This window comes from Dioscorea cayenensis, chromosome 19 (genome assembly GCF_009730915.1).
Source record: "Dioscorea cayenensis subsp. rotundata cultivar TDr96_F1 chromosome 19, TDr96_F1_v2_PseudoChromosome.rev07_lg8_w22 25.fasta, whole genome shotgun sequence".
Classification (NCBI taxonomy): domain Eukaryota; kingdom Viridiplantae; phylum Streptophyta; class Magnoliopsida; order Dioscoreales; family Dioscoreaceae; genus Dioscorea; species Dioscorea cayenensis.
In genome coordinates this window covers 7,548,076-7,620,164 of record NC_052489.1, presented here as the reverse complement: position 1 = coordinate 7,620,164, position 72,089 = coordinate 7,548,076, and the positions used below count along the sequence as shown (strand labels likewise).

The window sequence follows — 72,089 nt, the reverse complement described above, 5'->3', positions numbered from 1 at the left end:
CTAGTTATACCATTTTCAAGCCGAATTCGTACTAAATCTTGTTTTGTCACCCCTTCCCCCCTCCCACCCCCTTTTCCCGCTAAGACATGTTTTCCTGCACATTTAAGTACAAATACCCAAAGTAGCATCGAATCATAACAAATGAACCTAAAAGACAAGCTGAATACATGAAAAGAGTATATAACATATATGTATGAAATGCACTCATCAAATCCCATTTTCCATGATCATCAACATATATATGGAATTACATCAAGTTTAACCATATCTTTAATTTTTTTTTTTTTAAATTTACATGTCCAAGTCTATTATGCCATAAGGAGAATCCACAAAATATAAGCGCAAACACTATCATTACTATTATTATTTTCTACATTGTTGTGTACATTCAACTTAAACATATCATTATATAAAAACCTTACAGACAAATATAGCTATTTTAGACAACACAAACTAATTAGCCTTAAACACAGCTCTAAAACCAAACTTATTCAGAAGGCTACCCGAAACTAAATTCTTTCTTACATATGGTTCATAATACATATTTACTAAAGTTAGTTTTTGCTGGAAGTGAAATGAAGCTCCACAATTCCTATGACCATAACAAGTGCAGTTGTTGTATTTCCCATGTACAGAACTATTCCTTCACAAACTTGCTCCATAATCTGGAAAGAGTCTTATCTTTGCATACATGTTGAGTAGTGATAAGTGCTTGTGCGATATAAATGCGAAGCGTTCATTCCTTATGTTGAGCATTACTTTTCTCAGATTTTACATTAATATGTGTGTTTTTATGTTACTTTTATGCAGGTAGGGTTGTGAGGCCGAGTATGAAGGAAATAGGCCAATGTGGATCATAATACACCTATTTTGGAGGAAATCTTGCTAAGGTTCAAACGCGAAGACATAGGTCAGGTGTGAGATGCTAGAGTGTGTGCCAAACTCCTCGTATTCGAGTGAGCACATTCATTTGGAGGGGCACAAAGGCAGACACACTCGAGCATTCCGACTTATGCATATAAGAACAAGAGATCCACCAACATGTACATCATTGAAGAAGCAAGTGATTCACGACGTAAACGTGTGCCCGTTTGCGTTACCCCAATGAAAGTATGGAATTGGGAAGTCATTCAGGTCGAAGACTGTAGCATAACACTGTAGCTAGTACTGCAGCAGTACTGTTCACATCCGGCCGAGAAATCAGAAAAACAGAGAATCCACACGGGCGTGTGGAAATTATCCACGCCCGTGTGAAAATTCCACAGGAGTGTGAGACATCATTCACGCCCGTGGAGTTGCCCGATTCCAGCCCTATTTAAAGCCGATTCAGCCCCGATTTTGGTATTCTTTTCTCCATCTTTTCCCCAACTTGCGAGAGGGCTTCGGCTAGGGTTTCGAGGAGTATTGGCCAAGGTTTTGGAGAGGTTCTACGGCTCCGACATCGTGATTCCATTAGGAAGAAGGTTGGTAGGGGAGCTTCGATCGAGGCGTATCCTATACCGGACGAAGGAATCCTTGGACGACGAGTAGAGGACTCTCCACAAGACCATCGACACGACCATCGAGGGTGTTTCTTTATGGATTCATTGCTTTTACATTCGATTTCTTTGATTGTACTAAGCTCCATGGAGAACTAAACCCCTAGTGGGTGCTTGGATGATTGTGAACCCTAGGATGTATTCGTTTCATTGAACTTCTTTATTATGCTTTCAATAAATTGATGGTTATTGTGAGTTCCAACCTTGAATGCTTGATTGTATAAACATTTCCCCTAGAGTGACACTAGGGTTGAGAGTTCATGTTGGTAACCTTGTGAGTGAGTGACACACCACGAGCGTTAGACAAAGCTAGGTTGGAGAGGGTTGAGAGGGTGAGTCGAGAGGTACAGGAGCGTCCCCTTTCCCCTCCGGCGTGATAGATTCTACCTTCGTTCCTCGAGTTCTTTGTGGCCATAATAGAGTGAGTGGTCTAAGGGATGAACCTCCGCTGGGTCCTAGTTGCGCGTGCAATGGAGTGAAGCGTTGAGAGGATCTTAGTATCTAGGGCTTAATTGTGGCTAGGGACCTTCCGTCTGGACCAAAGGGTTAGGTCTACTTTTAGGAAGAGATTTATCACTTGGAATCCTTAGAGCTCATTGCAACTCTATGCGAGTGCGAGGTGTTGAGATTGTTCGATTTCTCCTCCGGGACATGTATAGAGTTAGGCATAGTTGACCTTAGATTTGGGACTATGTATGTAAGGATTTCCACGACTCACCATTGCATTGATTAGGAAGCATAATAGAGAGTTCTTGCACTTGAAGCGATTATCCTAGGTGAAACATCATCTGAGTACCCCATCTTTATCGATTGCCTTGCCTCCTCCTTACTTTTGCTCTCTTACTTGTTGCTTTTAATTTCTGAGAATTGAATCAATTTCACACTAATCACTATTGATCTTCCACATAGCTAAGAACCAAATTAAGTATTTTCACTCCCTACTCCCTATGGATTCGACCCTGCTCACCCGGGATTATTACTTCGACAAACCCGTGCACTTGCGGGATATACGCAAGGAGACCTTGTCATGTAGCACCAGAACCAATCGACCAAGATATGTCATCGTCATGAGTATTAATTTAAAAAATCATAACAATTAAGTTTTCTTATTTCTAGCACATGAAACAACCCCTATTTTCTGCTTATTTTATTTCTTTTTCTTGAAATGACCATAATCTACCATGTAGTGGACTTCCAAATAACAACATGATTTTTTTCTTCTTATTCTTAAATTTATGGGCATTATTAGATTGATACACTTTCTTGTTTGAGATCCTTTTAGGTTGTCCTTCAAGCACAAGGACCTTAGATAATTGTCTTTTAGTCTCTTCTTACACTTGCGATTCTTGATGAAATTCTTCTACTCAAAACAAGTTTCTCAAGAGTAATGTCTTCTTTCTTGTGTTTTAGATTACTTTTTACAACTTTCCATGAGGGAAACAATTTATAAATGATATTAGACACAACAATTGACTCATCCATATGCATTTTGTGTTGAGTGAATTTATTTAGAATCCTCACTCATTCATAAAACTATTCCATGATAGATCTAGAATCATTCATTTTATAACTATTAAATTGAGAGACAATGAATTTCTTACTTGCTACATCCTTTTGCAAGTATATGCTCTCCAACATTTCCCACAATTCCTTTATAGTAGGCACATTGTTATATATGCCAAATAAAGCATTACTTATTGCATCCAAAACATGTCTTATGCAAATTTCATTATCCTTGGTGTGTTCATTTTCCTTCTCTTCAGGCCTTGGTGTGTTCAACACAAAAACGACTTTAATATTACTAATAGAAAAAGAACCCTCTTTTGCCATCTTATAAAACTTTCACCATCAAAACAACCCAACTTGATGAAGTTTGTTGCAAGTTCTTGAGTGTTACCATGGATGTAGACTAATACAACTATTGCCTTTAGATTGTTAGAAGAATAAAAGAAAAATGAATGAAAATAATATGCTCCAAGGAGTGTATTTATATCCCACTATCCTAAAGGCAATATTTGCCCACTACAATTTTCCTTTGGGTCACAATGAAGTCTTAAGAATGTAAATAATAATAAACTAATCGATGAATATATATATATATATATATATAAGATAAAGGTAATGGTAGTCTATTTATGCCTCTACAAACAGTTGCAACCGTTTATAAACTGTTGTAACCTTTTGCATATTATTGTACCCTTTCAACCAATTAGAAATTAGAAAAGAAAAGAAAACTAACTCTTGGGCTTTCTTAATTATAAATCCAACTAAGGCTTCTTTGTTTATCAATATGGGACAATCACATTTTGAAAATGTACAACATATCTAAAGCTCAAGCTTGTTGATCGGTTGTGAACACCCGCAAGTGCACGGGTTGTCAAGTAATACCTCTTGCACAAGCACGAAAGGGTGTCATATTCCCAGGGCCTAAAGAGCTACCCTTACTTACTCTTTCTGTGTTGTTTAGCCTACAGGTTCGAGTGAGTACTCTAAACTACAAAAGAAATAGAAAGAACTCAAGGGCAGAGTATATAATCAAGGTTAAAGAGGGTGAAAGCAAGGGGTGAAAATGGTCACGGATGTGGATTCCCCTAGGCTACTAAAGTGAGAAGGATGCTAAGACTAATAAGCAAATGGTGATTTTGACCAAGAGAATCCTAGGATAGGTCAACCCGATGGTCACGACAATTAACCCCTAATCCAATACGAGTATTGATACGGAATTTCTTCTGACCAAATCTTCCTACGATCGCATTAAAAGTAGGGAATTCTCTAATTAGTGTGAAACTCAAACTAGGTCCAACCCTAATGTTGGAGGGGCACAAAATACTCGATGGTCACAATGTATTTGTACATGAATCCCTTCCAAGCTAAGTGTGCCTAGTACAAGGGTGGTGGTCACACCACCAAGTACAAACTAGACATCGACATACAGAGTTCTCATGTATACTAATGCATCAAGGTACACCAAGCTTGAATCTCAAACACACCAATTGCAATAAGAAAAGATCCAAACATCCAACTACACAAGTTCATCCCAAGATTCACCAACATCCGGTGACCTTGGGGTTTAGTTGTTCATGCTAACAAAATACATGCTCAAATCCATAAAAGCAACAAAACAAAGCAACATAAAACTCCCTTAAGTGATGAACGCGGAGTGACAAGCCGTGGAAAGCTTCCACCGACGCCACCAAAAGGATGGCTTCCTTGTCCTCTACAAGCCTCTACACTAGGAGATGAGGGGAGATCTTGCCAAATCTTTCTTCTCCCTTCGATTTCCACTCCAAGGAATGTCTTCTTGAGCTTCCTTTACCCTGGATCTAGAGATGGAGGTGAGAAGTCTAAGGTAAGAGATGAATGAATCCTCAAAAGCCCTAAAAACCTCTTTTTAAATCATTCTCGAGTTAGCTTCACGTTCTGATTCACGCGCGTGAAGAAACCCGTAAGAGCCTCGGGAATTCTACCAAAATTTCCGTGTAGTGCTACAGTAATTGCTACAATAACTGTGCATTCTTCAGCCGGTTTACGGGTGTCTTTATGTCCATTAGAAAGCCCGTCAACAAAACCTGAGACTTCGCCATTTCCTAACTCCTTCGTACTACAGTGCCTGCTACAGCATTGCTACAATACCCTTGCTCTAAAACGTCCTTTTCAATGTCAATTTCTTTCTCCCTTGCATAAATCATAGTATTAGGCGAGCAACACAAGCATCATAGTATTAGGCGGAAGTAGTCTACATCCTAGATGATGAGTGTGATGAGTGTCTAGTAGTAGAAAACATCTTTGTTTGGTTTGTTGCTATTCGAGGTATAAAATTACTCATATAAGTGAATGATGAGCTTACCCCCAATATCCATCAATTTGTGTTTTAAAAATTTTAATTATTAAATAATTTTTTTTTTATTGGCAAGAAATCATGTCAAGTTAAAAAAAAAATATTATCAATTTTAATTAATTTGTATACTTTAAAAAAAATCATTTTGGAATAGTATTCTTTATAACATTTGAGAACAACTAGTTTGTGCAAAGGGATAGACATTGGATATTTAAACCATAAGAGGGGAAAAAAGTAATATATAATTATATTAGGTTCTAACAAACCAATGAAGATGACAAAAACTAAGAAAACTCATTCCATGCACATATAAAACTGGGTAATTGCTAATATACTCTCATAAAAATGTTATTTGCTTATATACACTTATAAAATTTTAAATTTGCTTATACGCCTTTATTATTAACAACTCACAATCAATTTTGAAATAAATTGAAATGCATAAAAGTAAACCTTTGACATAAATACTATTATATGTAAGTTGAACATTTATATAGCTAACCAAATAATGATAAGTGACTTACATATAAAACTATTTTCATTACATCTTATTAAAAACCAAAAATGACATAAATGTAAAAGAAAATTGAAGAACATGATCTAAAATTAAGAATAAGATTATAAAAAAAATGTAAAAATATACATAAAAGACATCCTAATCAATTAAAAAGCAGAAGCAAGGATATAGACCTCCAGTAATAGCAATTTGAAAAGATGATAGTTAGATTTTAAATTAACATTCTCCTATTTTGTCTAAATTTTAACTAACTTAATAACCACAAATATTAGTCTAAAATCCTTATTATTACATTGAAGAAATGAAATTGAGTATTACCTTCCATGTATCAAAATGCAATTTTTTTTCATTATAGGAGTACTCCTATATGGTATTTTATCATAATAAATAAGCCAAATATTTATTCATGTCCAATACATAAATAAATGTGTATAAAACTTGTTTACCACCATTCTCAAAAATGAATGTGTACAACTAAGTTAGAAGACAAGACAAACACACAAGAGTTTCATTACAGATATACACAATCTAATATAGCATATCAATCAAATAATAGTTTACAAAAAGAACTAAGTCCATTCTCTTCTACATATTATCATTGAATGCATATACTTCATTTAAAGGATTGGCAACCATTAATTTAGTACCAACGCGTTGAATTACATAACATTCTATTCTATTAGCTCGGAAGCAGGAACTGAATTGACACAATACAATTTAATGGCTTAGAGATAACATTCTTTACTCTTCAACCAAATTTGAAACTCTACAGTCATATACCCTATGGCACTATCGCAATATACATGGTATCATGTAGAAGACAAAGTAATGCATTTCTTCATAAGATATCTCCCTTAGCAACTATAAGAGAACTATTAAGATGTAACCAAATCTTGATTTAAGAGTATTAACAAAAAGAACAAAATATTAATCAAGTAATCAATGACCCCAAAACTATTAAACATAATAAGCATAATTTGAAAGAAGCCCATAGAAAACATGGTAAATTCTCTTGTAATATAATCTTTCTATAGGAGTAAATCCCTTAGCAAACTAGTATTACCTTGTATCACTTAATATTTCCTAATGAATTTTCTTAGTTTTCAAAAAAAAAAAAAAACATTCACACGTAATGTTCTCTGCCCTATTAAACAACTCAACAAGATTCCAAATTATATTACATACAATAGAATAACTTAAATTTCATTGCTTTTAAAACAAACTAGATTTACTGCAACTAATGCTTATAAAAATAATTCAATATTATATCTTGCTAAAAAAATTTATATATATACAACATAATCACTAGATAGCACTAATTTTTTTTTTATGCTAGTTAATCCCTTCAAATTCGCTTCACTATAATCTTGAGAAGGTAATTGCTTAACAAATTATTCAACAACTTATGGTAGATATTACTGTACACAATCTACTAGATTAATATATATTAATATGACTTTGATCTTCAGCATAATCTTCAAAAAGTTATTGCTTAACAAATTTTCAACAACTTATGGTAGATGTTACTTTACACTATCTACTAGATTAGAATATATTAATATGACTTTGATCTTTAATGATTGGTCATTCAGTATTCATCCTTACTTGATATATGTTATTTATAACAACCAACTTTTTCCTTTTGTTAGGAGTGGCACAAACAATATATATATATATATATAATCAAAAACTAACTTTTGAGGTTGAGCATTATCATTGATCATGTCTATCTAAACAATTTGAAAATTTGCATTTCTTAATTTACTCTATAATTCCAGCACTATGAGTTGAGCAAAAAACTCATAACCCTTTAATTTTTTTTTTCATACGGATTATAAAAACTTATCAAAGATTAAATACCCAAGTACATATATGTTACCAACAAAGTTTTCATACTAAATTCCTCTTGGCACCTTTCTTCACTTAATTGGTCTAATTTCCCTTTACGTAGTCCACAAAATATTCAAAGTTTATAAAATCAAAAGCAACAACTACTCTAGAATTTAATAATCTTTGATTCTGTTTATGGACTCCAATGTCGTAATATAAAACAATTTTCATTTGTAACATATAAGTGAGGTTAAGTATATATGTAAGAACAATTCTTCTTCATGCATCTCAATTTACTATAAGAAATACTTTGGATTCCTTAATGTTCTTAACTTGAACAAGAATTTCCCTCAATTATGCTCATCCTTAATACTTTCTTTGTTAACTATGTGTGAAATTTCACCATTCTCCATTACCAATATCATTTCCTTATGAACAAATACGGTCAAGAGTTAGTGACAAACCATTTATCCTTACATGTATTATAGGAACATTAGAAGAACTACATTAGTTATATAAGATAATTCATTGTAGAAACATGTAAAACACAAAATATATCAACTTAAGCTCAAGAGATTTAACTGAGTATTGTCCTTAAATAGTGTTCTATTTTACACCTTCATCAATAGTGAACTTTATTTTATTCAAAAAAAAAATAGTGAACTTTATTAATGATAACTTTAATATAAGTATACCTAGAAAGTTTTGTCTAATGGCACAAATTACTAATCAATAGTCTTCATCAAATCCTTAATATGTTAACAGTTAGGAATTAAAGCACGCATACTAGTAGATATATGATTTTGATAAATATCATCCTTAAGTGACTGTATCACTCATAATATTTATATTAGACAATTGTGCTTAGAAAACAATAGTTAAGAACAATATGTCATTCAAATTTCATAATAGTGTAAACATTGCCCATAACCCTTTATGAGAGAAGAGTTAATCTTTTCACACTACATGGTTATCATAATTTTAATAAAGTGTATTAAATTATCATAAAAAAAACTCACAACAAAAACTATTATAAATAAAATAGGCATGCTCATGACATAAAAATTACAGAAAAGAAATGAACCAGTATGATTACCAATATAATTCATACTTAAAAACATGAATAAAATGTTATTATTATCTACCAGTCAACTAAGATATATATACACAATGGATTCATTTTTATTGATAAAACTAATTAATTGTTAACATTTCTTTCTACCTGTGGGGGACTCAAAGTATTAAAACAACTCATACTTTTATAATTAATCAAGTCATACAACAAACCCATATGGGAACATCTACAGATTGGCCTTGTGCGTATCACAATGGGCACCATGTTATATGCAAGGTGTTAGATGACATAAGAACAATTTACAACAAAAGCATACATATACTATTAAAGGAATCAAATAGCCATTACAAGATTAAGAAGAGGTACACACAAGTCTTCACAATTAGTAAATCCCCTAAAATTTCACATTCATGTTAGTTTCACAAATAACATGTAAATCCATCATCTAAACAAGTGTTCTTTGTGTGTGTGTGTTTGTGCGTCAGAAAGAAGTTCAAAAATTAACATAGAGCAAGCCCCATTTGATTATCAAAGAAATGTATAATATGTGTGGAAATATTTAAAACAGTATATGTCTGTAGAAAATGTTCAGGTATGTTTATGCAAATAGCTAATACTTCACAAATATGTAAAAGAAAAAAATCAATATAATCATATGTATTGCCTTCCATTCGAAATAACCTTGGTCTATCACATGTGCCACAAACAAAATTCATTCAATGTTGCTAGAACAAAATGTCAGACACCATCCACACCATCACACCATGACATTTCCTATCACACCATCACAGAAAATCTCATAACACAATCTAAGGTAATTATGCCTCCAACTTATATACGAAAGATGTTATTACTACTGCATATGTCAGAGCACCATCCTTGGACACCAAGGTCGTATTGTCAAATACCGAAATTAGATCATTAAATACTAGATTACTACATATCAAATTAAGATTATTAGATAACATATTGCTAGATACTAGAATCATATTATAAGAATAACATATAGCAAATACCAAAGTCAGATTATCAAAATATCAGATACCTCATATCAAAGTCAGATCATTAGAATATCAAAGACTGGAAACTAGAGTCAGATTATCAAAATATCAGATACTAGACCCTAGAGTTAAAATATAAGAATATCATATACCAATTAACGTAGTCAAATTATTAAAATATCATATACCAAATTATCAGAGTCAGATTACCAAAATATTAAATGTGTAATTGCATCTAAATGATAGATTTGTGCCGACATGGCCAATGCACAAAACCATTGGTTGAGCAACAGTGTATGACCGCATACAGGGCAAAAAACATCCAAGTAAAACAACCAATAATCCTGTAATACAATTTATTAATATAGAAATAAATACCTTTTCCAGGAAATTAGCATAAGCATGTCTATCCCAACTCAAGTCATATAAATATATACAATAATCCAAAGGGGTCCATTTAATAATTCTACCACAAATTAGTCTCTACAATCTTAGGGACTTCAACACAATATCACATATCATCCCAAGGCAACCAAGTTAAAAGGATAATTTAACTCAAGCTTTCCTCCTAACACATTCCTTTAGAATCAGGCCAATTGATATGCATGCATTTATATTTCTCCCTAACTCATGAAGTCACTCCAAGACTACCCATGCAATCATGAGCACCAAACCATATGTGTATGTATCTACATATACTTCCTCACAACCATTTTAAATAGGCATTAAGTCAAGCACCTTGAAGGCATATTAAAAACCTCAAATTTAGCATGTACGGCAAACACTGTCTTCTAATAATACAATATTAATCATATTTTTATATGTAAAGCCTCAATCCTCATTCATCCTCTCCACCATCTTTACCATCAATTCATTTCTTCAAACACTTGATGTACAATTTTTACATATATTCAAGTTCAACCCAAATTCCATATCAACTGATCATTAACCCACAAGCCACTAACTCTAGCTTCACCAGCATCCATTCCATTATTATCTAATCAAACAATTAAGAATAAAATACATCAAATCCAACAGAAAAAAAATGAATATATGCCCATATTTCCTTACAATTTCAACCAACTAAAGGTGAAATGCACTCACCCCAACATTCAAAGCAATTAAAGGGGGTTCAAGTAGCTAACAAAATCAAAAACTTAGTCAGAAAAATAAAATGGATTCAAATTACAATCCACCCACCCCTTGTGAAATTAACCATCTCCATCTCCTCCATCTTACTTTCCTTCTTCCTTTGTCTAAACAAACTATTTCCTACTTCAAATTTCCCACTAAAGTTTCAGTTGTTTCCTCACGGCTGTAACCCCCTCTCCCCTCACTCTTGTAACCTACCAGCTTCTATCTTGCTTTTTTACTAACCGAAGATTTACTGAAAGAACTCTAACAAGCTACAGTAATGACTCCATACTAATTTGCTATATTAGTACAGTAATGGATTAGATTAAAACTATAAGACTAGACTGCAAATCTAGAGATACTACAATATACGTATGCATATATATACACATAGCTAATGGAACACATAATTCTCTATGCACAAGAATACATAAATAATTGATACAAAAACTTTTAAATTTCAAAACAAAAGACTTACATATATAGGAAGAGATATACATAAATATATAATTTTTCAAGAAATACACACTAATGTTTTTGTTAGCAAGACATGCTCATTCATACTTAAATGTTTTTGTTAGCAAGACATGCTCATTCATACTTAAATAAAGAGGGGGAGGGACTAGTTAACCGGGCCCACCGGGTCCGGGTCGGTTTTTGACCGACCCATGGAACAATAATAACCTGTCGGGCCGGGTTGAACCGACCGACCCGGCGGGTCACGCGTCGACAGAAAGCAACCCGAACCGAGCAAGTCTTCAAACCCACTGGGTCCAAGCCCAACCCGCCAGGCCCGGTGGGTTTTTCCTTTATTTTTTTATTTGTTTAATTGTCATATTAAATAATTAAAAACTCTAAGTTGTTGATGGGATTGGAACCATCGGGCAACTTGTAAAAGGTTTCACCTCCTAGCCATTCTTTCGACTTTCTTTTAATAATAGACATTAAAAAAATAAATAAAATTATATTTCAAATCAAGTTTTTTAAAATAATTCTAAAAATAAAAAATAATTTTAATAAATTAGATGAAGTTAAGACAACTAAACAAATTCAAAATAATTTTTTTAAAAAAAAGGTCTTCCACTAAATACATTTGCACTAAATTCATTTATCTATTTAATTAAATTACTGGTACTTTTTTATGTGATAAATATTAGTTTTTAAAATTTTTTATTGGAGTTTTTACTCATTTACTTATATATAACCATTGAGATCTATCTAAGATTTACTTTTGGTTGAATTAGTTATATTTCATAGCTCATTGTTTAAATTTCTTGTTATTGAACTAAAGCCACTTGGTTCAAATGGTTAGCGGTATTAAAATTAAATTTCTTGTGTAGTGTGCGGAGTGGTAAGAGTTATAATCCTCGTTGAAAGAAACAATACAAGAGTTATATCGCAACCCACACCAACGCTTCATAAAGACATATGCTTGTCACCCTTAAAAAAAAAAACAAAGCACACTTCCAATTATGTATATAAATTTACAATTCAATGGAAACAATTGAGAATTTGTTAAGTTAATATCTAACCATTATATATATATATATATATATATAATAGGGAACAACCAACTAATATTGGTAGATTTGGCTAGAGCATCATATTACTTTGACAGAGGTTGTGGGTTCAATGCTCTGGAGATGAGATTTTGTTCAATTTTTTTTTAAAAAAAAAAGTCACCTTTGTGGGTTTGACCCGACTGACTCGACGGGTCAACCTGCAGGTTCGCCGGGTTGGGAAAACCCAACCCGTAACCAGACCCCACTACAGTGCTGCGGTTTTTCCGGGGCAGGCCAAATTTCGGCTCATGCCCCCTTTTATACTTAAATGCTTTACAAATTATTCAGGACTACATGCTTAATTCAAATACTTTGTCAGGATTACAGTCCTCGAAGATTATCCCAAGGCTCTCCAGGCTCAAGTTCAAAGTTCCTAACACTCCACAAATGCAAACAAGCACACAAGTACCCAACACAATTAGAAGTAGTATCACGTAGAAGGACAAACCACATGAATTCACTAGTATCATCACACTAGCTATGATGGTTCCTAGTTCTATGGGTTCAGAATCCTGTTGACTGGTAGTACCTCTTCCACCTGTGTCTAATGTAGTGGGTGAGCGATGTCACCGTCCAGGCCGCAAGTACATGGACCATCAAGTAATAAATTCTCTCGCACTTGAGTGGAGAGAGTTGTATCCCTAGGGCCACAAGAAGTACTATTACTTCTTCTTCAGATCACTATTTAGTCTACCAAACAAAAGAATGATGTCTTAATTGAAACTAAAATAAACAAAGAAAAGAATACTACTAAGCTGCTCAATGGAGGGCAAGAGTTTATGAATAAAGTAGGCCTCGGGCAAGGATCCCCTTGAGAGTACTAACAATGCATGGATGATATGAAATGTAAAGCAGTTGTTGGCAAGTTTGGACATCGAGATACTAATGTTGGCTACCCCAAAAACCTTCAATGAATAACATTAATCCCATACAGATTCCATCTCTTAAACATCCCTACAATTGCATTTGATACAAGGATCCTTTAAATATATGGTAAACCCCTAATATGGAAGGTTATAGAAACTAGGAACCTCCGGTGTGTAAATACACTGAAACCTTATTAATCTAAGTATAACCTAGTATATGCAAACATCTTGTTCTATACATACAATTCAAATTAATCTACAGAACTCATTCATAGTAGATTAAACATGAAGCATCTTAGATTAAATACAAAGAACAAGCCAACATGCATTAAAAAGAAGATTAATTATCCATACAAAGTTTTCTTACTGAGGTTCACCGATAGGTGGCCTTGGGAGTTTAGTTTGATATAAATGAAAGGGGAATCACAAAATCAAGAACAAAACAAGTAAAACTCATGATGAAACTCCCTATCCATCAACTAGTGATGAAGGTGGAGATGTTTTTAGGATTCCAATAACACCACCCTCCAAGAGTCCTCAAAACATAGCATTACTTTGATTTCCTCTCTGTCAAAGCTTCAAGGATGAATTCCTTGAGATCTACCTTCCTCTCCTTTCAAGTCGAGCCCATAGTTGTCTCCTTCCAAAGAGATTTGGAATTGAGGGTATGTGGAATTGAATGGTGGCCAAGTCCCTTTCCAATTCCCTAACTTCACCCTTATATAGTTCCCCAGGTGTGCAGGCTCCTGTGGGCCAACATGGAGGCACATGTGTCATGGAAATAGTCTTTTGGCAAAGCTAGGGGTTTATGCGGCCTCTGTGCAGACACACTTTCTAGATGGTTCATACAATGTTTGTGAGTGGCATAGCAGTAGTATGGTATTCTGGATGAATTGTGCGAGCATTATGCGGGCCACATATGACATTGTTCATTGCTACAATACTGGTAAAGTACTCTATCTCTGAATTAACCTCCTTATCCCTACTTTAGTCTAAAATATGTCCTCAAGCTCTTGGTCGCCTTTTAATGCCCTGTGAAGTAGATAAAAACAAATAACGCATAAAATGACCATTGATCTAATGAAAATATTTCTTTAGTGTATAATATATGTATGTGAAAATATGTATATTTAGACACTTATCAGCTGCTAAAGCTTAGCTCCAGCCATTAATAATCAATGGTCCCCCTCCAAAATCCTCCTCTCAAGGTTCTATTTCTAGCTGTGTTGGTTTCCAACACTGATAGCTCTAACTCCTTGATGAAAGGTAGCAACTTCTCCTTCCTTTGACACCTGGTATCCACCATTATTCTCCCCGTCTCTTTTTCCTTTGTCTCTTTTCCTTGTCTTTACTTTCTTCTTTCTAACTTTCTTCTCAAGACCAAATCTTCCACTTCTAGCCAAACTCATCTCTCAAACTCAACTAAATATCAAGCTAGTAATTATTGGTGCTCCCATCAACATTTCCCATTATTCCTGTAAAAAGAGAATTCGATACTATAATGACCCAACACAACAGATCAGCTATAGTAAAAGTCATGATAAATGTTGCAGTATTATATGCTATAGTATATAGCTACAATACATACACGAAAAAATATCAATTTGCATTCCATAACAAAACTCATATCTAGACACTAGTTTGAATCAAAAAATCATAGAAAGATAGCTACTAAATACCCAATGTTTCTCCATAGGAATTTTACAAAAGTCTTATTTTGGGGGTTGGCATTACAAATCATGAAAAAAATATAATAAAATTCATGTATAGTAAAATCATTATATTAGTCATAATTAATTAGAATTTATATTCTTTAAAGTAGATGTGATCATGCAAACACTCTTAATATATGGTTTTAATAATCATGGTTGTTGTGGCCACTTAATAGTCTATCAAAATACACACAAGAATATGATATCTAACTTTATGCATGAACTATTTTTAATAATTATGCACAAAATATAAATTAATTTAGCACAAATAAAGGCATCTTTATATGTCACTTAGGACATGATTGGTTTAAAGAAATGCTCAACGGAAAAGTCATGGAAGCCTATAAGTGCCACTTCATTTAAAGTGTGAAACCCATTTGATAGTCATACTTCTACATGCTTGATTACTTGGAGAAGTGTCACATATCGAACTCCTTCTGTTGTTTTGTTTATAAAGGTGAAGATCTTAAAGTGTGATTTCTATAGTTTCAAGTATTTGGTTGACTTGAAAGTGTGATTCCACTTACCACTTCCCCCTCGAGGTCAAGTTACGTCCTTGATTTTGGTTGCTTGGGTTAATGACATACAATTTAAGTTTGTTTCATTAATTCTTTTAAATAACGTGTTAAGTACTAGAATTTGTTTAATCGAGATATGTTAATTTTTTCCTTGTTATATGTTGTTAGTGTCATACAAATAAATTTATGATTAGATATTTTAAAAAAAAATTATATTATTTACTCTCAAAGAAAACCTACTTATATTGGGGATTATAGGTTGACTTTTTTATAATTTGATGACTTTTTTTCATTTCAATTTCTACATAGTATTCCTTTTTATATCATATTATTTTTATTATAAATGAAACATAGTTGAATATATTCTATATAACTAATGCAAATATTAATATGCCATAAAATTGAGCTTAAAAATGAAACCATTTGTAACCAATGCCAACTAAATCAAACAATAATAGATAGATAGCGATAACACTGTGTTGGTGAATATACAAGAATAACAAATTTTGTCTTATGTAACATGTAAATTTAAATATTAGAAATGTGCATATATGTACTTATACAACCAAAGTTCATACAACTTATAAGTTGACACACCAATTTGCGTGTGTGGTCCGCAAGTGCATGGATGTCGAAATAATAAAGTACACAATGAGCCTTGTAGTCGAATCCACAGGGAACAAAAGTATTAGTAATAACAACTTCTCAGTTATCTAATCAAAATCGATATTTTGGTGAAGTGAACTCAATCGCAAGAATATGAATATTGCAAGCAGGCAAGGAAAAGTAAAGATGAGGGGAGTCTCAATTAAGAAAGATGAGATATCTGGGCAATGCTTCCCCTAGGATCTAACTTGAAGCGCAAGACTTACTATAAGTTTCTAAACCAAGTTAAATGAGTCGAGGTAATCCAATAATAATCGGTCCCTACCTCCAAGCCACCAATACTAGTACCCTACGAGGTCCCGGTGGAGAAATCGCTCAATCCTATACCTCATACCACATATGACCACAATGGACTCTAGGGATTCCTAAGAGTACAACCGATTCCTAAAGATAGATCTAACCCTACTTCTAGATGAAAGATCCCTAACCCCCTACAAGGTCCCAGCAGAGAAATCTCTTAATCTCATGCCTCACACTAAATCTGGTTGCATAAAGCCTAGGGAATACGGAGATAGGAAGCACTCACCAGAGGGAAAAAGGGACACTCCACTATCTCATGACTCACCCTCTCAACCCTCTTCAATCTTGGGGTTCTAACCCTAATAGAGACCTCTCTCTCACCAAGGCAACATATCATGCAATACAAATCAATCACAAGTATTAATATGACATGCGAGCAACAAGAAAACAATATTGAAACTCAATTAAACTTGAATTTAATAGAAAACATAAAGTAAATCAATACAAAGATATGATCCTAGGGTTCACATGCCCAAATACCTATTAGAGTTTAGCCCTCCATGGGCAATTTACAAAGAAAAGAATAATGCAATGAAAAGGAATGAAAAGCAATAAAAACCATGGAATTAAACCCCCTTGAATTCGTGATGATGGCCTTGATGGGTCACTCAACGTCTTGAAGGATCCCTCTCCGAAACTAGATTGTCGAAGGCTCCCTTGATGCTATGACGAAGAAAAGATCTATCATAGTTGGTGAAGAATGCCCCCCAAATTCATCAAAAACCTCTCCTTAAACCCTAGCCTTTTTATCTTTTAAACGCTAGCAAAAAGTCTCCAAAGAATAGGGCAAAAGGGCTATTTGTAGTCAAAAACAGGGTCTGTCACGTGCCTCCACGCAACCGTGTGAGCCTCCCACGTGACCATGTGGGCTAGAAAAGCCCTTCCCCCCTCTTTCCCCCTCACCCAAGTGACCGAGTGGAAATTCCACACGGTCGCATGAACAGTGTTTCAATACAGTGCTGCTACAGTATTTTGCTATAGTACTCTTCATAACAAGGCTCCACACTCTTCTCTTAAGGCCACATGGATGGGCACACATCCACGTGGTAGGTTATGAGACTTCTCATCATCATACATCATAGGGAAAGTTCTTGAATTCTTCACACAAGTGGGGACATAGGAGTGTGACTGCCTTTGCGCCCTTCCAACTCACAATTTAGCTTGATTTCTTTTGGAAGTTGGCACACACCCCCATGTATATGAGCTCCTCTTGTGACTTGATCCTTATGTTGTACAAAAACTCCCAAAATGTGCCTTCAGAACCTATCTTTGCTTATTTTTCTTCCTTCAAGGCATTCATGACCTATTTGCACAAAGGAACACCAAATGCACTTTATGAGACATAAACCATAGTAAAAATGATACTCAATGCATGTAAAAACATATAGAGAAATATGTCTACTAAAGCACTTATTATAAGTAAACAATACACTAACATATAAGAAATGTCTACATGAAAGATATCTGCAACAAGGGCTTACAGCCTACAAAACATCACTCCTATATGTTATTTGTGGACTCCTTATAATGCCTCCATCTTTAGCTTCAATTATATCATGACTCAGTTAACACGAATCATACTATAGCACTTTTATTGGCATGTGTAAGTCCCTTTACATGTTTACTTCTAATATAAGCATTTATTTAACTTAGTAAAAAAAGAAAACAAAAATGAAAACCACTACAACTGGTGAAGTAAAAAAGGGAAGCAATATTGGCCAGACAAATAGTAGTATCCACAAAACAGAAGTAATTGCTAGTATTATATAAAACAGAATGCAACCAATAACAAAGAAAAATTCAATGATAAATCAAATTAACTAAGAAATGAGCTGCAACATTGGTACTGTATGCCTCCTAATTGACTCGCAATGCTAATCTCATCTATTATAAAAATAGTAAACTATGACAAAAACAAATAGATTATCACAATCAATTTTGTTAATTAAATCCATAATCTCCTCAATATAATCATTGCTTCATCAATTCATCCTATGAATTAGAGTTCATATTATCGAGAACATATTCATATTAGAAAGTAAACTCAAATAGTTGATAAATGTCTAAATGTGTGCATTTTATACATATTTATATTGAACTATTCACTTATAAATTGATGATTCGATGCTATTTTTATGGTTTAATTGGTCTTATTCATGTTACAGTTCTTGAGGATGCCCAAGGGAGCTCGACAACTCAAATGAGAAAGAAAACAACATCGAAAATGGCATTTTAGAGCCTCGACACTGAAGCAGCACTGCAGTAGTTGTCGTAGTTTGAAGGAGTTAGGAAACGGCAAAGTCTTAGGTTTTCTTGATGGGTTTGCTGACGGCCGAGAAGACGCCCGTGAATTAGCTAAAGAATGCATAGTTTATTATAGTAGTAGTAGTAGTAGTAGTAGTAGTAGTTACTACAGCAGTTTACTATAGCACTTTACGAAATTTTTGGCAAAATCCCAAGGCTCTTACGGGCTTCTTCATGCCCGTGATCGAGGCTGTGAAGTTAACCCAAGAAGGTCTTTAAGGGGGATTTTTAGGGCTTTTTGACACATTTTCTTCTCCTACCTCCCACCATCCTTCCCCATCTTCCAAATCCGGGTAAAGAAAGCTCAAGAAGAAATCGTTAGGTGTGAAAATCAAAGGAAGAGGCAAGATTCGGCAAAATCTCCCTTCATCTCCCATTGTTGAAGCTTGTAGAGGGCAAGGAAGCCACCCCTTTGGTGGCGTCATTGGAACCTCTCCTCGACTTTTCTCTCCACATTCACCACTTGAGGGAGTTTTATGTTGCTTTATTTGGTTGTTTTTGTAGATTTTGTCATTTTTTTTGTTAGTATGAACAACTAAACACCAAGGTCACCGGATGTTGGTGAACCTTGGGGTGAACTTGTGTAGTTTGATGCTTTGATCGATTCTATTGCATTTGGTGTGTTTGTGATTCAAGCTTGGTGTACTTTCATATATTGATACGCATGAGAACTCTGTATGTCAATTTCTAGGTTGTACTTAGTTGCATGACCATCGCCCTTGTACTAGACACACCTAGCTTGGAAGGGATCCATATACAAATATGCGGTGGCCATCAGGTATTTTGTGCCCCTCCAATATTAAGGTTGGACCTAGTTTGAGTATCGGCCCTAATTAGAGATTTTTCTACTTGTATTGCAATCGTGGGAGATTTATTCAGAAGAAATTCAATATCAATACTCATCCTGGATTAGGGATTAATTGTCGTGACCATTGGGTTGACCTATCTTAGGAATCTCTCGGTCCAAACCAACAGTTGCATGTTAGATCTAATATCCTTCTCACTTTACTAGCCCCAGGAGAATCCACATTCATGACCATCTTCGTCCCTTGATTTTTACCCCCAGTTTACCTTGACTGTAGACACTCGCCTTAGAGTTCTTTCCACTTCTTTTGTAGTTTAGAACATCACTCGAATTTGTAGGCTAGACAACACGTGAAGAGAAAGTATGGGTAGCTCCTTGGGTCCTGGGAATACAAGCCTCTCGTGCTTGCACAAGAGAGATTACTTAATGACCCTATGCACTTGCGGGTGTCACACCAATAGTCAAATTAAATCATCATGATATGCTAGGAAACCATGCCTCAGTGCACTGTGACAGATTTCATGTATTCATCATTACCTTGTCCACTAGTACTTATAAGGAGATCACAAAATAGAAATCACATGAACATCGAATCTAAAAAAATACACACATACAACCATCTAAACTCTATGCAAGCTAATGTAGGCATAGGTTAAAGATCCGTGAAATGGGAACTGCACTTGACAGTGACATGCATGAATAACGAGTGCAACCATACAACTACTAGCTATATCCATAGAAGTAAGAAAGTAAATATGATAGTCACAAAAAAAATCAAACGCAAATAAAGAATGAAGCAAAAAAAAAAAGGAAATAAACAGGTAACTACGCAAACAAGTGACAACCAAGGGCCTATAAGTGGTTCACTTCATTCAAGATAGGTACTTTTGTTCGATGTTGCTTTTCAATTTTGGGTGTGTGTAGTAGTGTAGTTTAAGTACTATGTGGAGTTCTTGGTTGTAGAATGATCATTTTTGCATTTTTCTACAGAATGCACTGCCAAAAATCCACATGGTCATGTACATAACCATGTAGATGGTCGTGTGAACCATTCTTGGGTAACTGGGAGGCACACAGGCACTCACATAACCATGTGTGAGGTCGTGTGATATTCCTAGCAGCCACATAGGCATTCACACACCCATGTGGGTGTCCTTGTACCTTCCTGACATTTGGCAGCATTATAGTAAAAGTATTGTAGTACAATATTGTAGCAATTAGCAGAAAGGCACACAGGGTGACACACACCCATTTAGATGTCCTTGCGTCACCTTGGTGTCGGCGGTAGTGTAGCAAATATATTATAGCACACTACTATAGTGATCGTCAGAAAGGCACATGGCCATGTAAAAATGGCACATGCATGTGTGGGCTTTTCCATGATGTGGAAGAGAGAGTATTTTTGTTATTTTTGTTATTTTTGTGCCATAAATTCTTTTATTCTCTCTTTCCTTGCTTTCTTGCCATTCTGTTGGTTCTTCCTTAGATGAGAGCTTTCTCTTGGAGTCCTTCTATCTTCCTCTTGGAATTAAGAGGCCTTCCATATCCCTCTTATCCTCTTAAAGCTAGCGAGGTATGATATTGTCTTATCTTGATTCTCTCCTTGTTTTCCTCTATGTTCTTCATCCTTGGTTGAATAAAACTAAGGCTTTGATTGATGAGCATGAGAGGCTTGATTGTTGCTATATCCTTGTTTGTAAGAAGGTAGGATCATTGATAGAAGCTAGATCCTTCCATTCCTACTTCAATTTGTATTTCATTTCTTGAATGCTAGATCTAGGGTTTGTAATTCTTGAAGTTAATGAGCTTTATGTTTGCTATTCTTGTTTTTTAGATGTTTGACACACCCATCGCGTGTGTCTGCAAGTACATAGGTCACTCAAGTAACAAAGGGCACCCACTGGGTCGGGTAATCAAATCTACAAGGAACAGGAATACTAGTAATGGCTACTTCTAGGTTATCTAATCGAATGATCAAGAGATGATGTAATCAACTAATGCATGAGAAGATGAATGGCATGAACAAGTAAGCAAGAGTAAAATGAAAGGATGTCTCAATCAATGAAAATGAGGTCATCGAGCAATGCTTCCCCTTGGATTCAAACATTAAGCGCAAGATTCATAAAGTGTTCCTAAACCAAATTAGTTAAGTAGTGGAAATCCTAAAATAATCAGTCCCTACCTCCAAATCACCGATACTAGTCCTCCTACGAAGTCCCTACCTCCACATAAGTCAACCCCTGTGAGTCCCTAAAAGCAATCACTTTGAGAAGTGGAAGGGAATTGGAATCAACCCCAACTCAAGTGTGTGAGAAAGCATCTCCAGAATCTGAACTGGTAATTGTGAAGGATACATCCATCAATAGGCATGTTGAGAAAAATGAGAAGAAGCAAATCAACAATGAGACCAAGATTCCTAGCTTCCAACCTAAGATACCCTATTCGGCTAAGGCAAAGAAGGATAAACAAGATGAAGAATTTAAGAAATTCCTTGAAATGTTCAATACCTTGCACATCAATGTTCCATTTGTTGAGGCCCTTACACAAATGCCTAGATGTGCTAAGTTTCTCAAGGAATTGTTGACTAACAAGAGGAAGCTAGAAAATGTGTCCACTGTTACTTTGAGCAAGGAATGCTCTAGCATCATCTCCAACAAGATCCCCAAGAAGCAAAAAAACCTTGGAGGTTTCATCATCCCGTGTATATTGGGGGATGCTTGATGAAAAAGCACTTGCCGATCTTGGGGCCAATATCAATTTGATGCCCTACAAGATTTTCCAAGAGTTGGGGCTTGGTGAGCTTAAGTTGGCAAAGATGACTTTACAGCTTGCAGATCATTCAATTCATCACTCCATGGGTATCATTGAAGATGTGTTAGTCAAGGTGGACCGATTTATTTTCCCTGTGGATTTTATTATTCTGGATTTGGATGATAATGCTGAGGTTCCCTTGATCTTAGGATTACTTTTTTGGGCAATGTCACAAGCTTTGATTGATGTTAAGGATGGTCAAATGGTATTAAGAGTGGGTGATGAAGAAGTGGTGTTCAAATTGAAAGATGCGATGTGTCACTCTATGGATGGTGATGACACATGTTATGCTTTAGATATTATTGATGATTGTGTTTCAGATTTTATGTAGGACACGTGGATGAAGGATGGCTTGTCTAAATTACTAGATGATGAAGAACCACCTAATGGATTCATGGAGGAGCCCCACCCTCAATGCCACATCGAAGAGTCCAAGAGGGAAATAAATTTAGTCAATCATAGGATCTCTCAGATCAAGTGGTGGAAGCATTTTGTCATCAACAAGAAGAGAATTAGCTCATCGGACTTCGCTAGGCCTTTCATGTATCCTTTGGTTTTAAATGAGGGGAAAGTTTGCTTGATTGATATGTTAATCCCCTATTCGTTTGTTTAGGGTGCAGAAAATTTTGGCAGAATTCGATTTTGTGATCCTCGTGAGTGCTACAAGGTACGTCAAGCTAGTGGCGTTAAGCAAGCACTTCTTGGGAGGAAACCCAAGTGTTTTCACGTTTGTTCTTATGTTTTTCTTCTTTTAGTTATGTTTTGCTTTTGTTTGTTTATGCTCTGTGTTAGATGTTTGTTGTTGTTGGACTAGAGATTTTCTTCTCTTGTGTGGGTCATTTTTAGCTCAAATGTGTTCTATTGTGTAGCTCCTTTATTTTTCCAGGCAAGCACATCATGCTTGTGGCTAAGCATTTTGAAGGAGCTGCAGAACTTTGATTTTGGGGAGCGAGCATGGGTGTGCTCTCGCCCGTACTAGTGACCGTGCTTGCATAAGCACAGTCTAGCTGTCCCTTGCCGAGTCATGCTTGATTTTCTGGATTTTCTGAAATCTTCCTGTAAAAAGCATGACCCTAAGCACAGTCTCAAGCATGACCATACTCTTCTAGGGCACAAATTTCCTTTTGAGGGGCTCAGCACAGTCACAAGAACAACCGTGCTAATGGGGTGTGCTCTAGTGCAACCGTTTGCCTTCCGATTTTCTCTATTTATTTCTAACCGCCGGCGTGACCCACAGTATTTTTCTTCTTTCCTGAGCCTCTATTAATTATTTTTTTATCAGATTTTAGTTCTCTTACTAAGTTTTTGGGCTTACGCTATCTTGTGGATCCTTTCTCGCCTGCTCTCTTTCTTACTGTGAGGTAAGGTATGATTAAATTGTTATTTTTAGTCTATGCATGTTGCTTTTGGCTTAGCTAGTCTCTTGTATGTCGATCTATTGATGCTTTACTTGCATTGAGATGCCTGATTTATGACTGTTAGGCTTGAAACCAAGTCCATTGTCTTGCTCGGGAAGATAACTGAGTACGGGTGTACTTTGTATGAAGCACGACCGTGCTCTGTCGTGCCCTAGGTTGTTTCCAGGCAAGCATCTTCATGCTCGATATTAGAGCACGATCATACTCATTGGCTTGCATGGGCATGCTTGTGTTACTTATAACTCATTTTACAGCACACAGGATCTATTTTCCAGTTAGCACACCTATGTTGTTTATGAAGCATTGTTCTACTAAAGTTGTTTATCCTGTACATCAACTCATTAATTATACTATATTGCAGGATTATGCCTAGGTAGAAGACATGTACATGTGGGCCCGTACCCAAGCCGGCCAGGAGAGAACATAGTTCTCAAGCCACTCCTACGAGGATCTAGTTTGGTGCTCCATCACATATGTTGTTGTACAACCGGTTGTATACGAAGCGCATCGATGAGTCCAGGGAGATCGACTAGCATGTTCTACATGATGTGGGGATCAGTGATGAGCTTCAGGGGCTTTTGCGGTTGAGAGCTTGGTCGCAGCTCCTTGACATCACAGATACTACCTATCGTGAGCTGACATTGGAGTTTCTAGCCACTTTCGAGTTAAAGCGGGAGATAACCAATTTGAACAGGGCAGGCACCATTCAATTCCAGGTATTCAACACCATGTATAAGATGACCTTGAAAAAGTTTTTAGTGCACTTGGGACTGTATGATAAGGCATTTACTAAGACACCAGACTATGAGGCCCTTCTGATTGAGCGACCACCTGAAGAGACTCTGGAATTCTGCTGGCATCAATTGTGAACCACTAGCAGATATGACCCCCATTATGTGAGGACCACCAACCTTCATTCTCTTGTCCTCAAGTATATTCATCATCTTCTGAGACACACATTAACAAGGAGAAAAGACAGCCCTGTAATGGTAAGTCATAGAGATTTGGAGTACTTTCTTAGTATGGTTGATAAGTGTTTGTGCGATATGAATGCGAAGCATTCTTTCCTTATGTTAAGCATTACCTTTCTCGGGTTTTTACACTAATATGTGTGTTTTTATGTTACTTTTAAGCAGGTAGGGTTGTGAGGCCGATTATGAAGGAAAGAAGCCAATGTGGATCAGAATACACCGATTTTGGAGGAAATCTTGCTAAGGTTCAAACGAGAAAACATAGGTCAGGTGTGAGATGCTAGAATGTGTGCCAACTTCCTCGTATTTGAGTTAGCACAACCATTTGGAGGGGCACAAGGGCAGTCATACTCAAGCATTCCGACTTATGCATATAGAATAAGATCTCCACCAACTTTTCCATCATTGAAGAAGCAAAGCGATCTACGACGTGAACGTGTGCCCGTTTGCGTTACCTCGATGAGAGTATGGATTCGGGAAGTATTTCAGGACTGATGCTGTAGCAGAACACTGCAGCAACACTGTAGTAAAGTACTGTAGTAGCACTTTTCACAGCCGGCCGAGAAAGCTATAGAACAGAGAATCCACATGGGCATGTGGAATTTCCACACGCCCGTGTGAAAAATCCACAGGGGCGTGTGTATCCCCGATTCCAGCCCTATTTAAAGCCGATTCAGCCCCGTTTTCAGCATTCTTTTCTCCGTCTTTTCCCCAACTTGAGGGAGGGCTTTGGCTAGGGTTTTGAGAGGTATTGGCTAGGGTTTTGGAGAGGTTCTACGGCTCCGACATCGCACATCATTTGGAAGAAGGTTATTGGGAGAGCATTCTTCGGCACCGATTCGGCGAAGTGTATCCTAGGCCGGACAAAGGACCCTTTGCGACGAGTAGAGGACTCTCCACAAGACCATTGACATGACTATCGAGGGGGTTTTCTATGGATTCATTGCTTTTACATTCTATTTCTTTGATTGTAATTAGCTCCATGGAGAGCTAAACCCCTAGTGGGTACTTGGGTATTTGTGAACCCTAGGATGTATTCGTTTCATTGAATCTCTTTATTATGCTTTCAATTAATTGATGTTTATTGTGAGTTCCAACCTTGAATACTTGATTGTTTGAATACTACCCTAGAGTGACACTAGGTTTGAGAGTTCTTGTTGGTAACCTTATGAGTGAGTGACACACCACGAGTGTTAGATAAAACTAGGTTGGAGAGGGTTGAGAGGATGAGTCAAGAGGTACAGGAGCGTCCCCTTTCCCTTCCGATGTGTTAGATTCTACTTCCGTTCCTCGAGTTCTTTGCGGCCACAATAGAGTGAATGGTCTAATGGATGACCTTCCGCTGGGGCTTAGTTGCGGGTGCAATGGAGTGAAGCGTAGAAGTGATCTTAGTATCTAGGGCTTAATTGTGGTTAGGGACCTTCCACTTGGACCAAAGGGTTAGGTCTATAATTAGGAAGAGATTTATCACTTGGAATCCCTAGAGCTCATTGCAATTCTATGCGAGTGCGAGGTTGAGAGGTTATCCAATCTCTCCTCCGGGACATGTATAGAGTTAGGCATGGTTGACCTTAGATTTGGGATTATGTAATTAAGGATTTTCACGACTCACTATTGCATTAATTAGGAAGCATAATAGAGGGTTCTTGCACTTGAAACGATTGTCCTAGGCGGAGCAATATGCGGGTACCCCATCTTTATCGATTGCATTACCTTCTCCTTTACTTGTGCTCTCTTACTTGTTGTTTTTACTTTTGAGAATTGAATCATTGTCACATATATCACTATTCACTTTTCACATAGTTAAGAAGCGAATTAAGTATTTTTATTCCCTACTCCATGTGGATACGATACCCACTCATCCGGGATTATTACTTCGACAAACCCGTGTACTTGCGGGATATAAGCAAGGGGACCTTGTCAATTTTTTGGCGCCGTTGCTGGGGAGTAGGCGTTTAGAGATACTTTGCACTTTCTTTTCTTAGCTATTTTACCATACATTCTATTTCATATTTTCTTATTCTATTATCGTTCTGATTTCTTTTTCTTTCTTTTTGGGTGCAGCTCCAGGTTATGACCCGAGGGAACACCTCAATATTGATTGAAGGAGATCCCGAGCTTGAACGTACACTTAGAAAAAAGGGAAAGAGCCTGTGCAAGAACAGTCTAATCTAGCTGATTTGGAAGTGGAAGAATCTGAAAACATGGCAGAACAGAATGAGCAACAGTGAACATTATCCGATTATGCCAGACCTTCAGTTTGGGGACACAATCGAGTATTGTGCGTCCCCCTATTATAGCTCAAAACTTTGAGCTGAAGCCGGCATTCATCCACATGTTACAGCAATCCGCACAATTCAATGGTTTGGCTGATGAGGATCCAAACAGTCATATAGATAGTTTTCTTGAGGTGTGTGATATGCTGAAGATAAACGGGGTGACGGATGATGCCATCAAGTTGCGAGCCTTCCCATTTTCCTTAAAGGGGAGAGCGAAGCAGTGGCTACACTCATTACTTAGAGCATCAATTACCACATGGAAGGAGATGGTAGAAGCTTTTCTTGCCCGTTATTTCCCTCCCAGAAAATCCGTGAAGCTTACGAATGAGATCTCATCCTTTGTTCAGTTGGAATTGGAGTCTCTATTTGAGACATGGGAAAGGTTCCAGGAGCTCCTGAGAAAGTGCCCGCAACACGGATTTCCAAAGTGGATGATTGTTCAGACCTTTTGTAACGGTTTGAACCCGAGTACAGGGGAACTCTTGGATGCGGCAGCAGGAGGTACCTTAGGTAGCAAAACCCCCAATGAGGCCCTTCAGGTAATTGAAGAAATTGGGTTAAACAACTACCAATGGAATGCTAGGGAGAAGAAAAAGGTGGCCGGTCTCCATGAGATAGATGCAATAACTTCATTGGCGGCTCAAGTGGAAAATTTTAGTAAGAAGTTAGATCTTCTAACTTCAAATAGAGTAGTGGCCGTGACGAATTGCAACGGGTGTGGTGGAGGACATGCTCCCTCCGATTGCCCGATCTCTATTGGTGATGTATCTTTAGTGGAGAACGTTGATTTTGTAGGTAATGGCATGAGACCTCAAGGAAACCCATATAGCAATACCTACAATCCGGGTTGGAAGAATTATCCCAATTTCTCATGGAGCAATCAGGGTCAACCAAAGGCCATGGGGCCACCGGGTTTCCAACCACAACAACAAGCCCCGCATGTGGAAAACAGAGTTTCAGGTTTGGAAACCCGAATGAATGATTTGGAGAAGGCCTTGACTAGATTTGTGCAATCTGCAAATACAAGGTTTGAATCAATTGAGGCCACACTTCACAACCACACCGCCTCTTTACATAACCTTGAAAATCAAGTGGGGCAAATTGTGAAGTCTCTCTCTGACAGGCCACATGGAAGCTTGCTAAGCAATACAGAGACCAACCTTAGAGAGCAGGTGAAGACGATCACTTTGAGAAGTGGTCATGAGGTTGAAGGTAAGCTTCTGAGTGAGATGCCAAAAGAACACGCACCCGAGGTTATAGAGGTAGAAGAGGGAACAAGCAAAGAGAAGGAGGTGACACACCCACCTTTCAAGCCAAGAATCCCTTATCCCTCTAAATTGAAGAATGACCAAGGGGATGAACAGTACAAGAAGTTCCTGAGTTTGTTCAAGCAACTCGACATCAATATTCCTTTTGTTGAGGCATTAGCCCAAATGCCTAAGTATGCGAAGTTCTTGAAAGACTTGTTGACCAACAAGAGGAAGTTGGAGGAAAGTGCTTCGGTGGTTCTAGATGCTTCATGCTCGGCGGTGTTGCAAAGGAACATGCCGAGCAAGAAGAAATACCCGGGAAGCTTCATCATTCCGTGTAGCATTGGCAATATGGGTGAAGAAATGGCATTGGCAGACTCAGTGGCCAGCATCAACGTTATACCATACACCTTCTTTTGAAAGTTAGGCTTCGGTGAGCCTAGACCCACTCGGATGACTTTGCAATTGGCGGACCGAACGGTGAGACATCCGAGGGGTATCATCGAAGATGTACATGTCAAGGTGGACAAGTATATATTTCCTATAGACTTTGTGGTGCTAGATGTCGATGAGGATGTGGATGTACCCTTAATACTTGGGAGGCCGTTCTTATGGACTTCCAAGGCGTTGATTGACATGAACGGCAGAGAGCTAACTTTGAGAGTTGGAGATGACAAGCTCACATACCGCCTTGCTGAAGCCATGCGGTATTCTCTTTATTTTGATGACACTTTATATTTTCTAGACACTACTGATGAGATTGTTGATTAATACATGCAAGAAATGTTCAATCCGGACCCGTACGAGGGTATGTTCGACCAAAAGGAGGATTATGAAGAAGTAATGATGCTTGGTTCGATGGAAGAAGTCCCATCTACAACGGGGATCTTGAAGAAGGTGCTTCGGAAAATGAAGAGGGCTAGGAGACGCCACCGGAAACGCTCCAAGGCTATTGAAGACGTACGTGAACTGAAGAAGTTAGATGAACCATTGCTAGGTGGCCCCAAGCCCGATAACACACCCTCTACCTTCAAGAGATTGTGCTCATCATACTTCCAAGTCATGGGTAAGACGGCAACATTCATCTATGAGCCCCCGTGAGGTAAGACAAGGTACGTCAAACTTAGTGACATTAAACGGGCGTGCGGAACACTTAGGAATTTTCTTGGATGTCTGGAGAAGCCACAGGGGCGTGCGGCTGCCCCTGTGGGTCGGGCGCACGGGCGTGGGTATTTTCCACATACCCATGAGAGCTTTCAGAGTCGAAAGGGCATTTTTCCTGAGAGCGCACAGGGGCGTGCACCTGCCCCTGTGCAGTTTTCCTATGGAGACTCACGGGCATGTGTAATTCCGCACGCCCGTGGGAATGAGCAGAATTCCAAGAGACGCGAATTTTTCTTTAAAAATCCTTGCAATTTCTCTTCCTCTTCATCTTCAACCACCCGAAAACCGCTCCTGATTAATTTCCTGGCCGTTGATCGTTGTGTTACGGGATTTCAAGCAAATTTTCTTACCGAATTCAAGGTTTTCATACCTATCTTTTTCTTTTCTTTCGGTGAATCTTTAATCCTTCTTTTATTTGCCATTTCTTGTTTTAGTAAATTAAATGACTTGAGTTGCGGTAAATTTTTATTTAAAAGGGTTTATACATGTTCAGAGAGCATTTTAACAGGGTTTTACATTATATTTTTTGAAAATAGAAATGATATTGTGCGGTTTTTCACACCCTGCAGATCCACACGGGAGTGGATAATTTCCACAAGCCCGTGTGGAATTCTCCAGTATTCTATGACTGAGCATCTTTGATCATCTCTTGACTATTGCTTGCAGGCATGGCACCGCACGCGAAGAAGCAAGAAGGCAAGCGCCCTAGGGAACCTTCACCCGAGTTGGCACATATTACATTTCCGGATCTCGAGCATCAAGCTCGTTTTGAACGACTATCAGGGCTTAGGTTTGGCCAATCCCGTTTCGTGGACCTTAGTTTGTTAAACGGGGTCCAGTGGGGTAATGAGTTTGTTAGGGAGCTGGACTCGCTGATGGCTGTAGGAGGGTGGCAGAGGCTGTTGTCTATACGAGAGCCAGTTTTCTGACCGCTGACTTTGGAGGTGCTGGTGTCTTTTGAGTTTGTGGATGACATACAGTTTAGAGTGTTCGGTTGTCAATTTGCCATTAGCATTTCTGAGTTTTCCATTCGCATGGGTTTGTACGACGCGGCATATATAGAAACTGAGGAGTATGGACATCTACCAACAGATTACCCGGGAACCTTGACCCCACAGCAAGCCTATCAGGTATTGTGTGGACCGGGGCAATATGAAATAGGTGTGTCCAAAGCCACATGCTTGTCTAGGCTGAGCTATAGGTATTTGTTTGCTGTCCTTAGCAGGTCTGTGGATGGCCGTTGCGACAACACTAGTTTTTTTGTCACGGCAAGGGCTACTTTATTTATACTCCATGGTGAGGTCCGTGCCTATTCATCTGGGGCACATTGTGGCAAATTATATGCGATACCATGGCCAGAGTGGGAGAGTAGGAGTATTATTTGCTGGTCCTTACATTACTAGACTCATTCTGGGATGGGGTTCGGAGCTGCTATACGGCATGCTAATCAAATAGTTCTTCCTTCTCCAGTTGGACTCGATACACTCAAGATGATGGGAGTGGTACGCAGATATGTACCTGAAGTTTACATTTTGGCCACACCCACCACTGAGAGCACCGAGGGTGGAGGGCATGCAGCGGGAGATTCCGCCCCGGCGGTAGCCGAGACCCCAGGACAGCCGGATACCCTTTCAGGAGCCTATGATCGTATTGAGAGGCTCGAGAGCACCATGGGCATATTGCGGTCTGAGATCATCGAGATGCGGGCGATACAGTCAGCCCAGTATACCGATCTTATGTCCTACTTCGATTTCCTACGACAGCTATTGAGATGTAGACCCTCAGCTCCTCCAGCATCTTCCCGATCACCTATACCAGCACCGGTGGATCTTTCATGTACTTCCTCACCACCACCACCTGCAGAGGACCCAAAGCACGACACTGACATTTGATTTTATTTCCATTTCTTTACTTTTATGCACTTTATTTTGGACTTGTTCACTCAGAAAGGACTCTCCTTCTGAGTTTATTTTCATTTTGCATCTCGAGTTGTATTCCTTATTCTATATTTTATATACTCGAGTTATTTTGTTTTTATTGAGCTTCACTGATCCCCCTCGTGTATGCTTGTAGATGGTCTTGTTATCTTGGGAATTGAGACTTTGTCATGGGCACGGCCAAAGTGCTTTGGCACTTGGCTGTGTGAGCTTCACAACCCGTTGGAACACTACTCCCAAGGAGTTAGCTTCGTCAAACGCGACACTAGGAAATAGGGGAGTATTGTTTTGATTACTTCTCCCACATATATTCTTGATTGATCTACATTATGAGTGAGCTTGCATGTGTACATTGGGGGACAATGTACAACTTAAGTGTGGGAGTGAGTTTCATAGTGCACACATCTTTTCTATTGTTCTTGATTGATATACATGCTCACATAGCCAATGGCGGTTCACCTTAGTTGCATTGATTGCATTCTTGAGTTTAGAAGAATTTTCAACATTGAATGTCTTCATGCTCTAGTTTTATTTGAATTTCTAGGAATTTTTGCCCGATTTACATTCGTTGCACTACTCACTCTTTAAACTCTTTTGGAAACTCATGTTCAATGTAAAAGGGACTAGTTATAGTTGTTTCTTGTGTTAAATTTCAAAAAAAAAATGATTGAAAATGAAAAGAAGGAACAAAATAGTTTTCTTGTTTATTTTGCATTTTGGGTGGAAAGAGCTACCACCTATGAAGTATGAAGCTACTCTCATAAGTCGGATACTAGTTATGCCCTAATGAGAGAAAGAGCTATCTCATAGGATGAGTGAAAGGTACCACTCCGGTAGAAAGAGCTACCACCTCGAAAGTGTGAAAGCCACCTTAGCGGCCGCTTGGGAAAGGGCTACTTTAGAGAATGTGTGAAGCTACTACCGTCTTTGAAATTGGTGTTGCTTTCTTGTTGTAGATAAATAAGTCCCTTGTACTTAGAGCTTTGAGGAGTATACTTTGGGTTAACTTGAGTGAGTCCACACACTTTCACGATTTCGGGTTTATTGTCCTTTTTTATTCAACTTTTTAGCTAGAGCTTCGATTTTTTATGTTTAGTGTTAAAATTTCCCTTACTTTTAGAATGCTCTCTTTGCATACTTTGGTGAACCTAAGGCTAAGAACTTCCAATATTTCCTTCGTATTTGCACAAAATGTTTAATTTTTGCTTGAGGACAAGCAAAAGTTTAAGTGTGGGGAGTTTGATAAGTGCTTGTGCGATATGAATGCGAATCATTCTTTCCTTATGTTAAGCATTACCTTTCTCAGGTTTTTACACTAATATGTGTGTTTCTATGTTACTTTTATGTAGGTAGGGTTGTAAGGCCGATTATGAAGGAAAGAAGCCAATGTGGATCAGAATGCACCGATTTTGGAGGAAATCTTACTAAGGTTCAAACGCGAAGACATAGGTCGGGTATGAGATGCTAGAGTGTGTGCCAACCTCCTCGTATTTGAGTTAGCACAACCATTTGGAGGGGCACAAGGGCAGTCATACTCAAGCATTCCGACTTATGCATATAGAACAAGATCTCCACCAACTTTTCCATCTCTGAAGAAGCAAAGCGATCCACGACGTGAACGTGTGCCCGTTTGCATTACCTCGATGAGAGTATGGATTCGGGAAGTATTTCAGGCCGGACACTGTAGCAGCACTGTTCATAGCCGGCCGAGAAAGCTGCAGAACAGAGAATCCAAACGGGAATGTGGAATTTCCACACGCTAGTGTGAAAAATCCACAGGGGCGTGTGGATCCCCGATTCCATCCCTATTTAAAGCCGATTCAGCCCTGATTTCTGCATTCTTTTGTCCATCTTTTCCCCAACTTGAGGGAGGGCTTCGACTAGGGTTTTGAGAGGTATTGGCTAAAGTTTTGGAGAGGTTCTACAGCTCCGACATCGCATGTCATTTGGAAGAAGGTTATTGGGAGAGCATTCTTCGGCACCGATTCGGCGAAGTGTATCCTAGGCCGGACAAAGGACCCTTTGCGACGAGTAGAGGACTCTCCACAAGACCATTGACATGACTATCGAGGGGGTTTTCTATGGATTCATTGCTTTTACGTTCTATTTCTTTGATTGTAATTAGCTCCATGGAGAGCTAAACCCCTAGTGGGTACTTGGGTATTTGTGAACCCTAGGATGTATTCGTTTCATTGAATCTCTTTATTATGCTTTCAATTAATTGATGTTTATTGTGAGTTCCAACCTTGAATACTTGATTGTTTGAATACTACCCTAGAGTGACACTAGGTTTGAGAGTTCTTGTTGGTAACCTTATGAGTGAGTGACACACCACGAGTGTTAGATAAACCTAGGTTGGAGAGGGTTGAGAGGATGAGTCAAGAGGTACAGGAGCGTCCCCTTTCCCCTCCGATGTGTTAGATTCTACTTCCGTTCCTCGAGTTCTTTGCGGCCACAATAGAGTGAATGGTCTAATGGATGACCTTCCGCTGGGGCTTAGTTGCGGGTGCAATGGAGTGAAGCGTAGAAGTGATCTTAGTATCTAGGGCTTAATTGTGGTTAGGGACCTTCCACTTGGACCAAAGGGTTAGGTCTATAATTAGGAAGAGATTTATCACTTGGAATCCCTAGAGCTCATTGCAATTCTATGCGAGTGCGAGGTTGAGAGGTTATCCAATCTCTCCTCCGGGACATGTATAGAGTTAGGCATGGTTGACCTTAGATTTGGGATTATGTAATTAAGGATTTTCACGACTCACTATTGCATTAATTAGGAAGCATAATAGAGGGTTCTTGCACTTGAAACGATTGTCCTAGGCGGAGCAATATGCGGGTACCCCATCTTTATCAATTGCCTTACCTTCTCCTTTACTTGTGCTCTCTTACTTGTTGTTTTTACTCTTGAGAATTGAATCATTGTCACATATATCGCTATTCACTTTTCACATAGTTAAGAAGCCAATTAAGTATTTTTATTCCCTACTCCGTGTGGATACGATACCCACTCATCCGGGATTATTACTTCGACAAACCCGTGCATTTGCGGGATATAAGCAAGGGGACCTTGTCAATGGTCGACAAGTTTCATCTTCACTTAGGATATGAAGTCACCATCGCTATGCATCACTAGGTAGCTGATCCTAGTGTAGGTGTCATATTTGTTGGCCCCAACATTTCCTGGCTCATCAAGGGTATGGGACTTCACGCAGGGACCCTTGGTATGAGGGTTGAGGGAGGCAGCATCCATATCACCCTTGACACCCTCTAGGCTATGAGGGTGGTGCAACTGATCAAGACTGCCCATGGGACTACATATCATATTTCTCCTGCCCCTACTATTGCTGCCACTATTGAGCCAATTTCTCCGTCATCTCCTCCATCTCCTCGCTTTCCCTCAACACCACCGACTCAACCCTCCACCAGCCATGCTACACCACTGATGAGTGCATCACTTTACTGACATTGGCTAGGATGGAGTATTATGAGGATCACTGCTTACCTTAGCATCTAGTTATCTCCTCCACCATCTCCTCCCACCCCACACCACGTCATGGGGAGGTCAACACTCCTAAGAGAGGTATGATTCCTCTAACCTCGAGAGTGGAGGTGACTCTAGGAGCGAGGAAGAAGCTGAGGTGAGAGCTAAGCCCACAAATCATGTTGCTGAGGAGTCCAGTTCTGACGACCAAGATGCCATCAAGTCCGAGTCTGACTAAGCAGCATTCAACAATTTATCATTTGTTTTAGTTTTTATTTTCAATTGTTGGACTTTGTATTTTATTTTATTATTGGACTTATACTATGTTTTGTTACAGTTAGCAAGGGGATTCCCCTACTAGACTATTTATCTTACTACTTTCTGTATTACATTTCAGTATTTTATTTTATTTTACCTTTATTCATATTGAGCTTCATGGTGTATCCTTCTTGTTTTACAAGATGTGTGTCATCTTTGGAATTTTGAGTTATTCACATTGAGAGGGGCATCATCACTCTCCGTATCCAGGGAAGCCCTAATAACTCTTCTAAATTTATTCTATTGTTTTCTTTTATTCGTTTATATTCTTGCATGTTGTACATTAAGGACAATGTAATATTCAAGTGTGGGGGAGGGTTATCTTTGTATTCATTGTGATGATGCATAACTTAGGATGATCTATGACTTATTGCTAGGAATTCATTAGAGTTAGTGTACTTCGTTGTGTTAAGTGTTGTTTCACTCATACTTCGGAAACCCTTTCTAGTTCACTTTTTACCTTAGTAGTGGATGATAAGTGCTTGTGTATTAGTAATATGAAGTATTCTTTTCTTACAATGAGTATTACTTTTTCTAGATTTTATCGCTTATACATGTGTATTCGTGTTCTTTTGTGCATGTAGGGTTGTGGAGACAAGTATGGAAGAAAGAAGCCAAAGTAGACACAAGTTGTACTCAAAGACATATGAGTGTGTGCCAACCTTCGTTGTGCTTGAGTGAACATGCAAATTGGAGGGGCACAAAGGTAGTCACACTCATATGTTCTGACTTATGCAATGCTAGCAAGATTGTCGTCAAATGTGATTTTATTGAAGATGCAACTCGATCTACCACATGGATGTGTGCCTGTTCATGTGGCCTCGATGAAAGTGTAGATTCAGGAGTATTTTGGTGGAGTACTGTAGCAGGTTGTTGTAGCAAATCACTATAGCAAATTACTGTAGTAGTTATCGTTCGCAGGCCACTAAAAAATTGATTCTTGTAGATTCACACAGGCGTGTGGAAATTCCACACACCCATTTGGATGCCCGATTCTAGTCCTATTTAAGTCACGATTTTGGACCATTTTTCACTCCTTTGCCAACCCTTTTCCTATCTCTTCCCCATCTTTGGAGGTGCTCGGAGCTAGGGTTTGGGGAGGCTTTGGCAAGGCTTTTGGAGTGGTTCTAAAGCATTCAACACCGCGTTCCTATGGAAGATAGTTATTGGGAGAGCTTTTGTCGGCATCGATTCGGCGAGGTATGCCCTAGGCTTGACGAGGGAACCTTTGGAGAAGACGCGGCTACTCCACAGACCATCGATACGGACACAAAGATGGTTTTATTCATGGATTCCATATCTTTACTTTCGATTTCATTATTGATTATATTTTGCTCTATGGAGAGCTAAACCCCTAGTGGGTACTTGGACTTGTAAACCCTAGGATGATATTGTTTCATTAACCTTTTATTATGCTTTCTTTAATTGATGTTTTAATCGAATTCCAATCTTAAATACTTGTTAAGTTGATTTTCCCTTATAGTGACATTAGGGTTGAGAATCCATCTTGGTAATCTTTGTGGATGAGTGACACACCATGAAGGTTAGACAATGCTAGATTGGAGAAGGTTGAGAGGGTGAGTCGAGAGGTAGCGGAACGTTCCCTTTCCCCTCCGGTGTGATTTATCCTACCTCCACATTCCAAGAGTTCTTTGCGGTCACAATAGAGTGAAGTGCTACGAGACAAACTCCACTGGGGCTTAGTTGCACAAGCAACAGAGTGAAGCGTTAAAGTAATCCTTAGTATCTTGGGCTTAATTGTGACTAGGGGTCTTTCGCCTGGACCAAAGGGTTAGATCTATATTAGGGAATAGGGTTTATCACTTGGAGTCCCTAAAGCTTTAAGCAACCTTATATAGTGTGAGGCATCGAGACTGAGCGATTTCTCCACTGGGGCATAGTGTAGGGTTAGTCACGGTTGACCTTAGGTTTAGGACTGTGTGGTTTAGGATTTCCACGATTCATTAAGCATCAGTTAAGAAACATAATGGTTGGTCTTGCACTTGAAACAATTGTCCTAGGGAAAACAATGTCCAGGTGCCCCAATTTCTGTTGATTGTCTCTCCTATCTTTTATTTGCGCCTCCTTCTTCTTTTCTTATTTCTATTTTCATTGATTTTGTTCACACCACTATCGATTCATCTTCATTCTAGTTAAATAGCAATCTTTGTATTTCTGATCACTATTCCCTGTGGATACAACTACCCACTCACCAAGGTATTATTACTTCAACAAACCCATGTACTTGCATTTTACAAGCAAAAAAGCGTTTTCAGTGGGCTTGCTTGTTTCCTAGGAAAGATTGTAGTTTATAGACTAATTCTTTCTAGTTTAAAAAAAAAAGAGAATAAGTGTGAAAGAGAACTGGTTTTTCTTTTTGGTTATCGAAAAGTCAAATTCAAATGAATACCCTACCGATGGTTATAAATAGTTTGTGTAAAAGATGGTAGAAAGAGCTATCTCCATTTGAAGTGGAAAAGCCACCCTTGAGTAGTCGGATCTTAGGTTTTACCATAGTCCACTTGATGACCTACCAAGGAAAGGGCTACCTCTATGGAGTATAAAGCTACTACCCACTTAGTTTAGTTGGAAATAAGTTCTGTTGAACTAGTTTTCTTTTCCAAAGAACATGGGACACATTCCTAGGGTGAACACACATACCCATAGGGAGTATGGAGTATTAGGTGAATCCATTCCTTGAGGAATCAACTGTTTACGCATTAGTCTCTAATGTTCCCCTGTTGTCTGTGAATTTCCTATCTTTTATGAGATTCGAGATCATGCACTCATCTTCTTTTCTTGTGATCTGAGTGTTTGCTTGAGCACAAGCAAAAAGTTTAGGTGTGGGGGATTTAATAAGTATATTTTATATAGATATTTTATATACCCTATTGTGTGTTTTACTTGTCCTTTTAGCATATTTTTATGATAAACTGATACTACTTAAGATATGTTTGCTAAATGTTGTAGATAATTGAGGTTCGGACCACAAGGACTGAAAAGAGAGTAATTCTGATGCAAAACTTTGTTGGAATACAAGTTTCAGTACAAGTAGGATCCAAAGCACACCCATACTATGAAGCACGGTCAGAAGCACGGGCGTGCTGAACTCCTATGCATTTTACTAGAGTCTATATAGAACTAAGAAGCATGGTTTCGCTACCCCTAGCACCATCATGCTAAGAAAGCATGATCAATAAGAACAGGCGTGCTTACCCCCATGTATTTTACTGGAAATCTAATGGGAATATCAGCATGGTCACTGTGCTTCTTCCACGAGCATGCTCTCAGAGCACAGGCAATATGCACTAGCATGCTTGCCAAAATTAATTAAAAGGATCTAGAGCTAAGCATGGTCATTAGCACGCCCATTAGCACGGGCGTGCTTACATTCAGAAAGGGTTATTTAAGCCCTAAAGTTAGATTTCAAAGGGATCTTCTTCTCTCTTTCTGGAGGCGCGGGTGAAGGCAACTATCGGCACCATTGGGGCTGGATCTAGAGTGGAGACAACCGTGGAAAAGGAGGATCATCCACGGCAACCATTGTCAAGCCTTCTCCAACGTGATTGTGAAGCAAGAAGGGAGTTTAATGGACAATTTATATTTCTCTTATTGCTTTCCTATGATTGTTTGTAAGACTATGAGGGGCTGACCATCTTTTGATGCCTCGAATTGTGAACCTTGACTTCTAATGCTTTAACTTTAGTGATATTGTTTATTGAGTTTCCTTGTGGTCTCCCTTTTGTTTATTTTGATAATTTTCTAGGTGTTGATTGCCTTGATGCTTGTACGTTCCTAGCCTAATAAGGGAATTGCCGATAGCCGCGTGAGCATTAATTTTTCATTTCTAGTTCCCCCGTTAGTTGCCATTGCATTTTAAGTTTCTAGTTAACCCCAGATTGGTCTGCTATCTAGAAGGTAATCTCTACTGGTCTAGCTAGGGCACATATTAGGGAAGGCGTTGAGTCCACTTTAAACCTTGGGTAAGGACGTACATTATCAAACCCTGTGTAGGTGTTCACCAGGTCTAAGAAGAAACTCTTGAATCATTTCCTAGTTATTGCATTTGTCAAGGGGATAAATCCAGGGCATTGTCCTTTCCACTGCTATCTCTTCAACCTAAAAACCTATCTCTTCTTTCTTATTTATTCTTTTCTCTTTTAGTAGATTACTTAATTCAAACCAATTTTGAGTCACCTAGATATTAGGAAATGAACAAGTATTGAAAGTTATACCAGTCCCAGTGGATTCGATTACCCGATCCTATTGGGTACATTTTACTACTTGTATGACCTATGCACTTGCGGATACGCAAAGGGCATATTAGTACTATACACGGGGGTGTGGAATTTCCACACCCTCGTGTGGCCTACTTTCTATAGAATTCTGCAGCCCATAGAGGCACTCACACCCTTGTGTGGGTGCCTGTGTGGATGTGTGGAAAAACTCTCATTCCCACAGTCTAAGTCCAAAAGCTCAATTAAATGCATGAATAACAACCTCTACCATGCCACACACATATATACAAATTAAAACACCAAAACTTTCCATGAAAAACTCAACACCAACAAGAATTGAAATAGATAGCCACTCATGAACATTTATTTCTACATAAATGGAAAAACTAAGCTAGAAAACATGTAAAACTTGGGTTGGGTCCCAAGAAGCGCTTGTTTTATGTCACTAAACTTGATGTACCAGTCCTTACCTCATGGTAGCTCATAGAGATGGATGGTCTCTGACACACCCTTTTGGGTGTGTATCGCAAGTGCATGGGTTTGTCGAAGTAATAATACCCCGGTGAGTGGTAGTTGAATCCACAGGGAATAGTGATTAGAAACACAAAGATTGCTATTTAACTAGAACAAAGATGAATTGATAGTGATGTGAATAAGAATCAATGCAAATAGAAATAAGAAAAGAAGAGGGAGGCGCAAATAAAAGATAGGAGAGGCAGTCGATGATAAATAGGGCACCCGGACATTGCTCACCCTAGGACTATTGTTTCAAGTGCAAGACCAATCCTTATGCTTCCTAACTAATATATAATGAGTTGTGGAGATCCTTAAACACACGGTCCCAAAACTTAAAGTCAACCGTGACTAACAATACACTATGACCCAATGGAGAAATCTCTTAGTCTCGACACCTCACACTGTGTTAGGTTTCTTTAGGCTCCAGGGATTCCAATTGATAAACCTTATTCAAGAAAATAGATCTAACCCTTGGTCCAGGCAAAAGACCCCTAGTCACAATTAAGCCCAAGATACTAAAGATTACTTCAACACTTCACTATGTTGCTTGCACAACTAAGCCCCAACAGAGTTTGTCTCTTAGCACTTCACTCTATTGTGACCACAAAGAACTCTTGGAATGTGGAAGCAGGATAAATAATGCCGGAGGGGAAAGGGGACGTTCCGCTACCTCTCGACTCACCCTCTCAACCCTCTCCAATCTAGCATTGTCTAACCCTCATGGTGTGTCACTCATCCACAAGGATTACCAAAATGGATTCTCAACCCTAGTGTCACTATAAGGGAAAATCAATTCAACAAGCATTCAAGATTGGAACTCAATTAAAACATCAATTAATGAAAGCATAATAATAGGTCAAAGAAACAATATCATCCTAGGGTTTACAAGCCTAAGTACCCACTAGGGGTTTAGCTCTCTATGGAGAAAAATACAATCAATAATGAAATCAAAAGTAAAAATATGCAATCCATGAATAAAACCCCCCTTGGTGTTTGTGTCGATGGTCTTGTGGAATGGTTGCATCTTCTCCAAAGGTCCCCTCGTCAAGCGTAGGGTACACCTCGCCGGATCGGTGCTGACGAAAGCTCCACCAATTACTCTCTTCCGGAGGAAATGCGGTGTCGAAGGCCGTAAACCTCTCCAAAAGTCTAGCCAAAGCCTCTCCAAACCCTAACCGCGGGCACCTCCAAAGGTGAGAAAAGATAGGCCAAAGGATGGAAAGAAGGATCCCTAAATCGGGCTAAAATCACGACTTAAATATTACTGGAATCAGGCATCCACACGGGTGTTTGGAATTTCTACACGCCCGTGTGAATCTGTAGAAATTCGTTTTTCATCGGCCTGTGAACAGTGACTGTTAAGTAAATTTCTGCAGTCCCTGCTACAGTACTCTGCCAAAATACTCCCGAATCCACACTTTCATCAAGGCTACATGAGCGGGCACACATCTGACAAGATTTCCTTGCGTATATCCCGCAAGTACACGGGTTTGTTGAAGTAATAATCCCAGATGAGCGGGTATCGAATCCACAGGAAGTAGGGAATAAAAACACTTAATCCGCTTCTTAGCTATGTGAAAAATAAGTAGTGATAAGTGTGAAAATGATTCAATTCTCAAAAGTAAAAACAACAAGTAAGAGAGCACGAGTAAAAGAGGAGGTAAGGCAATCGATAAAGATAGGGTACTCGGATAATGCTCCACCTAGGATAATCGTTTCAAGTGTAAGAACCCTCTATTATGCTTCCTAATCAATGCAATGGTGAGTCGTAGAAATCCTTAAATACATAGTCCCAAATCTAAGGTCAACTATGCCTAACTCTATACATATCCCGGAGGAGAGATTAGATAACCTCTCAACCTCGCACTCGAATAGAGTTGCAATGAGCTCTAGGGATTCCAAGTGATAAATCTCTTCCTAATTATAGACCTAACCCTTTGGTCCAGGCAGAAGGTCCCTAACCACGATTAAGCCCTAGATACTAAGATCACCTCGACGCTTCACTCCGTTGCACGCGCAACTAAGCCCCAGCGGAGGGTCATCCCTTAGACCATTCACTCTATTATGGCCGCAAAGAACTCGAGGAACTGAGATAGAATCTATCACGTTGGAGGAGAAAGAGGACACTCCTGTACCTCTCGACTCACCCTCTCAACCCTCTCCAACCTAGCTTTGTCTAACGCTCGTGGTGTGTCACTTACTCACAAGGTTACCAACAAGAACTCTCAACCCTAGTATCACTCTAGGGGAAATGTTCATACAATCAAGCATTCAAGGTTGGAACTCACAACAAACATCAATTAATTGAAAGCATAATAAAGAGATTCAATGAAACAAATACATCCTAGGGTTCACAAATACCCAAGTACCCACTAGGGGTTTAGCTCTCCATGGAGCTAAATACAATCAAAGGAATAGAATGTAAAAGCAATGAATCCATAGAGAAACCCCCTCGATAGTCGTGTCGATGGTCTTGTGGAAAGTCCTCTACTCGTCATCTAAGGATTCCGTTGTCCGGTATAGGATACGCCTCGACGGAAGCTCCCCTACCAACCTTTTTCCAAAGGAATGACAATGTCGGAGCCATAGAACCTCTCTAAAACCCTAGCCAATACCTCTCGAAACCCTAGCCGAAACTCTCTCTCAAGTTGGGGAAAAGATGGAGAAAAGAATACTGAAATCAGGGCTGAAATTGGCTTTAAATAGGGCTGGAATCGGGCATCCACACGGTCCTATGGATTTTTCACACGCCCATGTGGAATTTCCACACGGGAGTGGATAATTTACACACACCCGTGTGGATTCTCTGGAATTGTGATTTTCGGCGGGCTGTGAACAGTGTTACTATAGTACTTTTCTACGATGTTGTGCTACAGTACCTGGCCTAAAATACTTCCCGAGTCCATACTTTCATCGAGGTGACGCAAATGGGCACACGTTCACGTCGTGGATCGCTTTGCTTCTTTAATGACGCACAAGTTGGTGGAGATCTTGTTCTATGTGCATAAGTCGGAATTCTTGAGTGTGACTGCCCTTGTGCCCCTCCAAATGGTTGTGCTAACTCAAATACGAGGAGGTTGGCACACACTCTAGCATCTCACACCCGACCTATGTCTTCGCATTTGAACCTTAGCAAGATTTTCATCCAAAATCGGTGCATTATGATCCATATTGTTTTCTTTCCTTCATACTCGGCCTCACAACCCTACCTGCATGAAAGTAACATAAAAGCACACATATTAGTGTAAAAACCCTAGAAAAGTAATGCTCAACATAAGGAAAGAATGCTTCAAATTCATATCACACAAGCACTTATCAACATCCATGCGGTAGATCGAATTGCATCTTCAATAAAATCACATTTGACGACAATCTTGCAAGTATTGCACAAGTCAAAACACATGAGTGTGACTGCGTTTGTGCCTCTCCAGTTTGCATATTCACTTGAGCACAACGGAGGTTGGCACACACTCACATGTCTTGGAGCACAACTTGTGTCTTCACATTTGTTTACTCCAAGATTCCATCAACAAAGTGCAAACGTTATCTACTTTGGCTTCTTTCTTCCATATTTGTCCTCACAACCCTACATGCACAAAAGAACATAAATACACATGTATTAGCGATAGAATCTAATAAAAGTAATGCTCATCATAAGAAAAGAATACTTCATATTACTAATACACAAGCACTTATCAGTCTCCTTACCTGCAACCTACATACATGAAGAACAGAAATTCTATAGGATCAAAGTGAATTTATGGAACATGTTACCTAATGAAGGATTACCACTCTCTACTCGTTTGTGCTCATTCCAAAGAGTGTTGGGATGCTTTTTGTGGCAACATCTCGACCTCTTCATGTGATGAAAAAATTGTTTTAGAACTCCCGTGTTGGTTCACTTTTTGGGAACTTGTTCCACTTGCGTACTGATCTCCTCTTCTTCAATGTCTGCACACTCATCATATTGTTCCAAATGGAGAAATTCCTACATGCACTCATTAGCAATCTCATCAGTAACATCAAAAAAATAACATGTATCATCAAAGTCAAGAGAGTTCTTCATGGCTTAGGCAAGGCGATATGTGATCTTCTCTTCTCCAATGCGTAACATCATCTTGCCCCCATCCATATCAATAAGTGCCTTGGAAGTGCACAGGAAGGGCCTTCCTAGAATCAGCTAAACATCCACATCCTTGTCGACATCAAGCACCATAAAATTTATAGGGAAAATATACTTGTCAACCTTTAATAAAACATCTTCTACTATACCTCTTGGATAATGAACTGAAAGATCGGCCAGCTGCAATGTCATTCGAGTTGGTCTTGGCTCTCCTAGCCTCAATTTCTAAAAAAATGTATACGGCATTACATTAATGCTGGCCCCCATATCAACTAGTACCTTTTCTTCCCCAAACCTCCGATTATACATGGAATGATGAAGCTTCATGGATCTTTTATCTTGTTCAGCAGATTTTTCTAAAGCATTGTCAACCAATTTTCTTCCAAAACTATAGCTACACTCTCCTCTATCTTTCTATAATTGGTTAAGAGATCCTTCAAGAACTTTGCATACTGAGGCATTTGTCACAATGCCTCTACAAATAGGATGTTAATGTGTGGTTGATTAAATAGATCCAGAAATTTCTTATTTTGCTTATCAATTTGGTCCTTCAAACATACCGAATAAGGGATTCTAGGTGTGAAAGTATGAGGTGGTACAACTGCCTCTTTCTCCTTACTTTTTGGTTTTTCTAGAGGAATTTCAGTAATTTTCTCAGTGGGGAGTTTTTCTGGAGGAATTTCAAAATTTTTCTCAGCAAGGAGCTTCTCTTCAAGCTCTCAACCACTCCTCAAAGTGATCTCCTTTACATGCTCTTGTAGGTTGGTCTTAGTGTTTCTTGGCAAGCTTCCTTGGGGCCTCTCCGCTAATAACTTCGCTATTTGACCCACTTGGTTCTCCAAATTATGTAGCGAAGCAGTATGATTGTGGAGTGTCACCTCTACATTTTGAAATGTAGTATCGGTTGACTGAATAAACTTTACTAAAATCTTCTCTAACTCTGAAACTCTCTTTGGAATTGAAGGTGTTTGCTGAAATCCTAATGGGGCAGTAGGTTTTTGCTATCCTTGGTTACTCCATGACAAATTTGAGTGGTTCCTCCATCCTTGGTTGTAGGTATTGCTATAGGGATTGCCTTGTCATCTCTCTGTATTACTTACAAAATTGACTTGCTCGACCTGCGAGGAAGTACCAACTAAATAAAGATAATCTACTGAAGTATGTGCATCCCACAACTATCACAACTAGTGATTGCAGTCACACTTGGTGAAGTTAAAGTGTCTAATTTCTTGGTTAACGCCTCCACATGGGTTGCCAAAGCTGTGACTACATCAACCTCATGAATGCTGGCTACCTTCTTCTTTTTCCTAGCATTCCATTAATAGCTATTCAAAGTCATTTCTTCAATCATCTATTAAGCAGCTTCAAGGGTCTTGTTTCCTAATGTTTCTCCTATAGCGGCATCTAAAAGTTTTTTAGTGCTTGGGTTCAACCCATTGTAGAACGTATGAATGATTATCCACTCAAGGAACCCATGTTGAGGGCACTTCCACAAAAGGTCCTTGAACCATTCCCATGTCTCCAACAAAGATTCTTGCTCCATCTAAACATATGAAGAGATTTTATTGCGAAGCTTTGCTCATTTTCCCGAAGGGAAGTACCTTGCAAGGAAAGCTTCTACCATTTAATCCCATGTTGTGATGGAGGCCCTAAGCAATGATTAGAGCCACTGTTTGGCTCTTCCTTTCAATGAGAATAGGAAAGCTCTCAAGGGAATTACATCATCCAAGACCCCATTAATTTTAAGCATTCAAGGAAATTCTCAATATGGTTGTTTGGATCCTCATCGTCTAATTCATTAAACTGTGCAGACTACTAAATCATTTGAATAATACTTAGCTTTAACTCAAAATTCTGGGTTGCAACAGGTGGCCGAACAATGCTCGACTGTGTCCCGTAAACTGTAGGTCAGATAAAATCTGAAAGTGTTCTTTGTTGCTCATTTTGATCTTCCATGTTTTTAGATTCTTCAAGCTCTATTTCAGCTGGATAATTCTATTCTTATGCAGATTCCTCTCCCCTTCTATGAAGTTTGTGCTCAATCTCTATATCTTCTTTAACTAATGTCGAAGGATTTCCTCGGGTTATAACATGTATCTGAAATCAAAAAAAGAAAAGAATAAGAATGGCAAAAGAAATAAATATGAAATAAAAACAATGAAAAAGTGAATGACTAAAGTCACAAAGTCCTAGCACTCCTAATATCCTATTACTTGGCATCGACACCAAAAACTTGACACACCCTTTACATGTGTCCACAAGTACACAGATCACTTAAGTAATAAAAGGAACCCACTAGATCAGGTAGTCGAATCCATAGGGAATAGGAGAACTAGTAATGGCTACTTCTATGTTATCTCGTCGAATAATCAAGAGATGATATAATGAACTAATGCATGGAAAGATGAATGTCATCAATAAGTAAGCAAGAGTAAAATGAAAGGATGTCTTAATTAATGAAAAATGAGGTATTCAGGCAATGCTCCCCTAGTATTCAAACACTAAACGCAAGATTCACAAAGTGTTCCTAAACTGAGTTAGTTAGTCATAGAAATCCAAAGATAATCGGTCCCTTGCTTGAGATCACCGATACTAGTCCCCTATGAGGGCCTGGCGTAAAAATCTCTCTATCTCAACACCTCACACCACATATGACTGTATAACATTCTAGGGATTCCAAAGGATGTACCCAATTCCTAAGAATAGATCTTGCCCTACTTCTAAGCAAAAGGCCCCTAGCCCCCTACGAGGTCTCAGTGGAGAAATCTCTTAATATTAACACCTCACACCACATATGGTTGCTTAGAGTTTAGAGAATACAAAGATAGAGTACACTAATTGGAGGGGAAAGGTGATGCTCCACTATCTCATAACTCACCCTCTCAACCTTCTTCAATCTTGAGGTTCAAATCCTAATGGAGACCTCTCTCTTACCAAGGTAAATGAATTAATACAAACCAATCAATCAATAGATCAATAAAGCAAGCAAAGCATTAAGGACACAAGATTAAAACTCAACTAAACTCAAATTAAAAGGAAACCACAATCTCCAGTGGCTTTCTTGATGCTATGATGGAGGAGAAATCAATCAAAGTTGGTGAGGAAACATCCCCAAAGTCTCATAATACCTCCTTTCTAAACCCTAGCCGCCTTGCCTCTTCAAAGCCGTGAAAAAGTTAACCTCTAATCGGACAAAGTGGCCTTTTATAACCTCAAATTGGGACTCCACATGGGCCGCCACAGGCCCCGTGTGGGATGAAAAATTTTTCACATGACCATGTGAAAATTTCACATAGCCATGAACAGTAACTAATACAGTACCTTCCACAGTGATTTACCACAATGCTACTATAGTACTTTCATGAATAATGCTTCCAAAATCTCCTTCTAAAGCCACACAGCTAGGCACATACCTGTGTGGTAGATCATGTGGCTTCTTGTCAACTAAACACCATTGGAAAAGCTCTTGAAGTTGATAAACGCCTAAATGTATGTATTTTATATGTATGTATTTTATATGTATATATTGTGCATTATTTGTGTATTTTCTTCATGAATCGATGCCCTTTTATGGTTTAATTGGGTTCTTTTGTGTTACAGGCATAAAACCAACTTAAGTGAGTTCGACAACGCGATTCAAGAAAAAATCAACACCAAAAAAGGCAATTTTAGAGCCCGGGCACTGTAGCAACACTATAGCAACCTGAAGTATGAAGATTTGAAGAAAAACGCTAAGTCTAGAATTCCTCACAGGCAATCTTACGGCCGTGAAGATGGCCGCAAGCTGAATGAAGAAATAGAACTGTAGCAGTCACTGTAGTAACTTACTGGAAATTTGACAAACTTCTGATAATCCTCACGGCCTGTTTGCTGACTGTGAGCCAGGCTGCATGCCATCCCAAGATCATCTTTTAAAAGGGGTTTTAAGGTATCTTTTGAGAGGAGAAGAAGTCTAAGTTGAGAGCTCATGACCACATTCTTTGATTCGAGCTAGAAGAGGGAAAAAGAGAGCATCTCCGAGGGAGAATTCGACAGGGACAGTGAGATTTGGCAAGATCCACTCCAAGAACCACATTTAGAAGAGGTTGAAGACAGAAGGGAAAGCACATTTGGATTCTCTAGAAGCTTTTCTACAAGGGATTCCAAGCGTCATTCGGCCTTCGACCTTTGACGAAGTTTGTCATGCTTTATTTAGTTGCTTTCATGGGCTTGATTATGTATTTTGCTAGTATGGACAACTAAACCCCCAAGGTCACCGGATGTAGGTGATCCTTGGGGTGAACTTGTGTAGATTGGATGCTATAACTTGTTTTATTGCATTTGGTGTGTTTGTGATCCATGCTTGGTGTACTTTATTGCATTGGTATGCATGAGAACTTTGTGTATCGATTTCTAGGTTATGCAAGGTTGCGTGACCATCGCCCTTGTATTAGACACACCACGCTTGGAAGGGATGTATGTACTAATATGCCGTGACCGTCGGGTATTTTGTATCCCTCCAACTCTAGGGTTGTTCCCAACTTGTGTTTCGATCCTATATTGAGGAATCCATTACCCTCATTGCAATCGTAGGAGGAATTATTCAGAATAAATTCCTTATCAATACTCAAACCGGATTAGGGGTTAATTGCCGTGATAATTGTAGCATCCTTCGCACTTTATTAGCCCCAAGATGATCCTCATCCATGACCACTTTCATTCCTTGATTATCACCCGTGATTTAATTTCACCATAGACATTTTAATAGAGAGTGATTTGTTACTTTATGGTTTCGTTGCCACACTCGATGTTGTAGGTTAAACAATATGAAAAGAGGAAGTAAGAGTAGCTTCTCGAGCCCTTGGGAATACGACCCTCTCATGCTTGTGCGAGAGGTTTATTACTTGATGACACCATACACTTGTGGCTAGTCAACCAGAAGTCTTCACACAAGCAGAGACATGAAGATGCGACTACCTTTATACCCTTCCAACTCATGAATTAACTTGAACTCTCTTCGGAAGTTGGCACACATACCCATGTGTATGAGCACAGCTTGTGTCTTGATCTTTGTGTCTTGAAAAGAACTCCAAAAATATATCTCCATGACTCATTTTTGCTTCTTTTTCTCTCTACATGCCTTTACATCCCTATTTGAACAAAAGAACACCAAATACACTTTATGAGTCATAAAACCTGATAAAAGAGATGCTCAATGCATGTAAAACATATAAATAAATATGTTCAGTCAAGCACTTATCAATGTTAAGAGGTTGAATGGAGAGTGTGTATTTTCTTTCCTTCAATCTTGTTGGATTCATGAACCTCCTTTGTGTTTGAAATCAGGTGTAGTGTAGTATTACTGTAGTACCAATGGATCCTGCTTCTTTTTTCTTATTTCCTTGGTTTAGAATGGAGGTGATCTCCATGGAAATTCCTTGGAATTCAATGCACTCAAGTTTGAGTCAACCTAAGCCTCTACTAAAGTTACATTGCATATAAGTTTAGGGTTTTCTTTTATACACCTCTTTTTCATGTTTTCCTTGATGCTTATCTTCTTGTTGGTTGGATCTTGTTGTGCGTGTTCATGTTTTGGTTAGGTGATGAAAGCTCAGCTCAAAGCAAGAGGTCAGCGGAGGAGTAGCACCATTTCAGGAAACCCAGACTCCTAAGTTTGTAAGTGGGTTATGTTGAAATACATGATTCAATTAGGATCTTTAAATGCTTTCAATCGATTAATGAAATTGTTTCTTGGCTTTATCATATTTTAAGTCAATGTTTTGGCTAGTTTAAAATGGTTTACTATGTTATTGACTTTTATATGAAATTCTTAGACGTATGAATGAAAATGACTATTACTTTACTTGTATTCATGTATTTGAATAGTTTTTGAAACCTCCTTGTTCTCCTAAGTTTGTGAAAATGACTATTACACTGTTGATGTTCTATGGTTATTAAAATGGTTTTCATTTCTGAAATGATGATGATTGTCCTAAATGTGGACATTGTGATATGCTTTTTATGAATTGTATTATTCAGACACCCCTAGGTCTTGAACATATACATGAAAGTGTTGGCTAGAGCTATGATGTTCTTACTAAGGTTTAGTTTTGATAGTGATGGGGTTGTAACCCACCTAATGCAGTAGGGGGTCCTCACAGTTTAGTTTTTTGAAATGCGAAGCTTAGGAATGAGATCTCATCCTTTGTTCAGTTGGAATTGGAGTCTCTATTTGAGACATGGGAAAGGTTCAAGGAGCTCCTGAGAAAGTGCCCGCAACACAGATTCCCGGAGTGGATGATTGTTCAAACCTTTTATAATGGTTTGAACCCGAGTACAAGGCAACTATTGGATGCGGCAGCAGGTGGTACCTTAGGTAGCAAGTCCCCAGATGAGGCTCGGCAGTTAATTGAAGAAATGGGGTTAAACAGCTACCAATAGAACGCTAGGGAGAAGAAAAAAGTGGCCGATCTCCATGAAATAGATGCGGTAACTTCATTAGTGGCTCAAGTGGAGAGTTTGAGTAAGAAGTTAGATCTTCTAACTTCAAATAGAGTGGCGGCCGTGACTAATTGCAACGGGTGTGGTGGAGGACATGCTTCCTCCGATTGCCCGATCTCTATCGGTGATGTTTCTTCGGTGGAGAACGTTGATTTTGTAGGTAATGGCATGAGACCTCAAGGAAACCCATATAGCAATACCTACAATTCAGGTTGGAAGAATCATCCCAATTTCTCATGGAGTAATCAGGGTCCACAAAAGGCCATAGGGCCACCGGGTTTCCAACAACAACAACAACAAGCCCCTCAGGTGGAAAACAGATTCTCAGGTTTGGAAACCCGAATGACTGACTTAGAGAATCACTTGGCTAGATTTGTGCAATCTGCAAATACAAGGTTTGAATAAGTCGAGGCTACACTTCGCAACCACACTGCTTCTTTGCATAACCTTGAAAATCAGGTGGGGCAAATTGCGAAGTCTCTCTCTGAAAGGCCACATGGAAGCTTGCCGAGCAATACAGAGACCAACCCTAGAGAGCATGTGAAGGTGATCACTTTGAGAAGTGGTCATGAGGTTGAAGGTAGGCTTCCGAGTGAGAAGCCAAAAGAACACGCACCCGAGGTTACAGAGGTAGAAGATGGGACGAGCAAAGAGAAAGGGGTGGCACCCCCACCTTTCAAGCCAAGAATCCCCTATCCCTATAGATTGAAAAATGACCAAGGGGACGAACAGTACAAGAAGTTTCTGAGTTTGTTCAAGCAGCTCCACATCAATATTCCTTTTGTTGAGGCATTGGCCCAAATGCCTAAGTATGCGAAGTTCTTGAAAGACTTGTTCACTAACAAGAGAAAGTTGGAGGAAAGTGCTTCAATGATTTTAGATGCTTCATGCTCGGCTGTATTGCAAAAGAACATGCCGAACAAGAAGAAAGACCCGGGAAGCTTCATCATTCCATGAAATATTGGCAATTTAGGTGAGGAAATGGCATTGGCGGACTCAGGGGCTAATATCAACGCAATGTCATACACTTTCTTTCAAAAGCTAGGCTTGGGCGAGCCTAGCCCTACTCGGATGACTTTGCAACTACCGGACCGAACAGTACGACATCCGAGAGGCATCATTGAAGACGTGCTTGTCAAGGTGGACAAGTACATTTTTCTGGTTGACTTTGTAGTGCTAGACGTCGATGAGAATGCGGATGTACCCTTGATACTTGGGAGACCGTTCTTGCGGACTTCCAAGGCATTGATTGACATGGACGGCGGAGAGCTAACTTTGAGGGTTGGAGATGATAAGCTTGTGCTGAGATTTTCTTGCGAACTTTGAATATTCATCATGTGTTTTCATGTGGAATTGGCGAAGTTATGTCGTTTGAGCTTTATTACATGTTTTTCGCTGGTAAAACTCACATACTAGAGCAGGCTCTGAGTGTGTAAACATGTTCAGAAACTTTCTACAGAGCCTGCAGGTTTTTCTAAGGCATCCAATGCAAACGCACGGGCGTGTGGAATTTCCACACGCTTGTGGAATTGTATTGCGAGCTCATCCAGAGAAGGCACAGGGGGGTGCGGCTGCCCCTATGAACGACCATGCGACTGTTACACGCACGTGTGTAATTTCCACACGGGCGTGTGAATTCCTGCAGAGTTGGGCGGATTATCCCGAGAGCACACAGGGGCGTGGACTCGCCCCTGTGGGCGACCTTGTGAACCACACACGGGCGTGGGTAATTTCTACATGCCCGTGCTAAATGCTGCAGAGAAGTTCTCTCCATCACGAGAAAACACAGGGGCGTGTGGCTGCCCCTGTGAGTTGGGCATGTGAATGCCCACGCCCGTGCGGAATTTCCGCACGGGCGTGTAGAACACTTGGCAATTTTCTCGGATGTTCAGGGAAGCCACAGGGGCGTGCGCCTGCCCCTGTGGGTTGGGCGCACAGGCGTGCGTATTTTCCACACGCCCGTATGAGAGTAGTTAGAGTCGAATGAGTGTTTTCCCGAGAGCGTACAGGGGCGTGTGTGCGCCCCTGTGGCTCTCTTGTAATGAGGCGCACAGGCGTGGGTATTTTCCGCACGCCCATGTGAATGTACAGAATTCCAAGAGACGCGATTTTTTCTTTAAAAACCTTGTGAACCGTCTCATTCCTCATCTCCAGTCACCTGAAAACTACTTCTGATCATCATCTCGATCGATCACCGTTGTTTTGGAGGATTTTTCGTCGCATATCGTGCCGATTTTAAGAGTTTTGCATTTATTTCATCGGTAACCTTTTTTCTTCGCCAACTCTTGTTTTTCGCAGATTAAATGTCTTCATGAGCACAAATTTTCATTTAAAAATTCATGGTGCATGTTTAGAAAGCGTCTAGACGCGGTTTTAAGTTGAATTCTTGAGAATTGTTGTGTACCCGTGTGGGTTTTTCACGCCCTGGTGGTCCACACGGGCGTGGGTGATTTCCACAAGCCCGTGTGGAATTCTGCAGTATACTGTTTTTGAGCTTCTTTGATCATTTTCCTCTTTTTGTACTCCAGATATGGCACCTCGAGTGAGGAAGAATAAAGTTAAGCGTCTCAGAGTCACCCCACCCGAGCCAATACACATGGATATCACAAATCCCGAGCATCAGACTCGATTTGAGAAACTTTCAGCACTTGGTTTTGGTCAGACTCGTTTTGTGGATTTGTAAGTGCTAAGAGATATTCAGCGGGGTGACGAGTTAGCTGATGAGATTGATGAGATGCTAGCAGTAGGAAGCTGGAGGAGACTACTGACGATCAGTGAGCCAGCTTACCGCACATTGACGCTTTAGGTTTTAGCGTCTTTTGAGTTTCATCTGATGCATGGGTCATTTGACACTACGGAGGCTATACAGTTTCGGGCATTCGGATATCCATTTTCCATGAGTGTCACTGAGTTTTCGATTCGGATGGGCCTGTACGATGTCGCGTATACAGGTACAGTGGAGTATGGACAGTTACCTGCGGATTTTCCAGTATCAATGACTCCACATCATGTGTATAGAATTCTGTGTGGCCATGGGGAGTATGAACCGGGGATGTCTAAGGCCACTAGTCTATCCCAGTTGAGCTACAGGTATTTGCATGTGGTTAACAGCAGGTCTATGTCAGGTCGAGCCGATAACACAGCTGCTCTGACCAGGCAGGATTTGCTTTTTTTATACTCCATGGCCCGCAATGTGACGATTCACTTGGGATGCATATAAGCGGATATTCTGAAGTACCAGGGTCAGTCTTCGAGAGTGGGTTTATTATTTGTTGGCCCTTACATCACCAGGCTCATCTTGGGAATGGGTTTGGGGGATGCTTTACGTGGTGCTGAGACGATCAGGATGATGGGGTTGGTACGGAGATGTGGGCCAGGGGTCTATATTATTGCTACAGCTACCCCAGAGACCACCAGGAGCGGAGGAGATATTTCAGAGGGTTCCCGACAGATTCCCGAACCCCTCGCAGCACAGGGTCCTCGAGTTTATGACCGTATTGAGAGGCTCGAGAGCGATGTGGGTGAGATTCGGACCGAGATAGCGGAGCTCCGAGCTACCCAGGCAGTGCAGTACGCTGAAATATTAGACCGTTTCGACATGATACAGCGGCTACTGATGGGCAGGCCACTGGTCCCCCCACCACCTCCTCTGGCATCTCCCTCACCACTTCCGCCAGCACCCTTCGATTTAGCACCACCAGCAGCAGCAGCAGTTGAGCCAGAGGATGACGCCAACACCTGACTTTTATTTCTTTTACTTTTATGCATTTCATTTTAGACTTGTTCACTCAGAAAGGATTCTCCTTCTGAGTTTATTTTCATTTTGCATCTCGGGTTGTATTCATTATCTATCTTTTATATATACTCGAGATATTTTGTTTTTATTGAGCTTCACTGAACCCCCTCGTGTATGCGTGCAGATGGTCTTGTCATCATGGGAATTGAGACATAGTCATGGGCACGGCCAAGGTGCTTCGGCACTTGGCCGGGTGAGCTTCACAACCCGTCGGAACATTACTCCCAAGGACTTAGCTCCATCAAACGCGACACTAGGAGTCAGGGGAGTATTGTTTTGATTGCTTCTCCCACATCTATTTTTGAATGAAATACATTTTGAGTGAGCTTGCATGTGTACAATGGGGGCAATGTACAACTTAAGTGTGGGGGAGAGTTCCATAGTGCACACATCTTTTCTATTGTTCTTGATTGATATGTGCTCACATAGCCAATGGCGGTTCACCCTAGTTACATTGATTGTATTCTTGAGTTTAGGAGAATTTTTAACATTGAATATCTTCATGCTCTAGTTTTATTTGAATTTTTAGGAATTTTTGCCCGAATTACACTCAGTGCACTACTCACTCTTTCAACTCTATTGGAAACTCAAGTTCGATGTTAAATGGACTAGTTATAGTTGTTTCTTGTGTTAAATTTCAAAAAAAAATGAAAATAAGGAACAAAATAGTTTTATTGTTTATTTGTGCTTGTTGGGTGGAAAGAGCTACCACCTATGAAGTATGAAGCTACTCTCATAAGTCGGATACTAGCTAAGCCCTAATGAGAGAAGGAGCTATCTCATAGGATGAGTGAAATCTACCACTCCGGTAGAAAGAGCTACCACCTCGAAAGTGTGAAAGCCACCTTAGCGGTCGCTTTGGAAAGGGCTACCTTAGAGGATGTGTGAAGCTACTACCATCTTTGAATTTGTTGTCACTTTTGTAGATAAATAAGTCCCTTGTACTTAGAACTTTGAGGAGTATACTTTGGGTTGTTTTGAGTGAGTTCACACACGTACACGATTTCGGGTTTGTTGTCCTTTTTTATTCAAGTTTTTAGCTAGAGCTTTGATTTTTTTTGTATTTTATGTTGAAATTTCCCTTACTTGTAGAATGCTCTCTCTGTACACTTTGGTGAACCTAAGGCCAAGCACTTCCAATATTTCCTTCATCTATGCACAGAATGTCTAATTTTAGCTTGAGGACAAGCAAAAGCTTAAGTGTGGGGGAGTTTGAAAAGTGCTTGTGCAATATGAATGCGAAGCATTCATTCCTTATGTTGAGCATTACTTTTCTCAGGTTTTTACACTAATATGTGTGTTTTTATGTTACTTTCGTGCAGGTAGGGTTGTGAGGCCGAGTATGAAGGAAAGAAGCCAATGTGGATCGTAATGCACCGATTTTGGAGGAAATCTTGCTAAGGTTCAAACGCGAAGATATAGGTCGGGTGTGAGATGCTAAATTGTGTGCCAACCTCCTCGTATTCTAGTTGGCACATCCATTTGGAGGGGCACAAGGGCAGTCACACTCGAGCATTCTGACTTATGCACATAAAACAAGAACTCCACCAACTTGTCTATCATTGAAGAAGCAAGTGATCCACAACGTGAACATGTGCCCGTTTGCGTTACCCCGATGAGAGTATGGATTCGGGAAGCTATTCAGACCGGATACTGTAGCAGAGCACTGTAGCAATATTGTGGCAGCACTGTTCACAGCCGGCAGAGAAAACAGGAATTCAGAGAATCCACACGGGCGTGTGGAAATTATCCACGCCCGTGTGGAATTTCCACATGGGCGTGTGAAAAATCCACAGGCCCGTGTAGTCGCCCGACTCCATCCCTATTTAAAGTCGATTCAGCCACAATTTCAGCACTCTTTTCTCCATCTTTTCCCCAACTTGAGAGAGGGCTTCGGCTAGGGTTTTGAGGGGTATTGTCTAGGGTTTTGGAGAGGTTCTACGGCTTCGACATCGCGTGTCGTTTGGAAGAAGGTTATTGGGAGAGCTTTCGTCGGCACCGATCCGGCGAGGTGTATCCTAGGCCGAACAAAGGATCCCTTGCGACGAGTAGAGGACTCTCCACAAGACCATCGACATGACCATCGAGGGGGTTTTTCTATGGATTCATTGCTTTTACATTCTATTTCTTTGATTGTATTTAGCTCCATGGAGAGCTAAACCCCTAGTGGGTACTTGGGTATTTGTGAACCCTAGGATGTATTCATTTTATTGAATCTCTTTATTATGCTTTCAATTAATTGATGTTTATTGTGAGTTCCAACCTTGAATGCTTGATTGTATGAACATTTCCCCTAGAGTGACACTAGGGTTGAGAGTTCTTGTTGGTAACCTTGTGAGTGAGTGACACACCACGAGTGTTAGACAAAGCTAGGTTGGAGAGGGTTGAGAGGGTGAGTCGAGAGGTACAGGAGCGTCCCCTTTCCCCTCTGACGTGATAGATTCTACCTCCGTTCCTCGAGTTCTTTGCGGCCATAATAGAATGAATGGTCTAAGGGATGACCCTCTGCTGGGGCTTAGTTGCGAGTGCAACGGAGTGAAGCGTTGAGGTGATCTTAGTATCTAGGGCTTAATCGTGGTTAGGGACCTTCCACCTGGACCAAAGGGTTAGGTCTATAATTAGGAAGAGATTTATCACTTGGAATCCTTAGAGCTCATTGCAACTCTATGCGAGTGCGAGGTGTTGAGATTGTTCGATTTCTCCTCCGGGACATGTATAGACTTAGGCATAGTTGACCTTAGATTTGGGACTATGTAATGAAGGATTTCCATGACTCACTATTGCATTGATTAGGAAGCATAATAGAGGGTTCTTGCACTTGAAGTGATCATCCTAGGCGGAGCATTATCCGAGTACCCCATCTTTATCGATTGTCTTACCTTCTCCTTTACTTGTGCTCTCTTACTTATTGATTTTACTTTTGAGAATTGAATCATTGTCACACTTATCACTATTGATTTTTCACATAGCTAAGATGCGGATTAAGTGTTTTTATTCCCTACTCCCTGTGGATTCGATACACACTCATCCGGGATTATTACTTCGACAAACCCGTGCACTTGCGGGATATACGCAAGGGGACCTTGTCAGCTAGTCTCAGATTAAGTTTCCTTTTTGAAGATGTGGAGAATTTCCCGAATGGGTGTTGTTGCACTAAAACATATTACCCACCTACTGTAGTACGGTATTATGTTGCCCAACACCAAAGGTATGAAAACCTTGATGGCTCTGGACTTAGTCGAGTGGTGGTTAAAGTCAGAGAAGTATTTAGGCTATCATGTTTGAGAATAACGTTGCATTACAGTTTTTGCAAAAGTATGATTTCTTGAATCGGATCTTTAAATTGTGGACTTCCTTTATGTCATTATATATATATATATATATATATTGGAAAGATGGCTTTATTGAGGAGTTTGAAATGGATTTTGATTTTAGCTTCATTTGGATCTCTGTATTTTTCCAAAAGTTTCCTTGTGAACCTTTAAGCTTTTATTTAGTTTCAAAATGCCAAAAATGCATCTTGTTAACAAGTTTATGACGAGTTTCATTTTAATCCCTCTTAAAGTTTGTATTAAGCCAAAATTGTTATTGGTGAATGTTGGAAATTTCATTTGATTAAAATTGATTCTTATGCTCAATATGGAACCAATATATATATATATATATTGATATATATATGCTAAAATGTTTGGATGTTGCATGTATACTTATAAAAGCTTATTTATTTGGATTTAAATATTTTTCTTTAATATCCTTTTAGAATTATTCTACTGCACTCACTTAGTGACTTTAGTGAATCACCCTCTCCCCTCTTTCCTTGCTATAGTGTTTAGTGGCGTAGTGGCAAGGCAAAGTGCTTGGTAACTATTTGTCTCTTCATTCTTCACCTCAAGTCTTGATGTACGTCTATTTTTTAGCATGGTTGGATTGTATAAGAAATATGGATTCACTAGTGTCCTTGACTCTATGAACATATATGACTTGCATACTTGTCCTTTTTGGAGACCTTAGTTGTATTTTATGATTTATATATCTTCTTGAACTCTATTTACAGGCTATATGAATATCTTGTTTTCCTATGCTATTTTTGTGCTCCCTGCCTTGTATAATCTTCTCTTGTGATTTTTGTTTAGCTTTGTGTAAATCTAGAAATTTGTAAGCCTTGCGGCACTTCAAGGGTTGGATGTTGTGTATCCTTCCTCAGGATTATCATGGCTGTTGTCGCGTGCTGGTCCTATAGGATGAGGTGTGACATCATGTCCATCTTCTTCACATGATCCTTCGACTTGCATTCTCTTGCTCTTAAAGATAATCAAATACCTACCCTAGTAGCTAATCCTCAAAGCCGTTTACCTTGATTATCCTTAGGCACAAGACCTCAAACAAGTAAATTTGGTTCTTAGTTGTGTTGGCCATTTAATTACTGCACTTATCAAATTAGACATTATGGAAGGACTCTTGGTCTCCTAATCATACGTTGGGATCTAAAGGTAGAAGATGTGGTGGCGTTATTGGTAATGGGTAGGATAGAGTTGGTATCTCCATTGGCATTGCCATTATGTTGAATTAGTGTTGATTAAATTTTGTCATTATGCATGCTTTCATTTTTAGATTTGTCCACAAAATCAAAAATAAAGATATATCATATTCGTTGTTGGATGGATCTGCATTACAATGAAAAGTGAGCCCTTGATATGTAGATTACATTCAAGTAAACAAATTTTTTGATAAATTTATACCAACTTACCTCGGTATGCATGAAACAAGTAATTGGATCAAAAGTGATCATTTTCATTTCATTATCCCAACCTACCCTACTCATTTTTTTTCCCTTTTTTAACCTCAATGTATCTTGCCTTCAAGTACCTATAATCATCCTTTACAATATTTTCAAAAATAAAATGAGCTTTTAATAATGGCAATTGTGGCAAATGCAAGTGCCAATTTTCTTGCAAGATTTGTCACATTTGAGCCTTTTTTTGTCTTGGTCAAGAAATAATGGTTTTCAAAAGTTGTCAAAATCAAGCTTCTATCTTTTATTGGGGGTTCTATGCTTACTAGTGACAGCCCGTGCATTGCCACCATCACTAGCATGATTGGCACCATCCATGCCCCTTTATATTGATCAATAACAAAATCATGTGATACGTCCCTGGCGTATACACTGCAAGTGCATGGGTCATAAGATATAGTAAATTATACCTGAAGGTTTGGTAGTTGAATCCACAAGAACCGATGTTCCTAGTATAATTGTTCCTCCACAATCTAGTCGATGAAATCAATTGGTGTTCCTAACCCTAACTAAGAATATTAAGAGTTAAGAAGGTGAAATGATGAAGTTGGGACAGGAATGAGGGGAAGAGATGATACCTAAGACTCAATCCCCTCTGTGATCTTTATACTTAATTTCCTATATTGGCTATTGCTTAAGCACTTTTAGATCATAGAGATTCTTCAAATAGTCTAACCTAATATGTCCCTTCCATATCCGCAAGTACACAGCTATACAAGTAGTAAAGTGTACCCAATAAGATCAGGTAGTCAAATCCACAAGGACTGGTATAGCTCTCAATACTCACTCATTTTCTAATATCTAGCCGATTCAAAGATTGGATTTAAGTAATTAATACTACTAAAGAATAGAAGAATAGGGAAAGAAGAAGAGACAAGGTTTTGGGTTGAAGAGATAGCAATAGAAAGGATAGTGCCCCAGATTTATCCCCTTGACAAATGCAATGACTAGGCAATGATTCAAGAGTTCTTCTTGGACCGTGGTGAACACCTATGGAGGGTTTGATAACATACATCCTTGCCCAAGACTAGGAGCGGACTCAACCCCTTTTCTAATATGTGCCCCAGCTAGACGAGTAGAGACTATCCTCTAGACATTGAATCGATCTAAGGTTAAATAGCAACTTAAAATGCAATGGCAACCAATGAGGGAAATAGCAATGAAAAATCAGCGCTCACATGGCTAATAGGCAAGTCCCTCATTAAGCTAGCATCATACAAGCATCAAGGCAAGAAACACATAGAACGATAAGAAATATAAACAAAAGGAAGACAACAAGGAACTCAACAATCAATATCACTAAAATCAAAGTATTAGAAGTCAAGGTTCATAATCTGGGGCACTGAAAGATAGTTGGCCCCTCATAGTCTTTGAAAAAATCATAGTAAAACAATAAGTGAAATAGAACTTGTCCATTAAACTCCCTTCTTGCTTCATAATCAAATCTGAGAAGGCTTAACAATGGTTATCGCCGATGATCCTCCTTTTCCACACTTGTCTCCACTCCAAATCTGGCCTTGAATGGTGTTGACTGCTGCCCTAACCCTTGCCTCCAAAAAGAGAGAAGAAGATCCCCTCAAAATCTAACATTAGGGCTTAAATAACCTTTTCCCTATGTAAGCACGCTCGTGCTTGGCTCCAGATCATGGGTATTGATTTCAGCGCAAAACCAGTAAATCACACGGGGGTAAGCATGCCCGTGCTTACTACTCGTGCTTGGAGAGCATGCTCCTGCTAGGAGCAAAGTGACCATGTTGATATTCTCGTAAGATTTCCATTAAAATGCACAAGGGTAATCACGCCTGTGGTTACCAACCATACTCCCTCAGCATGATGGTACTAGGGGCAACAAAACCATGCTTCTCATTTATGTGTAGACTCTAGTAAAATGCATGGGAGTATAGCATGATCGTGCTTCCAAGCATGGGTGTGCTTCGGACCCTGCTTGTCCTGAAACTTGTATTCCAACACTATTTTGCATTAGAATTGGTTTCTTTTTGTCCCTTTTGGTCCGAACCCCAATTATCTATAACATTTAGCAAACATACCTCAAGTAGCTTTGGTTTATCATAAAAATATGCTAAAAGGACAAGTAAAACATACAACAGGGTATATAAAATATCTATATAAAATGCACTGATCATAACCCTCTTGGTCCAGCTGATTATACCCTAATCCCATACAACAATGATGATTTCCTTATGATTGCTATATTGTGAATTATATTTGTCTAATAAATTTTCTATGTGTTTGTGTTTTAGTAATGCATGAGACCCTAACTCTAAATAATAGAGTGCATGTATGCAATTATGTTTTGATTGAAATGGAATCAAATACGTTTTTTTTTCACAAATAAATATGTCTTTATCTTGATATTGGCTACTTATACACACTCAAAAAATAATCTATGTGAGGATGATAAGCAACTTGGAGCTCCATATACACACTCAAAAACTTTATCTCAACTTGACTAGTTTTAACTACAATAATATCTAGTAGAATAAATGTATTTTTAGTTCCATCTTGTTGAAATTAATGGTTGGTTGAAGTTTGTTATCACTTTATGGTTAATAACAACACCCATGCACAAATTTGCAAATTCTTATTCTTGAGTTAAACCTTAGCATCTATATGTTGTGATCATGAAATGTCAACCGAAAAGTAAAGATGTTTCTCTTGTTTTTGGAATGATATTATATTTTTAAAATGTATAACATAATTTTATAATATGCATTTATTACACAATAATACATGATGGAAATTTTTTCCCTCACTTTTATATAGGTCTATGATGGCTAAAAATGTAGACAATCTCATTTACTTCAACACACTAATGTTCATAAACATAGCAGTTAGTTTACCCATGTTGTCTAACTGACAAGACAAAAATGCCCTGTCTCGAAAGCTTTCTTGATCAATTAGGGATATGCATCAGAGTGCACACATGGCTCGTATATTAAATGGGGGAGTCAATAAATGTATTGAATTCTAACAGATGACTAAGGACACTTTCTATAGACTCTATGTTGTATTAAAAGAGCATGGTTATTTGAGGAATACCATCCACATTACAATAGAGGAATAAGTGGTGTCATACCTGCATATAGTCGGGCACCATACAAAGAATCAAGCAGTAAAAATTGATTTTGTTAGATCAGGTGTGATGGTGAGCAAATATTTTAATGATGTACTCCAAGCTATTGGCAATATCAGAGATTTATTTGTTAAACAACCTGACACATTAATACATCTTGATATAGAATTACTATACTTTCTTTAAGATATTGTGTATTTCTTTCCCACAATTTTCATCATCTTGCCAAAATTCCCATGAACTACAAGGACAATCTAACCAACTTTTACTTCATATGATTATAATGGATACATTGATGGAACCCATATAAATGTAAACATTAGCACAAATCAAGTTAGCAAATTTTAAGGTTACAAGGGCATTACATATGATGACAATTGTACTTTTTTTTAGCAAGGGTTTAGTCCCTACTACTTTTGCACTCCTTATTTTTCATCACTTGTTTAGTTTATATTTTACTTTTTGTATTTTATTTTTAATATTTCATATTCTTCTTGTTCTATACTGAACCCTCTCTCATGAACAGGATGATGTGAGGCACACCTTTCGAATATCCCTAAATATTTTTCAAACCCAATTGTTATGCATGGACAAAGGAACAACACACTCAGTGGTATCATCAAGACTCACCAATTTTTTACCGGGAAAGTACCATTTCTTTTTATACATAGTTGCACACTTATTACTTATTATTGTGTTTCTCTTACTAGCTAGATCCTAGTTATATTAAGGAAAATTTATATCTTTGTGTGTGTGTGTGTGTGTGTGGGGGGTGTGTGTGTGTGTGTGTGTGGGGGCGGGAAGGGAAGGGGGATGTGGGGGAGGTACGCCCTATTTAGGAGCTAGTACAACTTTAACTGCACATGGTTTTTCTTGCTCTGCACCTTGAACTCTTAGAGAGGTTTGAAGCTTACTTTGTTAGTTAAAATTGAATTGTTGAGAAAAAATTGAAAGAGCTACCATTTTTGAAGTGTGAAGCTACTCCCAAAAAGTCGAATACTAGTATAACCTAACGGGAGAAAGAGCTACCTTCTAAGGTTGTGTGAAAGCTACCATTTTTTGTAAAGTTTAGTGTCGACCTAAGGGGTAAAACTACCATTGTAAAAATTTCTTTGAATAACGAATTCTTTATTAGTAGGGTAGCACTGTGAATTAAAATATACACACACATATGGAACACTTCGAATAGGGTGTTTTTATACTTGTTAAAAACACCTATGGATGTATTTTACTTGTTGGTTACTTTCATGAAACACTTGAGACTTTTAATTTGTGGAGCTTAGATCGAGCACTTATCTTTCGTTATCATCTTTTTTGCTTAAGGAAAAGCAAAAGTTTAAATGTGGGATTATTTGATAAGTACTATATTATACATATGCTAATGATTATCTTTCACACTTAAGTGGGTGGGTTGTTTGTTATTGGTTATTTGATAAGTTTTTATGGATGATTTGGTACTTAGTTTGTTCCATTTACACTTTCAGTCCAGTATAAGCACAACTAGAGCTAAAAGACAAATTCAGGAGTGAAATGGGGCCAAAATAATATTTAAAGAAATACACAGGGTAGGTACACGCTCGTGTACTTGCCCATAAACCTATCAAGTATCACCAAGATGAAAAATCTAGAGAAATACATGGACCATCAACATGGTTGTGTGCATGACTGTGCACTCCCCAGACCAATGTGGATCCAGAGAAGAACACGAACATGTATATCGTGTACACGCTTGTGTACATACAAGCCTCAAGATCCAATGTTCCAGAGGAGTACACAGGCCTTCGTGAAGCACAAGCCCATTCATCTCAAGAGTTGAGAAGCAAGTCATCCGGAGATATTCACGGCCAGATGAAGAGATACATGGCCTTGTACACATAGCCGTGTAACCCCAAGGATTGCTATTTTGAGTTCATCCAAAGATTTACACTGCCAAAGTACACACCCATGTATTTACTCGATTCCTAGGCTATAAAAAGAAAGCTAAAAAAAGGTATTGGAGAGTTATCTTTTGGGAAAGTGTTCAGAGATGATGGCTAGAGTTTAAAGATGAGTTCAAGAAAGAAGAGGGAGTTTGAAAGAGTCACCAGAGTAATGATCCTTGGTGACGACATCTGCTCACATTGATTCCATCATTGAAAACATTGAGAAGGGATTTTATCTTTCATGGACATTGTTCTAGGGTTTTATTTCTTTTGTTTAGAGATGAACATCGACCCCATGGAGGGCTAACTTCCTTAGGTGTTCGGATTTGATGTAACTTGGAATATTTACATTGCTATTTTGCGTTTAATATATATTTTCTTCGGATTGTTAGGTTCATCTATGTATTTATATTATTGATTTAGAATAACAAGAGTGGTTATTTCATTATGATTATGTGATTGATATCTAGAGATTCATTGTGTAGAATCACACATAGATGAAGAGAATCAATACTGTTAGCTAGAGATAGGCCACTTGTGATTCTTCCGATTAGAGTCATGTAGCAAGACCTCCAATCTCTAACTAAGGGTTTTCACTCTTTGCAATCATATGAAAGTAGAATTTGAAGAGATTCAATTCTGCCATAGTATAGGTGACTTAAGAAAGCACTCAATATGTTCTTGAAACCCCTTGGTCCAACATTACTAGGATTCATGTAAAAATACACCATGATCATCGGGTATTTTGTATCCCTCCAAACATTAGGGTTGGACCTAGTTTGAGTGTTGGCCATAATTATAAAATCCCCTGCTTTTAATGCGATCATAGGAGGATTTAGTTAGAAGAAATTTCATATCAATACTCATATTGGATTAGGGGGTCAATTGTCGTGATCATCGAGTTGACCGATCTTAGGAATCTCTTGGTCCAAAATACCAGTTGCATGGTAATCTTAGCATCTTTCTCACTTTAGTAGCCTCAAGGGAATCCACATCCGGGACCATTTTCATCCCTCATATTTTCATCCCCTTTACCTTGACTATAGACTCCTTCCTTAAGTTATTTTTATTTCTTTTGGTAGTTTATAACACTCACTCAAATCTGTAGGCTAGACAACACACGAAGAGGAAGTAAGGGTAGCTCCTTGGGCCCTGGGAATACGATCCTCTCGTGCTTGCACGAGAGGTATTACTTAACAACCTATGTACTTGTGGAGTCACAACCATTGAACTCTCAAAATCTTCTACTTGATGAAATATCTTTAACACCATAACTATGCAAACTGTGCAAAGAACATAAGGAATTAATAAGTGCTTGTGTGATAAAAATGTGAAGTATTCTTTCCTTATGTTGAGGATTACTTTTATCAGGTTTTAGCGCTAATACTTGTGCATTTGTGTTACTTTCATGCATATAAGGTTGTGAAGCCGAATGTTAAAGAAAGAAGCCAATGTAGATCGTGAACGCACACAATTGGAGGAAATCTTGAGAAGAATCAAATGCGAAGACATAAGTCGGGTTCAAGATGAGAGAATGTGTGCCAACCTCCATGTATTCAAGCTAGCACAATGTTTTGGAGGGACACAAAGATAGTCACATTCGAGTATCTCAATTTGTGCATTGATAGCAACAGCTTCACCAATGAGGCCGTTTATTGAAGAAGCAAACGATCTACGACGTAAACGTGTGCCCTTTTACATTACCTCGATGAAAACATGGATTTGGGAGTGTTTTCGGGCCAGTACTATAGCAAGGTACTGTTACTGTAGCAAATACTGTTCATAACAGACTAAGAAACTGAATTTTAGAGAATCCACACGGGTGTGTGGAAATTCACAAGGGCGCCTACAGGGGCGTGTGGATGCCCGATTCCAGCCCTTTAAAAGCTGATTTTTAGCCCGATTTTAGGATTCTTTTTCTCCATCTTTTCCCCAACTTTCAAGAGGATGGCGGCTAGGGTTTTGAGAGGTATTGGCAAGGGTTTTGGAGAGGTTCTATGGCTTCGACATCGCGCTCGACTTGGAAGAAGGTTATTGGGGAAGCTTTCGTCGACACCGATCCGGCGAGGTGTGCCCTAGGCCGGACAAGGGGACCATTGGAGGAGACGAGACCACTCCACAAGACCATCGACATGACTACTGAGGGGATTTTTCTATGGATTACTAGTTTTTACATTCGATTTCATTGTTGATTGTAACTAGATCCATGGAGAGCTAAACCCCCTAGTGGGTACTTGGATTTGTGAACCCTAGGATATATTTGTTTCATTAAACCTTTTATTATGCTTTTCTTAATTGATGTTTTAATTGGGTTTCAATCTTCAATGTTTGATTGATTGAATGCTCCCTTAGAGTGACACTAGGGTCGAGAGTTCGCCTTGGTAACCCTCGTGAGTGAGTGACACACCACAAGAGTTAGACAAAGCTAGATTAGAGGGGGTTGAGAGGGTGAGTCGAGAGGTAGCGAAGCGTCCCCTTTCCCCTTTGACATGATTTATCCTACCTCCATTTCCTTGAGTTCTTTATGGTCATAGTAGAGTGAACGGGCTAAGGGATGACCTTCCAATGGGGCTTAGTTGCAAAAGCAATGGAGTGAAGCGTTGAAGTGATTTTAGCACCTAGGGCTTAATTGTGACTAGGGACCTCTCACCTGGACCAAAGGGTTAGGTCTACATCTAGAAAGAGGGTTTATCACTTGGAATCCCTAGAACTCCATACAACTCTATACAAGTGCGAGGTGTTGAGATTGTTCGATTTCTCCACCGGGACTTCATATAGAGTTAGTCACAGTTGACCTTAGATTTGGGATCATGTATTGAAGGATTTCCACGACTTATTAATACATTAATTAGGAAGCATAATAGTTGGTTCTACACTTGAAATGATTGTCCTAGGAGGAACAATATCCGAGTACCCCATTTATATCGATTGCCTTATCTCTCAATTTTATTGTGTCGCTCGTTCTTATGTCTTTTATCTCTTTTTATATAAATCTCATTCATCATACCATCGATTTATTCTTATCATAGTTAGATAGCAATCGTTGTGTTTCTATTCACTATTCTCTGTGGATAAGATACCCACTCACCTAGGATTTATTACTCCGACACCCGTGCACTTGCGGTTTACACTCATATTCGGTTGTGTCAAGTTTTTGGCGCCGTTGCTGGGGAGTAGGCGTTTAGAGATACTTTGTACTTTGTTATCTTAGCCATTCATTCATTTATTCTATTTCACATTTTCTTATTCTATCATCATTCTGATTTTTCTTTTTTTTTTTGGTTGCAGCTCCAGGTTTTGACCGGAGGGAACCTTTCACAAATTGTTAAAGGAGATCCTGAACTTGAACGTACACTCAGAAGAAGGGGAAAAGAACCTGTGGAAGAACCGTCCAATCTAGCTGACGTGGAAGTTGAAGGATTTGACAACATGGCTAAACAGAATGAACAATAGCGAACATTATCTGATTACGCCAGACCGTCTGTACTGGGGACATAAGCTAGCATTGTGCAACCCCCAATTACAGCTCCGAACTTTGAGCTGAAGCCGACATGCATCCAAATGATTCAGCAGTCAATGCAGTTCAATGGTTTGGCCGATGAGGATCCAATAAACCATATAGAGAAGTTCTTGGAAGTTTGTGATATGCTGAAGATTAATGGTGTATCGGATGATGCTATTAGATTGAGGGTTTTCCCATTCTCTCTCAAGGGAAAAGCCAAGCAGTGGCTTCATTCCATGCCAAAAGCATCCATCACGACTTGGAATGAGATGGTCGAAGCTTTTCTTGCAAGATACTTTCCTTCAGGGAAGTCGGTGAATCTTCAAAATGAGATATCGTCGTTTATGCAAATGGAATTGGAATTATTGTTTGAGACATAGGAGCGCTTCAAGGATCTTTTGCGGAGGTGACCACAACATGGATTTCCCGAATGGATGATTATTCAGACTTTCTATAATGGGTTGAATCCGAGGACAAGGCAATTGGTAGATGCCGCCGCAAGAGATATAATGGGGAGTAAGACCCTCGAAGAAGCCCGACAGTTAGTGGAAGACATGGCCATGAATAGTTATCAGTGGAATGCGCAAGAAAGGAAGAAAGTGGCTGGATTCCATGAAATAGATGCAGTCACTTCCTTGATGGCTCAAGTGGAATCATTGAGTAAGAAGTTAGACCTTCTAACTTCTAATAGAGTGGCAACTGTGACTACTTGCACCGGATGCGGTGGAGGACATTCCCCATCCAATTGCTCGATAGCCGTTGATGGTACACCCTCAGTTGAGCAAGTTGATTATGTGGATAATGCAATGAGAAACCAAGGCAATCCTTATAGCAATATGATAACTGCTTGAGTAGACATATTTTTATATATGTTTTACATGCATTGAGCATCATTTTTACCATGGTTTATATCTCATATTGTATATTTGGTGTTCTTTTATGCATATAGGTTGTGAATACCTTGAAGAGTAAAAAGGAAGCAAAGATAGGCTATAAAGACACAATGTTGGGAGTTCTTGTTCAATTCAAGGACCAAGACACGAGAAGAGTTCATAAACGTGGAGATGTGTGCCAACTTCCAAGAAGATTCAAGTCAATTCACTAGTTGGAAAGGCACAAAGGCAGTCACATCTTCATGTTCCTTCTCTTTGTGAAGATTGCAAGACCTCTCAAAGATATGTCGATGAAGAAAAGTTTTATAGCCTACCACATGGACGTGTTTCCGGACATGTGGCCTCAAGAGAAGAGTGTTTGGACCGCGGTTTGTGAAAGTACTGTAGTAAATTTACTGCAGTAATTTCACTGCAGCAGTAATGTATCAAAATTACTGTTCACGCGCCCGCGTGAAAATTTTTGCAGCCCACGCGACCGCGTGGAAAATCCACACGGGCGCCTGGGGGCACGTGACAAACGCGATCTAAGGCCTATAAATAGCCGTTTTGCCCTTTTCTTTCTCTTCTTTTGTGCGGCTCTTGAGGGGTGAGACGGCTAGGGTTTGGAGAGGAGGTCTTTGCGGCTTTGGAGGCGCTTCGCCACCAACTTTGATCGATTCCTCCTCCGTCATAGCATCAAGGAAGCCACCGGTGAACCTAGCTTCGGAGTGGGTCCTTCAAGACGTCGAAGCTCTCCATTAAGGCCATCAGTTCATATATAAGGGGGTTTATTTCTATGGTTTTAATATACTTTCATTTATTGATGGTGTGTTTTGTATGTTGCTCCATGGAGATCTAAAACCCTAGAGGTTATTTGGGCTTTTGAACCCTAGGATTCTCATCTTTTGTGGATTTTCTTAGTGTTTCTATTTAATCCAAGTTTGATTAAGTTTTAATCTTGATTGTCTAATGCTTGCTTGCCTTATTGATCTTTTGGTTATTTGGTTTGCATGATTTGTTACCTTTGTGAGAGAGAGAGGTCTCCATTAGGGTTGGAATCTCAAGATTGAAGAGGGTTGAGAGGGCGAGTCATGAGATAGTGAGCATCCCCTTTCCCCTCCGATTGGTGTATTCTATCTCCGTTCCCTAAGCTCTATGCAACAATATTTGGTGTGAGGCGTGAGATTGAGAGATTTCTCCGCCGGGACCTTGTAGGGGGTTAGGATCCTTCGCCGGGAATTAGTGTTGGATCAATCTTTAGGAATCGGATACACCTCTTGGATTCCATAGAGTGCTTTGCGGTCATATGTGGTGTGAGGTGTTGAGATTGAGCGATTTCTCCACCGGGACCTCGTAGGGGACTAGTATCGGTGATCGGAAGGCCGGATCCGATTATAGTTGGATTTCCACGACTTAACTTACTTTTCATAGAAACACTTTGCTTATCCGGTACCTAATACCTGAATCATAGGGGGAGCATTGCCCGAATACCCCATTTTTACTGATTGAGATCTCCATCCATTTCACCTTTGCATATTCGTCTCCGGTATTCATTTCTTCGCACATTAGATCACCACACCTTTCCATTTATCATTAGGCTAGAAAGCAGAGAAGAAGTTAGTACTAGTAGCCCTGTTCCCTGTGGATTCGACTACCCACTCACCGGGGTAATTATTACTTCGATACCCTGCACTTGCGGTTTACACGCATATTCGGACGCGTGTCACAATACCTATAATTCGGGTTGGAGGAACCACCATAATTTCTCATGGAACAATCAAGGGCAACAAAAGGCCACCACACCACCAGGTTTTCAACAACAACAAGCCCCAAACATGGAGAATCGAGTTTCATGTTTGGAGACCCGGATGACCGATCTAGAGAAGGCCTTGACTCGATTTGTGCAATCATCGGATACAGGGTTCCAATCGGTAGAGGCTACACTTCGCAACCACACCGCATCATTGCACAATCTAAAAAATCAAGTGGGGCAAATTTCGAAGTCTCTATCAGAGAGACCACCAAGAAGCTTACCGAGTAATACCGAGACCAACCCACGAGAACATGTGAAGGTGATCACTTTGAGAAGTGGTCGTGAGGTTGAAGGTAAGTTTCCAAGTGAGAAGACCAATGTTGAAGCACCGGAGGTCGTAGAGGTTGAGAAGGGAGCAACCAAGGAGAAGGAGGTGGTACCTCCACCTTACAAGCCAAGAATCCCTTATTCCTCTAGATTGAAGAACGACCAAGTGGATGAGCAGTACAAGAAGTTTCTGGGTTTGTTTAGGCAACTACATATAAACATTTCCTTTGTTGAGGCATTATCCCAAATGCTTAGGTATACCAAGTTCTTAAAATATTTGTTGACCAACAAAAAGAAATTGGAGGAGAGTACCTCCATGATTCTAGATGCATCTTGCTCGGTGGTGTTGTAAAAGAACATGCCAAATAAGAAGAAAGACCTCGGAAGCTTCATCATTCTGTGCAACATTGGTAATATAGGTGAAGAAATGGCATTGGCGGACACTGGGGCTAGTATCAACGTCATGCCATATACTTTCTTCAAGAAGTTAGGCTTGGGAGAGCCTAGGCCCACTCAGATGACATCCAAGAAGCATCATTGAAGATGTGCTTATCAAGGTTGACAAGTATATATTTCCTGTAGACTTCGTGGTGTTGGACGTCGATGAGGATGTAGATGTTCCTTTGATACTTAGGAGGTCATTCTTGTGCACTTCCAAGGCATTGATTGACATGGACGGCGGGGAGTTGACACTAAGGGTTTGAGATGATAAGCTCACATACCGCCTCGCCGAAGCCATGCAACATTATCTTGACTTTGATGATACTCTCTATTTTCTCAACACTACTGATGAGATAATTGATGAATATGTGCTGGAGATGTTCAATCCGGATCCGTACGAAGGGTTGCTAGACCAAGATGAGGTTAATGAAGAAGTAATGGCACTTGGTCTAGAGGAGAAGGTACCATCTACTCTAGGGATCATGAAGAAGGTGCTCCAGAAGATGAAGTGGGCAAGGAGATGCCATAGGAAATGCCCAAAGGCTGTTGGGGATGTGCGCGAACCGAAGAAGTTGGATGAACCTTTGCTAGGCGGTACCAAGCCCAATAACCCTCCCTCTACCTCAAGAGGCTTTGCTAATCATGCTTTCAAGTTATGGGTAAGAGGGCAACATTCATCTATGAGCCCCTGTGAGGTAAAACAAGCGCTTCTTGGGAGACAACCCAAGTTTTTACTGTTTCTCCTAGTTCTTAGATTAGAGTTTGCATGAATAAGTATGAGTGTTGATGTCTTGATTGTTAAATGCTTTTGCTGTGATTTTTCTTGTGGATTTTTTATGTTATCGTGTGTTTTATTGTGTTTTGGCAGAGAATATTGGTCGTTTGAGCTTATTTTCAGTGTTTTCTCTAGGTAAAGTTGATTTGTAAGGCAGGCTTTGAGT

At 39.3% G+C, this 72,089-nt stretch overlaps 4 non-coding genes across 4 annotated transcripts; 1 reads left to right on the top strand and 3 right to left on the bottom strand.

Annotated features, from left to right (window-relative positions):
* Nucleotides 1–27,459: 27,459 nt before the first annotated feature.
* On the bottom strand, nt 27,460–27,566 carry LOC120250807. The gene has a single exon (XR_005533143.1). It is a non-coding gene; the product is annotated as a small nucleolar RNA R71 (small nucleolar RNA).
* Nucleotides 27,567–45,638: 18,072 nt separating this feature from the next.
* Nucleotides 45,639–45,745, top strand: LOC120250952. Its single transcript, XR_005533281.1, has one exon. It is a non-coding gene; the product is annotated as a small nucleolar RNA R71 (small nucleolar RNA).
* Nucleotides 45,746–50,328: 4,583 nt separating this feature from the next.
* Nucleotides 50,329–50,435, bottom strand: LOC120250996. Its single transcript, XR_005533321.1, has one exon. It is a non-coding gene; the product is annotated as a small nucleolar RNA R71 (small nucleolar RNA).
* A 17,637-nt stretch (nt 50,436–68,072) lies between these two features.
* LOC120250835 lies at nt 68,073–68,179 on the bottom strand. The gene has a single exon (XR_005533169.1). It is a non-coding gene; the product is annotated as a small nucleolar RNA R71 (small nucleolar RNA).
* Between the last annotated feature and the right edge of the window lie 3,910 nt (nt 68,180–72,089).